Source organism: Lygodium microphyllum, chromosome 5 (assembly GCF_053477565.2).
Source record: "Lygodium microphyllum isolate KBCC chromosome 5, Lygodium_microphyllum_v1.1.10, whole genome shotgun sequence".
Lineage (NCBI taxonomy): Eukaryota > Viridiplantae > Streptophyta > Polypodiopsida > Schizaeales > Lygodiaceae > Lygodium > Lygodium microphyllum.
Genome location: NC_141139.1, coordinates 5737512 through 5809600, shown reverse-complemented (window position 1 = coordinate 5809600; position 72089 = coordinate 5737512). Strand labels below are relative to the sequence as shown.

The following is a 72089-nucleotide window of genomic DNA, read 5'->3' as shown; positions in this document are numbered from 1 at the left end:
ACCATTTTTTAATGGATAGTAAGGTGAATACTTTTGATGGTAGGCAATAAGTGTTCAATCACCTTATTAAGAAAGTGCTTTTGTTAGTCATTATTAGTTCTATAGGGCAACCAAATCATGAGAACACATGCTCCCATAAAAACTTTACCATGGTATAGGCATCTATGTTTCTAGTTTCTCATATCTATGCCCATTTATTAAGATAATCAGTGATAATGATAATGTATTGTGCTTGTGTCAATTGAGCTATTGGATTGATAGGGCCTATGAATTTCATATCCCACTTCCCAAAAGAAGGATTTAACTCCATTTGATCTATTTCAGTTAGTTATTTAATGTATTGATGCTTGTTATAGTGCTTGACAAAGCGAGCCATGTACTTAAATAGAGTCTGGCCACCATAGTTGAAAATTGAAGCATCTTTGGTGCAACTATCTATACACTAAATTGACCTCCTACTATTCAATTGTGTGCCTCTTGTAAAACTCCATAGGTTTCATGCTTGTATAATCTTCATGAGATCCAATATTGACCTTATTACACTAATTAATTTGGTTGGGTGTGGTCATATGTAATAATCTTTGAAGTGGTGCATTTTCAATAAGTTTCTACCAAGATATTTTCTATGATTTGAGCTATGTCTTTTTCCCAGTAAGGTGTTACTTCAAATTGGAATAAATTTTCTTTTTCTTTGCAAATTAAAGGTAAGTGAGTGCCTGAGAGATAGCCCAAGAGATTATCATCAACCCTTATTGTAGTTATTGTAGGGTCTCCTCTAGTCACTTGCACCATGTGGTTTGCCATGTAACATGGTGTTCCTTTCCACACCACTACTATAGAATCAAACTCATACTTAGAGTAAAATCCAATGAGAATGCTTCGTATAATGTAAGCCTTGCTTACACAATACAACAAAGTCTAATCATACCAAATCAAGTTGGCTAAAAGAGAACATCCACAACTCTTAAATGAATAAACCATCACAAAACCTTCTCTCTTGTTGAGTACTTCATATGCACATCATTTGGTTATCAACGAGTAAATCTTACTAGGAAGTCAAGGTTATGCTTATTATTGAGTCAACAAAAAACCACATCAATTGCCATCTTGGACATACTGATGTGTACATGGAAAGTGATCATCCAATTTAGGCTCATAAAATTGATGTAGAGACAAGAGTCTTCTTAAGCTTTTGTCATAACCTTAATTGATCCAAATAAACACTACAAGAAGATTATACACAAGTCTAGCAATAACATTGTAGTTCAATACAAACCACCAATAGTATCTAATAAGTCTAAGAAAGTACTCAGTTCCATCAACAATCATAGAACAAAGCACAAAATGTCATAAAGTGCATCCATGATTTACCCAAAATTGGCAATTCATTAGATTCAATCAAAGTTTGTATTTCTTGCATCTCTAAACACTCTTCATAACTTTTCAAGATGCTCTTTCTAGTTAAAGTTAACACAAAGATCATCTACAAAGACTTTGAGGAACTTACTTGGTATAAACTTAAAGATTGTGTGCATTAGGCAAACATCCTTGATCCTTGAGAAGAGAAATATATTATCACTTTAGTCAATAATGACCTCAAGAAAGGTGGTTACTTTGATAGCCACCTCATGAAGTGGAAGGTTAATAATGGAATTGTGGATGCGCAAAGATTACTAGTGTAGTTATCAAGCCAAAGGGCATGATTCTAATAAGCAAGTACTTCATATTTTGTAGCAAAAGATGTCTTGTGCCTATTGTCTCAATAGACTTGCACTTGATTATAGCCTAAGAATACATCAAGTATAAATTCTAGTATATTCCCACTATCAGGTAAGGGGTGGTTGTTCCTTTTCGTCATTGCATTGAGCTTCTTGTAATTGGTGCACACTCTAATCTTTTTGTCATTTTTGAGTAGTATCATGATCAATGATGTCCAATTCACCTACTTTACTTTATTGAAAAAATCCACTTTCAGAAGTTTGGTTGACTCATATCCTAAGTTACATTTATATGCCCATATGTCTTATACAACGGATACAATCATATACTTTGTATGATATCTTAATTATCTTATAATAATTAATCTTTTATAGATAAGAATCTGTCATACAAAAGAACTCTTTTGTACCAAAGTATTTTCTTTAGTATAAAATACATTCTTAACTACTAAAGAACATTTAGCATGAAATCCTTGTTCTGTATATAAATCTTAAGACCTCTACAATTGCCATCATTCAATGCATGATCAAGAATTCAAATAAAATACTCTGAAGAATTTGGAAGTGTGACATTAAATACCAACCATTCTAAAATAAAAGCTTGCTAAGAAGCCAGTACCTATGTGTTATATGATGGGGAGATGCTCCTTGATTCTTGGCTTAATTGGTTTAAACCGTCATGCTCAATCTAGGGGCTTTGTTATGCTTTTTCTTTGGCATCTTCTTAGACTTGCAAAGTCCAAGCCCAAGTAGGGCTAAGGAGAAACATAACAAAGCTCTTACTCTAAGCGAGTCACTCAAAAAAATAAGTTATAGATCAAGGAGACCTCACTTTATCATGCAATAAAGATTCGATGGCTTTTGGGCAAGTTTTTTCTAATATAATAGTCTTAATAGTGTTGTCCTTCGATATTATTAAAACTTCAATAAAGATGAGGAAAAAATGATTAGCATAATAAACTTTGACTTAAAATAAAATAGGAGTATCTAATAAACCATCTACATCTTATAGCAATTTAATAATATATTCTTTGTATTTACTTGATATCTTTCTGATTTAGAAAACATAAGATTTCAATTGCTATAACCTATGAAAGAAATTAGTGAATGTAAACATGTCAAAGAAATTAAACTTAATAATTACAATCAAAGAAATAATAGATTCATAAATATTCAAATAATTTATTCTTCAACAAGTACATGTACCAAATCATCGAGCTCCTCAATGTCATCTTGTTAATTATCCATTTCTAGTTCATTCTCATCCTCACTCCCAATTCTCTTTGCTACAACCTCATGGGTTTGTCATATATTTTCTTGATGGAAACATAAGACATTCTAGGAGGTGCAATAACAAAGGTCTTTTTTCCAAGATGTGCAATTTGGACAAGCAACACACTGAGTCATTGGGTCTAGACACTTTCCATGCTTTTCTATGCTTGAGTATACGAAATCAAATACAAATCAATTTCCTTTGCAACTACCAAATGAGGCAAGAACAAAAACACCAGTGTAGCTACATTTTGAAGCCCAAAATTTGTGGAACCAAACTATTTCTACCAAGTAGGGGCCAAAAAACTCATCTATGCATCAATCTACTAAGAAGTCACATATCCCTTCCATGTGCACATACTTTATTCATTACAAATATTCCTCCTTACCTTAGTCCCTTGGCAACAACCTGTCATACATCTTATCAGATCTGCCATGACCTCTTTGTTTTGTAATTATTAGAAGACTTGGAACTTTGGATCTATGACAAATCTTGCATCACGCAATGGCATATGCATATTTGCCCAATGCAACTATGCAGTCCTTATGATGACAGTTGCCTTTTCAAGTGACTTGAAATAGGCACCTTGCTTTGTCTTTCTAAGTGCCTCATAAAAGTGCCAATAAATTTGTCCCATGATGAAGTTTGCCTCATTAATCATGTGTAGCAAGAGCATATATGGCTTCATGAACTCAAAGCTATTTCCACTTTTTGCCAAAATGCATTGCTTTGAATATCTCTATTACATTTTCTCAAGATATCAACATATTGGGGATTCTTAGCATATATGGGTTCACTAATTCAATGATTGTTTTGACTTTTTTCCAAAATGCATTGCTTTGAATATCTTTGGTACATTTTCTCAAGCCATCAATATGTTGAGATTCTTACTAAGCTACTTATATCATAATCTACATGCATTTGTCTGTTGAAGCTCATATTTCCCCTCTTTCAATATATTAAGGACTAGATAAGTGGTAGCAAATCATGTGGCACAAAAGATCCTTAAGGATTTAGTAGAGTGTTGTCGAAATAATATGTATATATACTAATGTTCTTTAATAAACTTCACAATATGGTTTGCATCCAACAAGACATGTTGAAGGAATGGTAGCTTTCCCACATATTTTAACATTAAATTAAGAGTGTGAGTTACACAAGGAACCCAAGCAATCTTTGAATACATTTGCCATTATGTGTTCACTTGCACTCTTATAATTGGAAGCATTATATGACACAATAGTAGTGACATTCTTTGGACCTCCCTGTTTTGCTATGGACCACTCTAAATATTTGCTATAAAGTTGGTCATCCTTTTCTAAAGTGATATATCAATTGCTTTCAGAAGAACTATGCCTCTTAGACATATATTGACAACATTAATCAATGGTTAGCATTAATTATTTTTCCAAACATCTAGTGCCATTTTATATCCATATCATGGGACAAAATCAAATATTTGACATTTCAAAGGTGTCTCTTGGTGATTCATGATTGAGCAAGTACATCTATTTATAACCTTGTACCTTAGACACACGCCTCACACTTTGCTTATGGGATTCAATAACATGTGCCTCTAGTACCATACATACATTTAAACACCCCCCTTGGTGCTGGCTCATCCTATAACCTTGTACCTTGGACACACACACCTCACACTTAGCTTATGGGATTCAATTACATGTGCCTCCAGTACCATACATATATTTAAACACCCCCCCCCCCCCCTTGGTGCTGGCTCATCCTATAGACAAGTACGCCTAAGAGTGTAGGTACCCCCCTCAATACCTACAAGGCCTCTAGTCTATGCAATATCAAACAAAAAGTAAAGATAAATTTCCACTTAGAAAAGAGCTTCAAAACATTCTTCAAAGGTGTTTCTTTTAAAAAATTTGCTTTCTAGCTCTAACATTTTTTCTCGTGGGTTCAAATTTTTTGCAATTCTTGCACTTAGGGTTCCCTTTATTCCAACAGTCTAACTCCTTGTGTTCCACTTTTTTGTATGTCATGTAGATAATCTTTGAAGATCCTTTGTTGTAGAGTGCAAAGATTATGGAGTTTGATGTAGTCTCTTGGGCCTTCTCCTTGATTTTACTCTCTTGCTCATAAAAAGTAGCTTCCATTAACTTGAGTTTTCTATCTAGCACTTTCCTCAAGGTCACTACCACCTTCTCATAACCTTTGTTACATTTATCCACACTATTGAGTAGTATGGCAATGGTTTCATCTTGTTCAATATCTTTACCAATGGAAGATAGTTGCACTTTCAAGCTTTTGAATTTATTTATGCATGAGGTCAGGGAGACATATTTTTTCATATTGAAGTTGAAAATTTTATTTATCAATAAGAGATAGTTGCACTTTCAAGCTTTTGAATTTATTTATGTGTGAGGTTGATGAGGGAGTCATAATTGTTTAGATCTAGCCTAACAACAACCTGAAATTTTTCATTAAAAGATTTGTATTTGATTTCTTTGCTTGGGATCCAAAGGTTTTATCCAATTCGTCCCAACCTTCTTTGGCTTTTATAATCCTTGATATGTCATTAAGAACATTGTCTAAATGCCCCATTCTATTATCTAAAGTGCTTTATTATTTTTTCTTTTCCAAATTGGATCATTAAGCTCCTCAGGTTCTTCAATTATTTCCCAAAGTTCTTTTCACATTAGGTGATACATGGTTTTCATTTTCAAAGTGTGAGGACCATTTTCATTGAATTTTTCCACTACTTCAATTTCAAACATTTTGTGAATGAAGAGGTCTTACTAGTGCCTCACATGGCAATGTCTAACTCCAATTACAAGGCTGAGATTTTTGGGATTTTACCATGATAGTATTGCTTAAGGACCATCCTGTTTGATTTTTTTATTAGAATCATGTTTGATAATAGGTGTTCCACATTCAGACAACTCTTGAAGTTTTTTAACACTATCACCAAATGCAACTTACAAATTATCTAGACCAAATTGAAGCATTAATCAATGTGAACATAGATTTGGGACTTATAATGTGAACATGCCTTAATGTAAATTGGTTGCTTTGAGAGAAACTGTGAAAGGGAATTTCAGCCTTAATGCTTAATCCAAAGGTTGAATTTAAGAAGCATAAAGAACAAGAAAATGCAGAGCACAAGACAACCAAAGACATGGCATCAATGTGGAGGATGAGAGGATGGATTTGATGAAGTAGTTGATTCTAATGAAGTTGCCTTGATACAACCAACCAATCAATCAACCTTTCTTCTCTTTTCTTCACTTCATTATCTATTTAGGCAAAAGGAGACCATGTGCTTGTCCTTAAGCTACCCCCATCTTATCTTGAAAAGAAAACCCCTCTTAACTTGTCTAAGGCAAGGCCTTTAAGCACAAGGCTTAAGAAGCCCCCTTGATCAAACAATGGCAATTCAAAAACCCAACTAATTTGGGCTTGAAACTAGCCCTCAATGACTACAAGCCTTCTCCTTCTTTCATAATGACACCCTTCTAAAATAGACTTGAGTATGCTAATGAGCACAATGAAGGAGATATACCTCTTCCTAGAATTGAATTCCACACCATTTGCAAGAATTTAATCTCCAAGCTTTAGGCCTCTTGAGTAGCACACCTTCGAACTCTAGAACTCCTTCACCTTTGCATAGCTATTGATGCTTCTCTACCTCACATCTTCGAGAAAAGAGGCTCTGTTACCAAGGGGATTAAGGAGGGAAGAAGAAGAACAAAAATGAGACCATAATGGAATGGAGAATATTTTGATTATTTATGGTTGAGCAACTATTTATACCCTTGGTAGCTTGGACAAACACCTCACACTTTGTTTATGGGATTTAGTCAAATGTGCCTCTAGCACCATACATACATTTTAATAGGGCATTCAAGCTCAACATACAAGACTATAAGCAATACTTATTCTTTCAAGCATCTTCCACAATCATACATAACACTAAGCCAACTCTCACTTGGATTGTTTGAATCCAATCACTAAGTGTTCACTTGCTCTCATTACTCTTACACCCACGAATCACAAAACAAATAGAAAAATCATGAGCTCAAGAGAAAACTCATTGTTACCATAAACTCTTACGTTCTAGTCTAATCCATAGGGAAGAAGCTATATGATGGTCTCATGCTTCTTAAAGCATGAACCTTTGAAGATTTGCTCAATCCATGATCCTCAATCTATCAGCCATACTCCCACCAACAAGAACAAATGAGGAGGAGAAAAAGGGAAACACCTCTCTCATGCTTTCTCTCTCACGGATACACTCTCACTAGCCCCACCTTTGGAGAAGGAAGCAAAGAGCGCCATATAAGAATGACTCTTTTCATTTGATTTCAACATTCACATAAGTTTTGGTCTTGGGCTTCCACCCTCCAAATCCTCTTCCATTTCAGTCAATACCTAGCTTTCAAACCTAGGCCTTCGTGGCATGCCCATAGGATTTTAGAATATGCATGACAACCTAGTTCTTGAATTTTACATGGCATGTATTCTCATTTGTTGTAGGATTTAAATACATGTTCAAAACTTGCATCTTTATAAATGTGAACCCTAAAGATATAGTCAAATTTTCATTGCAAATTTTCTACATCTCGCTTTGCTCCTATAGCTATTATTTTTCCTAGTTGATGTCAATCCTTCTCATCTCCATTCTTCTAATTTTTTGTTCTTCATATTTGATATAGCTTCCATTTTCCACCTTTCCTACTTGTATCGCATCCTTCCTTCATGTGCCATAGCCTGTTAACAACTCCCTTTTTCCTTGTTGATGGTTACTTATATTTATGGAATCCAGTTTATCGCCTCTCTTTGACATAAGTGTCCCTATCCTTCTATTAAAGGTCAATGTACAATTCCTAACTTCCTCAACTTCTTATTGCATCCTTTCTAATGCAACAAGAGTGGTAGGCCACACCAAAACCACATGAAGTGATGCACTTTGAAAACTATACCATTATGTAGCAAGGTGAGGGCTTTGAGATCTATCAAACCCACCTAAACACAAGTAATAATCTTAGAGCTAGTGGTCACAATTTGCTATATATCCAAGTTCCAAGTGAATTGATTATATGTACATGGCTTTGCTTTTTTACATAATGGATAAACAATACAAGGTATGCAATTTAGTTTAAACCTTAAATTGTTTGCGAAAGTGTTTTGCATTTTCGTGGCTCTCCATGAGCCAAGCCCATGTCTAAAGAGATTTTAAACTTAAGAAATTCTTCCTACACATGTTAATATAAAGATGATTAAGCAAAAGGATGTGTGAACATAGAGAATTAATTAATCTTATAAGAGGATTCATCTATCAAGTTCACGTTATTTCCTTACATGAAATATAATTTTGCAACAAGATTATCAAGCCAACATAATCCATCAAAACTTTTTATGTTTCCATAACAATGTCAATAAGAATTCAAATGCCACTTGCAAATAAATAGCAAGCATACTTCTCGTTATTGATGCATCCATGTGTATAAGCGAGTACAAGACCATTGGTATTATTCCAAATCACAGTCATTGTAAAACTGTGAACAATGGATCCTCTCCATTTCTAGTATATCACAATCCTTCTTCCCTTGAATGATGTTGGTGGTTATGCAACAAAGGGGTGTTCTCCTATATTTCTAGACATGCTTTGTTCCAAACTCCACTGTAGTACAAATAAGGAATTTGAAGTATTGATATGAGGGGTATAATAAAACCCACTAGGCAACAACATCATGCTAACCCTAATTAAGCTATCATTATAATACCTAGGGTATATTAGTATAGCTAGCCCTTCCCCAAAGCAGCAAGATTGGAATTAAATGAAATGAAATTATTCTAGTGAGATAACAGCTAGTCTAAATCACCATGCACAATGATGATGACCGTGTAAATCTTCCTACCCTTCTTTCTCTACATAATAATCTACTTACACTTGTCTCACATGCAACCTCATTGATCTCTTTTACCATCTTTGACTCCACTCATAAGTGCCTTCGTGGTCTATGATCAACATAATATTGCCTAAGGATGCATGTACTCATCATGATGGTAAAAGAACATTAAAATGATAATCTAATTATTTGAGCCTAGTGCTTCAACATGGTGGCTTGCTTTTCATAGACAATTTGGATATTGAATTCATGATATGATGCACAATTTTCCAAATGTACCAAAATTTATGGTGTAACTAAATCTCATGGCACCTAGGTATAGCTCTTGTCCACAACTAGTTCTTTTGATGTTTAGTTTGTTTATCAACCAAGAATATATATGTAGAACAATAGAAGGAAAAATTAGCTCGACTAAAAAGGATACTTCTCTTTCAATGCTTATAAAAGCACTTTTCAAATGTAAATTTGGTAGGGTTTCTTATTTTTAGAATGTCAAGATCCATTATTATAGAAATAGTTAGCTTGTTGTAAAACCACTTGATCTCCCTCTCTCCAGCATTATGATTGTCACAAAAATCATAAGAACTCTTTGAGAACTCCTTAAAAGAGTTATGTTTTTAAAGCACTTAAGCACATTCTTTTTAACACACAAACCACACCAACCAAAGATACCCATAACTGATATGACATCATTACTTTCACTATTTTTTTCTCATGTCATTTTGGCATTGGCCTTCTTTATATAAACAACAATTGGATGCTATTGAGAAACTACTAGCATTGATTCAATCACTTCTTGTTTTGATTCTCCAAAGGATTCTCTTTTGGTCTCACTATCTTTAAAATTGCCAGACCTCATTAAACATTTCTAGCTGCAACCTAATCTTGCTACCTTTTAAGAGGGATTGCATGATAATAGATGTTAGACTCACAAGTTTTATCAAGGATTACATGCCGCTTTTGCAAGAAAATGGTCACAAATCCCCATGAAATTGTGCAAATGTGTAGGGAATATTTTACAAATCTACTCAAGTCATAGTAGCACATTTCATAACCACCACCTAGTCTATCTCTTATGAGTATAGTTGCAAGTTTAGATGCAGATATATGTGAGGATGAGGCGATGGATGTTTTGCTACATTTATCTAAGGACAAAGCCCAAGTTGGGGTGGTCTCACCAATCAATTCTTTCCAACCTATATTAGTCAATTGCTGGCACCCTTGGCCACTGGGTTAAGAAGTTTGGCCAACTAGAATTATGCCTACCTAATGGAACAATAGTGTTATTAAGTCACTTCCAAAGGTGCCTTTTCCTTCAACTCTTAAGCACTAGCAACCTATTTCCTTGATACGTAGCATGTATAAGATTTTTGCAAACATGTTGGCTAATTGGCTACATGAACACCTTCCTAATATTGTGCATCCTGCTTAGTATGGATTTATGAAGAGAAGGAACATTGTGCATAATACCTTACATGTGTAAATGGGAATTCACTATGCCCAACATACAAATCAAGTAGTGATTATTTAGCTAGACTTAGAGAAATCCTTTGACTATCTTGAATGATCCTTTCTTACCCAGCTCATGCAAAAGACAAAGTTTGAGCCTTGAATGTCATTTAATTTACTCTATTAGCAAGGGTTCTTAATCAAGAATCATGCTTAATGGTGGTGTACAAAGCAATTCATTATTTCCCAATAATCTATCAAACTAGGCTACCTTTTGGCCTCTATTCTCTACATTTGCAACAAACCCTCTTGATAATGCTATCACACTTGGTTATTGCAAATGGGAGCCATTAGGATTCTCCCTTCCTTCATAATAACAGCTCATTGTCCAAGCCTTGGTTAATGACACTTTTACATTCTTAAAAAATGATCACCTTCATAAATCCATAGACATATGTGATTTGTTTATAGGTGCCTTGGGACTACATACTACTACCACTAAATCTACCCTCATCACCTATATAGAGCAAGACTTGCAAGATTTAGGTTGGCAAGGGGAGGTAATAAAACCAAAGGATGTATTATGAGGTAATTAGGCTATCCTTTGGGCCATAAATGTCTCAAGAAATTCACATGGATCTCCACACACATGGCTCAAATTTTCATTTATTGGAAATCACAAGTGGTGCCTTTTCACGTGCTCCTTAAAGTTGCTCAAACAACCATCTTTCCCATGATTTCTTATTGCTTACCATTGCTTCCTTGTTCAAAGAAGAATCCAAAGGACATTACACAATCTATTCGTTTCATGCTTTGGACAAAGGATTCTACGTACTTTGACATTTCTTGGATATCTTGGAATTATATCTACCAAAAAGAATGGGGGTGGTACAACCTTGGATGTGAAAACACATATAGTGGCACTTAAATGGTCCTTTTTTGAAGTTGTGTGTCTTGGTCAGTCTATAGTGCAATTAGTTCTTGAAGATAGGAGTATTGTCCATGGAAATACAAAAAATCATGCCTCATGGTGGCATGCTCTCAAAACCAATCATCATGTCAATCTCAAATCTTCTATGTTATTGACTCACTTAGCCTGTTTATAGAAAGTGGTGTTTCAAAAATCTTGATTGGCATCCAAGCAATGATCATTTGGAAGCCAATTCAATGACTTAGATTGATTTCAATTGCCAATGTGCTTTTATCCATGTGACAACTCTATTGCAATTCAATCAATCTAAAGGATCTTTCATGTTCCCAAAGGATCTTTGTGAATTAAAGGCAACTTAGTGCATGAGATATAGCCTAAGAGACTATCATCAACCCTTATTGTAGTTATTGTAGGGTCTCCACTAGTCACTCGCACCATGTGATTTGCCATGTAACATGGTGTTCCTTTCTACACCACTACTATAGAATCAAACTCATACATAGAGTAAAAGCCAATGAGATTGCTTCCTATAATGCAAGGCTTGCTTACACAATACAACAAAAAGTCTAATCATACCAAATCAAGGTGGCTAAAAGAGAACATCCACAACTCCTAAATGAATAAACCATCACAAAACCTTCTCTCTTGTTGAGTACTTCATCTCCGCAACACTTGGTTATCAACTAGCAAAGATTACTAGGAAATCAAGGTTATGCTTACTATTGAGTCAACAAAATACTACACCAATTTCCATATTGGACATATTGATGTGTACATGGAAAGTGATCATCCAATTTAGGCTCATAAAATTGGTGTAGAGACAAGAGTTTTCTGAAGCTTGTCATAACCTTAATTGATCCAAACCAACACTATAAGAAAATTATACACAAGTCTAGTAATAACACTATAGTTCACAATAGTATCCAATAAGTCTAATAAAGCACTGAGTTCCATCAACAATCATAGAACAAAGCACAAAATGTCATAAAGGGTATCCATGATTTACCCAAAATGGGTACTTTAGTAGATTTTGTCAAAGTTGGTGTTCCTTGCATCACTGAAACACTCTTCATAACTTTTCAAGATGCCCTTTCTAGTTAGAGTTAACACAAAGATCATCTACAAAGACTTTGAGGAACTTACTTGGCTTATACTTAAAGATTGCATGCATTAAGCAAACATCCTTGATCCTTGAGAAGAGAAATATATTATCGCTTTAGTCAATAATGACCTCAAGAAAGGTGGTTACTTTGATAGTCACCTCATGAGGTGGAAGGTTAATAATGGAATTGTGGATGTGCAAAGATTACTAGTACATTTATCAAGCCAAAGGGCATCATTGTTATAATCAAATACTTCACATTTAGTAGCAAAGGATGTCTTGTGCCTATTGTCTCAATAGATTTGTACTTGATTATAGTGGAAGGTTACTAGTGAAATTGTGGATGTGCAAAGATTACTAGTACATTTATCAAGCCAGCATGATGGTGATAAGAAAATACTGCATATTTAGTAGCAAAGGATGTCTTGTGCCTATTGTCTCAATAGTCTTACACTTGATCATAGCCCAAGAATACATCAAGTGCAAATTCTAGTATATGCCCAATGTAAGATAAGGGGTGGTTGTTTCTTTCGACCTCCTTGTAATTGGTGTACATTCTAATATTTTTGTTATTTTTGAGTAGTCCCTGATCAATGATGTCCAATTCATATGCTTTACTTTGTTGTAAAAAATCTACTTTAAGAAGTTTGGTGGACTCATATCTTAAGTTGCATTTACATACCCATATGTTTCATGCGGTTGATACAATCATGCAGTTCACATGATATCTTAATTATCTTATAATCATTAATATTTTTAGATAATAATATTTCATACAAAAGAATACTTTTGTATGAAAGTATTTTCTTTAGTATAAAATACATTGTTTACTACGAAAGAACATTTAGCATGAAATCTTTGTTTTGTGTATAAATCTTAAGACCTCTACAATTGCCATCATTCAATGCAAGATCAAGAAATTAAAGCAAATACTCTACAGGATTTGGAAGTGTGACATGTTGGGGGTAAGAGAGCATGTGCCTAGCCGCCTCTGTATTAGTTACACTAACAGTACCTACGTGTCTCTCTTGCTCCTTCCACCATAGCTCTTGCTTCCACTTGCATGCTTCCACTCTGGGCTCACTCCCTTCCACTAGTATCAGAGCCATTACACCGGCACTGAAGAGCTCAACCTAACATTATCTTAGCTTGTATTCAAATACCTACAGGAGTTCACAGTCATTAGCAGCCATAGCTTCAACCTTCAAGGTATGAGTTGCTCTCATTGCTCTCGCACTTATCACAGTCCCTTAAGTCTTGTTCCATGGCTTCATGTGGCCTACTTGAGCACCTTAGAGTGCCTCTAAAGCCTCACCATCACTAGCATAAGTAGTAGTAAGAGGGGCTACAGATAGCATGTTTATGCTTGCTGTCCTTGCTCTTCTCCCTAGCCCACTCAACCTCCTTCCTAGCTCCTAGATACTCCTCTAAAGCCAGAAATAGGTGTTGACCACCCTTAGCACTAATGCTCAACATTTGACATTGGATTTGAGTTTTCCTTTCCAAATATTTGTTGTTATTAACATCAGACCTATTACAAACAATGCCTAGTCCATTAGGCTATTCACCTGGTCAAACAAAAACCCATTGGCAAAGGCTTTTGTAGCCTCCATGCCATAATTCCCTAGCGGTTCTTGAGAAATTGGTAAACAATATATAGAATTTAGGCCAGATCCCTACATTTGACTTTGCTACCCCTTATTGGCACATCCATCATGAAGTAGGTCAACTAGCTCAAGGCTATGAAGTCTACCTCATTAATCACCTGGGGATCCTTTCCTGAGTTAGAAAGTCCATACATTTCATGGGCCTAGCATTTTGTCATGTAGAAGACCGTGTTCCTTTCAAATGGCACTGATGGTAGCAAGCACCACTGTCTTTTGCTTCCAATTTGAGGAGCTCAATACTTTGGTATTATCTCTTGTCTCCCACTTGATTTAGCAATAATGTTGGGGCTCATTTGTAGGAAGTTACAACATCCTATTTTTCCATTATGTGCACTTACTTGGTCTCATTATGGCTAGGGGTTTTCATGATAGTACTATCTTTGATATTGAGAAATTGGATGGGACCAACTACAGCTATTGGAAGACCTAGATATGGCAGGCCTTAGTCCAGAAATTATAGGTTAGACCACTCAAAAAGGAGGGTGCCAAACCTGAAAACATTGCGGTTGAGGATTGCGATGAACTGGATTAGCTATGCAAATCTGCAATTATTTTATCACTCTCTAAGCAGGTTCATTATAATGTTGTGAGACTAAAAATCAAACCACATATGAGCTTTGGACATAGACTAAGAATCTTTATGACAAGCAAAGTCTTGCATCTCAAATGTATTGTTTGAAACAGTTGACGGACCTTCGCATGAAGGAAGGAACTTCTATGTTTGCACATTTGAATGAATTTCACTCCATCATCAAACCATTTAGCTTCATAGAAGATTGAATTCAAGGATCCTTTGCATCCTTTATTTCTGCTTGTACTTTTCCTGAGTCGTGGGACACTTTTCGTACGGCTCTATGTGCTAAGGATAGGCTGAAATTGCAAGATGTTGAGAGTGCCCTCTTGATAGAAGAGCTGAATAGAAAGAATGTAGATGCTTCTCGGACATCACATGCATTGACAGTGAGAGGTCAACAGGATGGAAATGGCCATGATAGAGACTCTTAAAGGTCTTATTTTAGGACATTTGGATAATCTCATAGTAAGTCCCATGGCCGTAAGTCTGGTCGTCTTACTTGTCATTAGTATAGAAAAGCATGTCATATTTGGCCACAGTGCCATAAAATATGTGAAGATAAGTGAAATGAAAAGGGAAAGGGTAAAGTGCATGACAAGAATGATGACTGCAATATTATACCTAATAAGTCTACTATCAAGATTGAGGAGATTAATGTGGTGCAACCTGATGTGTCTGATGTTCTTATGTTGGCAGCCTCTTCTTGGATGCTTCACAACTGACTAATGCTTTGTCATGTACTTAGTGTTTGTTGATAGAGTCAGGGACTTCCTTTCATGTGACCCCTTGAGAGCGGTTCCACTCCTATCGCAGTATGACTAGATCTATCCGTTTGGGTAAGACCTACCATTGGAAATAGTCAGTAATTGTGATGCCCAAGTGCATTTTGATTCAAGCAGCATGTTGCCTCTTCATGATGTACATCATGTCCTTGCTCTCACGAAGAGCCTTATCTCTACTGGTACCTTGCATGATGCATGTGGCACTAAGTTTAGTACCCTCTATCCCTTACTTGTATCTAGGTCAGTTGACCATGTTTTGGCTATGGCTATAGTTCCATATGTATCTCTTTGGCATTGTCACCTTGGTGGATACATGTCTTTGAGAGGAATGAAAATGCTTACCAATTTACAGTATCTTCTGTCCCTAGACTCTAAATGTTTTTAGTCTTGTGATCACTATTTATACGGCAAGCAAACACGTAGTATGCATAAGAAGTCTCACATGAAGTGTATGGATGAGCCTTTGGCTCTTGTTTATTTGGATGTATGTGGTTCCATGCCCTGTCAATCATCTCGCTACGTGGTGACCTTCATTGATGATTACTCACATAAGGTTGGGCTTATCCTATTAAGCAGAAATTGGATGTCTTGTCTACCTTTCAATGTTGGCTTGCTCTTGTTGAGAACTAGTCTAGGTCTCGGTTGAAATACCTAAGGTTAGATAATGGGGGTGAGTATGTCTTGAAAGCTTTTGAGTAGTTTTACGATAGCAGGGTATTAAAGTGCCACTTGAACATCCCTTATACCCTCTCTAGAATGGTATTGCCGAACGCATGAATAAGATGATTCAAGAGAGATTCTGTAGTATGCTTAGCCAAGCAACCTTACCACAACACTTTTGGACTAAGGTAGTTACTACTATGATACACTTGATTAACAAGTCCCCTTATAGTACTATTGATTTCTAGGTTGTAGAGGACGTATGGATTGAAAAACCTCCATCATATGCTCATTTGCACATCTTTGGTTGTGAGGCATTATGCCATGTTTCCAAAAAGGACAAGCACAATAAGTTGGATCCTAAGTTTGTGAAATGTAACTTTCTTGGTTATGGGGATGCATGTGAGATGGGCTATCATCTATGGGATCGCAAAACTCGTAGGATTATCCATAGCCCTAATGTCATTTTCCATGAGGAAAAAATGCATAAGCAGCAGCCTCTAAGCAAGTAGTTGAGGTACGCATGGTGATACTTGAGGAGGAGCCTCCTACTCTCTTGTACAGCCAACTAAACGGCATGTAATTGATGTTCTAGTGGCTCAGGATCCACCTACTATTGTGCAAGATCAGTCTATTTTGAGATGCTCTACTAGAGCTAGACATGAGCCTAAGCACTTTAAACCCTCCATGGATTATGCTATGGTGATAGATGTAGGTGATTCTCTCTCTTATAATGAGGCTATGCATAGAGATGTAGTCACTCATAGGATAGGGTTATGCAGTCAAAGTTTGACTCCTTACAAACAAACCATACATAGGATTTGGTTCCTTTGTCCAAGAAGGCCTGCAAGTGGGTATACAAGTTGAAAAGTATTCCTGGATGCCCCAACTCGCTTATAAGGACAAATTGGTAGCTAAGGATTTCAAGCAAGAACATGGTGTTGACTTCAATGAAGTCTTTTCTCCTATGGTCAAAATGACGACCTTGCACATGGTACTAGCATTGGTTGCTCAGCTATATCTAGACATGTATCAGATGGATGCTAAGATGGCTTTTTTACATGGAGACTTGCATGATGAGATTTATATGCAGCAACCTAAGGGCTTTGAGAAAAAAGGCAAGGAACACTTAGTGTGCAAGTTGAGAAAGAGTATTTATGGCCTTAAGTAGGCACCTAGGGAATGGTACCACAAGTTGATGATTTTATGCATTCTTAGGGATATAGCTCTGGTGCTATGGATTTGTGTTTATAAAGAAGAAGGCTCGTGATGGCAGCCTTACAATTTTGGTACAATATGTGGATGATATGCTTAGCTAGGAGAGCTCATGATGAGCTAGATGCCTTGAAAATGCAGCTCAAGAAGAGCTTTGAGATGAAGGACATGGGACAAGCCTCCCATATTCTTGGGATGTGTATCACCACGATCACTCTAAGGGACTCATTTATCTATCACACAAAAGGAGTATATCCAGAGAGCCCTTGAGCGGTTTCATGTGCATGATGGTAAGCCTATTGGTTGTCCTCTGCCTTCTCATGTGAAGATTAGTCAAGCCAATTTTTCATAGTATGATGAGTAGAAGACCACGATGGCCAAGATCCCTTATGCATCCACAGTGGACAGTTTGATGTATGCCATAATAGCCACTCATCTTGACATAGCATTTGCAATGGGAGTTGTGGCATGCTATATGGCTACACCTGGCAGACGACATTGGGATGTCATGGAGGGTATCATGAGGTACTTGAAAGGCACAGCAAATATGTGCATATGTTATGGTAACCAAGATATAGAAGTTGTGGGGTACACTGACTTCGATTATGCAAGACATACAAACAATAGAACCTCTAACTGTGTCTTCACCTTTGCTAGATGATGTATTGTTTCTTAGATGTCGAGGGTGTAGAAATGCATGGCCCTCTCTACTGTTGAGGCCAAGTATGTTGCAATCATTGAGGCTTTCTGCCAAGGAGGCTCTCTAGTTAGGCCGTCCTTGGTATTATTGATGTTGTGTCTATACTGCATTTGGATTCTATGAGTGCTATTCAATTAGCCAAGAATTTGGTCTTTCATGTGAAGGCAAAACACATTGAGGTGAACTACCACTTCATTAGAGAGGTCATCAACAAGGACAAGTCTATTGATCTTGTCACAATATCAACTAGCCCCAAAATCCTACATATCTGCTCACAAAAAGTCTCTCAATTGAGCATTTTGCCTTCCTTAGAAAGTTGATGGGCATTGGATGAGATAATGTCCTTCCTCATCATGTCATACTCATGTACATTTGTACTTTTTCACCTTTTTCTCGTTCTCTCCTCATTAGAGACACATTCACATTTAAGTGGAAGGTTTTTGGGGGTAAAGGTGCTTGTGTCTAGCCGCTCATGTATTAGTTACACTAACAATACTCACACACATGTATACTGCAGGTGGTGGGCACCCATCATTGTCACTTCATTCTTTATTCTATCGATGACATTTGAATAAGAGAAGACCAAACACACATTGTGACTATTGGAGTTCCCAAATATTATGCCTCTCTTACTCTCTGGCTCCTTCCACCATAGCTCTTACTTCCACTCTAGGCTCACTCCCTTCACAACACTAAAAATCAACCATTCCAAAATAAAAGCTTGCTAAGAAGTCAATACCTATATGCTACGTGATGGGGAGATGCTTCTTGATTCCTAGCTTAATTGGTTTGAAGCGCAATGCTCAAACCAAGGGCTTTGTTATGCTTTTTCTTTGGCACTTTCTTAGGCTTGCGAAGTTCAAGCCCAAGTAAGGCTAAGAAGAAACATAACAAGGTGCTTACTCTAAGTGAGTCACTCAAAAACAATAAGCTATAGATTAAGGATATCTTGCTCTATCATGCAATAAAGAGTCGATGGCTTTTGGGCAAGTTTTTTCTATTATAATAGTCTTAATAGTGTTGTCCTTAGATATGACTATTTAGATGTATCTATAACTCTATTGTCTTGACTTCTGCTTCAACAGCCATTGACTTTCTCAAAATGGGTTGTAGTTTGCTTCACCAACAATACAAGTCTTCACCCAACAACTATGATTCTTCTACAACAGCATTTGGATCAATCAAGGATTTTATTCCAAGGTAGGGTTTTCTCAAGATTTAGTACTTCAAACCTTTGCTGGTAAAGGAAATTATAACCCCCCAATAGTGTTTCTTAAGTTGATAACTAGCTCTAAGGTATGTTTAATGTAAGTTAGACCTGAGAAAGTTGATGATTAGCTCTATTGTCTATTTAATGTGAGTTAAGTTTGAGCAAGCACTCCTAGGATGTCCCAATACACCACCTCAAGGTTTTTAATTTTTATTTTAACCTCAATGTTGGGAAATTGATAAATTTTAACCTTCTACAATCACTTCTTTCAATAACTAGAACATCAACAATATGGCTATTGCTTTAGAGTCACTACACATGCCTATACATTATGCATATACTTTTGAAGTGTGTTGATGTCAAAATGGGTTTCCTCAAGGTGGAATTTTTTTTTTTGTACTTCAAGGTGCAAGTTTTATGTGGTTTTGGCCTCCAATAGTTTCAAAGATACAAGCTATGAAACCCACACTATTAGTTTTCTAAATACACTGTGATTAGTCTAGAATGGCCTTTTTGAGACACAAACACTCCTCTCACCCATAGGTATAGTCTATGGGCTAAAACTAGGCTACCAATAGGAATAGTGCTTGTGATTGATGCTCCCAAACACAAAACCAAGCTCACAAAGAAGCCTCAATGGAAAAAGAACATTCAAATAATACATCCAGCAAGTTATTGGTAATGTGCATAATACACACTGTTAGTTTATCTCACAAAAATCCTATTAGATATGATTTCACGCTCAATTTTCTAGAAAATCCACTCAATTCCAAGGGCAAAATAGCTCCAAATAATGTTAGAATTCCTACTTTATATTTTGATATTGTCAAGTAGCCAAGCATTTGCAAAATGGCCTATGGGCCATACCTAACATGTCAAGTAGGAGTATTTTGAGGCTAATGTTCACTACTTGAATGCAATGATGTGAAAGGCTCAAGATAAACTATTGGTTTTAGCCTCAAGAGCAAATCAACAAATGAAATTCTGAATCTTGGATATCAAATTCAACTAATCAAATCAATGCAAACATGACCAACCTAATTTCTACATATATGATTTCTCATTTTTCCATTTTTTCTTAGCTAAATCATTCAAATCCTCGATCCTTTACTTAGAATCACCATATGTCCTATTCCTCAAAAGCAATATGGATGTCAATTACCAAGAGTGTGTATATTTTGTCTCATGTCTTGAAGATGAAGACAAACTGTTGGGCATGTTAAGAAACATGGTAGAACACAAAGAAGATAGGGGATTAAGGAGGGAAGAAAAAAAACAAATATGAGAGCATAATGAAATGGAGAAGAACTTGGTGATTCATGTTTAAGAAAGCACATCTATTTATAGCCTTATACATTGGATACACACCTCAAACTTTGCTTATGGGATTCAGTTACATGTGCCTCTACTACCATACATATATTTTTACACCTCCCCCCCCTTGGTGCTAGCTCATCCTATAGATTAGTACACCTAAGAGTGTAGGTACCCCTCTCAATGCCCGCAAGCCCTCTAGTCTATATAGTGTCAAACAAAAAACAAAGAAAAATTTCTAGTTAGAAAAGAGTTTCAAAACATTCTTCAAAGCCGTTTCTTTTACAAAAGTTACTTTCTAGCTCCAACATTTTTTATTGGTGTGTCCGAATTTGTTGCAAATTCTTGCACTTAGGGTTCCCTTTATTCCAACAATCTAGCTCCTTGTGTCTCACCTTTTTGCATATCCTACAGACAATCTTTGAAGATCCTTTGTTGTAGAGTGCAGAGATTATGGAATCAAGGAGACATAATTGTTTATTTATGTATGAGGTCAAGGAGGCATAATTGTTTAGATCCAACCTAAAAATTTTCTTTACCAATGGAAGATAGTAGCACTTTCAGGCTTTTGAATTTATTTACGTGTGAGGTTAGGGACTCATGATTGTTTAGATCGAGCTTGAAAATTTTCATTAGAATATTTGACTTTGATTTCTTTGCTTAGGATCCAAAGGTTTTATCCGATTCAGGGCTAAAACTCATTCATGTATGATTATAACTTGGATTCGTTTGTTTTCCTTTTTTTTCAAACTTGTATAAACACAACCCCAGAGAGCTCTTATCAATGGGGTCATTTGGCTCTTTATAAATCATAGAAATTTTTATCGAAAAAATATTGCATCTTCCCAATTTTATTTTGATTTTATAATCCTCGATTTGTCATTTAGAACATCAAACTGACAAGCCCCATGCTATTATCCAGAGTGCCTTATTATTTTTTATTTTCAAAATTGGATCATCTAACTCCTCAGGTTCTTCAAATATTTCCCAAAGTTCTTTTCACATTAGGTGACGCATGATTTTCATTTTCCAACTGTGAAAACCATTGTCATTGAATTTTCCCACTACTTCAATTTAAGATATTTTGTGAACGGAGAGATCTTACCGATGACTCACACGGCATTTACAATGAGAGTATCGCTTGAGGATCACCCTATTTGATTTTTTATTAGATTTTAAACACCTCTTTAAGCACTTCAACACTATCACTGAATGCAACTTGGAAATTATCTAGACTAACTTGTAGCATTAATTAGTGTGAACACGAATTTGGGACTCATAGTATGAGCATGCCTTAATGTAAATTGGTTACATTCTTTGAGAGCAAGTGTGAAAGGGAATTTTAGCCTTAATGTGTAATCCAATGGTTGAAGTTAAGAAGCATAAAGAAGAATAAAACATGCCACAGAGAATGGATTTGACGAAGTAGATGATTCTAATGAAGGCACGTTGTTGCAAACAATCGATTAGTTTCAAGAGCTTTGAGCTCTATCTCCACAATAAGCAACCATTATTCTCTTCTCTTAACTTCATTGTCTATCTGGAAAGAAGCATACCATTTGCTTGTCCTTAAGCTGCTTCCCCAACTTATCTTCAAAAGCAAGGCCCTTCTCAAGCTAGAGACCTAATCTTAAGTAGCCTCTTAGCTTGTCTAAAGCAAGCCCTTTAAGCACAAGGCTTAAGCAACCCCCTTGATCAAACAATGGCATCCCAAAACCCAATTAATTTGGGCTTGAAATCAGCCCTCAATGACTCCAAGCCTTCTCTTTCTTTCATAATGACACCCTTCTACAATAGACTTGAGTATGCTAATGAGCACAATGAAGGAGATATACCTCTTCCTAGAATCTAACTCCACACCATTTGCAAGCCTTTAATCTCCAAGCTTTGGGACTCTTGAGTAGCACACCTTCGAACTCTAGAACTCCAACTTTGCACAGCTTTGGATGCCTCTCTACCTCATAGTGCTGGAAAGAGGCTTTCTTACCATGTTAAGAAACATGGTAGAACATTAAGAACAAAGGGGATTAAGGAGGGAAGAAGAAGAACAAAAATGAGACCATAATGAAATGGAGAATAACTTGATCATTGATGGTTGAGCAACTATTTATAGCCTTGGTAGCTTAGGCACACACCTCACACTTTGCTTATGGGATTTAGTCACATGTGCCTCTAGCACCATACATTCATTTTAACAAGGCATTCAAGCTCGACATACAAGACTATAAGCACTACTTATTCTTGCAAGCATCTTCCACAATCATACACTAAGCCCACTCTCACTTGGATTGTTTGAATCCAATCACTAAGTGTCCACTTGCTCTCATTACTCTTATACCACAAATATTGCAAAACGAATAGAAAAATCATGAGCTCAAGAGAAAAACTCATTGTTACCATCACCTCTTCTATTCATGTCTAATCCATTGGGAAGAAGTTATATGATGGTCTCATGCTCCTTAAAGCATGAACCTTTGAAGCTCTACTCAATCCATGAACCTCAATCTATCGGCCATACTCCCACCAACAAGAACAAATGAGGAGGAGAAATGAGGCTCAATAAAGGAAGGGAAACATCCCTCTCATACATTCTCTCACATATACACTCTCACTAGCCCCACTTATGGAGAAGGAAGCAAAGAAAAAGATCTCTCAATAGTTTGCACACACAAGAATGACTCTTTTCATTTGATTTTAACATTAAATACATAAGGCTTGGTCTTGGGCTTCCACCCTCCAAATCCTCTTCCATTTCGGTCAATGCCTAGCTCTCAAACCTAGGCCTTTGTGGCATGCCCATAGGATTTTCGAATGTGCATGAGAACCTAGTTCTTGGATTTTACATTGCATGTATTCTCACTTTTTGAAGGACTTAAATACATGTTCAAAACTTGCATTTTTATAACTGTGAACCCTAAAAATATATTCAATTTGCATTGCAAATTTTCTAGCTCTCGCTTTGCTCCTTTAGCTACTATTTTTTCTAGTTAATGTCAATCTTTCTCATGTCCATTTTGTCCTTCCTATTGATGGCTATTTATATTTATGGAATCCGATTTATCGCCTCACTTTGATATAAGTGTCCCTATCCTTCTATTAAAGGTCAATGTACAACTCCCTACTTCCTCAACTTCTTATCGCATCCTTTCTAATGCAACAAGAGTGGTAGGCCACACCAAAACCACATGAACAGATGCATTTTGAAAACCATACCATTATGCAACAAGATGAGGGCTTCGAGATCTATCAAACCCACCTAAACACAAGTAATAAGCTTAGAGCTAGTGGTCACAATTTGCTATATATCCAAGTTCCAAGTGGATTGATTATATGTATATGCCCTCGCTTTCTTGCATATTTTTTAATGGATAAAAAATACAAGGTATACAATTTACTTTAAGCCTTAGATTGTTTGTGAATGTGTTTTACATTTTTGTGGCTCTCCATGAGACAAGCCCATGTCTAAAGAGATTTTAAACTTAAGAAATTATTCCTACACATGTTTATATAAAGATGATTATGCAGAAAGGATGTGCGAGCATAGAGAATTAATTAATCTTATAAGAGGATTCATCTATTAAGTTCACGTTATTTCCTTACATGAAATATAATTTTGCAACAAGCAAGATTATCAAGCCAACATAAGCCATCAAAACTTTTGGTGCTTCCATAACAATGTTAACAAGATTTCAAATGCCACTCACAAATAAATAGCAAGCATGCTTCTCATTATTGATGCCTCCATGTGTATAAGGAAGTACAAATAAATAGCAAGCATACTTCTCATTATTGATGCCTCCATGTGTATAAGCAAGTACAATATCATTGGTGTTATTCCAAATCGCAATCATTGTAAAACTTTGAACAATGGATCTTCTCCATTTCTAGTATATCACCGTCCTTCTTCCCTCAAATATAGGTGATGATGTCACCAAAGTGGCATTCTCACATATTTCCAAACATGCTTCGCTCCGTACTCCATTGTAGTATAAATAAGAAATTGTAAGTATTGATATGAGGGGTATAATAAAACCCACCAGGCAAGAACATCATGGTAACCTTGATTTAGTTGTCGTTATGATACCAATGGTATATTGGAAACATATAGGATTAGTATAACTAGCGCTTCCCCAAAGCAGCAAGATTGGAATTAAACAAAATGAAATTATTCTACTAAGACGATAGCTAGTGTAAATCACCACACACAACGATGATGACCGTGTAAATCTTCCTACCCTTCTTTCTCTACATAATAATCTACTTACACTTGTCTCACATGCCACCTCATTGATCTCTTTTACCATCTTTGACTCCACTCATAGGTGCCTTCGTGGTCTATGATCAACATATTGTTGCCTAAGGATGCATGTACTCATCATGATGGTAAAAGAACATTAAAATGATAATCTAATTATTTGAGTCTAGTGCTTCGACATGGTGGCTTACTTTTCATAGTCAATTAGGATACTTAATTCATGGTATGATGCACAATTTTCCACGTGTACCAAATGTTATGGTATAACCACATCTCATGGCACCTAGGTATAGCTCTTGTTCACAACTAGTTCCTTTGATGTTTAGTTTGTTTATCAACCAAGAATATATATCTAGAAGGATAAAAGAAAAATTAGCGAGACTAAAAAAAGGATACAACTCTTTCGATGCTTATAAAAGCACTTTTCAAATGTAAATCTAGTAGGTTTGCTTATTTTTAGAATGTCAAGATCTACTATTATAGAAATAGCTAGCTTGTTGTAAAACCACTTGGTCTCCCTTGCTTCATCATTGTGGTTGTCACAAAAATCATAAGAACTCTTCGAAAAGTTCTTAAAAGAGTGCTCTTTATCAAGCACTGGAGCACTCTTTTTAACACACAAACCATGCCAACCAAAGATGCATATACCCATAACGGACATGACAAGATTCTTTTTACTATTTTTGTCTCATTTCATATTGGCATTGGCCAAACAACAATTTGATGCTATTGAGAAACTATTGGCATTGATTAGATCACTTGTTTTGATTCTCCAAATGATTCTCTTCTGGTCTTACTAGCTTTAAAATTGCTAGACCTCATGAAACATTTTTAGCATGCATACTAAGCTTGTTGACTTTTAAGAGGGATTGCATGATGATAGATAGACTCGCAAGTTTTATCGAGGATTACAAGCCTCTTTCACAAGTAAATGGTCACAATTCCTCATGACATTGTGCAAATGTGTAGGGAATATTTTATGGATCTACTTGGGTCATAGTAACACATTTCATAACCACCACCTAGTCTATCTCTTATGTGTTGGTACAAGATCAAGTCTTCTCTAACATAGTTGCAAGTTTAGACGCAGATATATGCGAGGATGAGGTGATCATTGGACATGTTGCTACATTTATCCAAGGACAAAGCCCAAGTTGGGATGGTCTCATCAATAAGTTCTTTGCAACATATATTAGTCAATTGGTGGCACCCTCAACCATTTTCAAGAAGTTTGGCCAACTAGGATTATGCCTACCTCATGGAAAGAGGGTGTTAGTAAGTCACTTCCTAAGGTGCCTTTGCCTTCAACTCTTAAGCACTAGTGACCTATTTCCTTGATAGGTAGCATGTATATGTGTTGGCTAATTGGCTACATGAACACCCTCCTCATATTGTGCATCTTGCTTAGTATGGGTTTATGAAGAGAAGGAACATTCTACATAATACCTTAAATGTGCGAATGGGCATTGACTATGCCCAACATACAAATCAAGCAGTGATAATTTAGGTGGACTTAGAGAAAGCCTTTGACTATCTTGAATGGTCTTTTCTTACCCATCTCATGCAAAAGATGAAGTTTCAATCTTGAATGTCATTTACTTCACTCTATTAACAAGGGTTCATCAAGAATCATGCTCAATAGTGGTGTTATAGAGCAATTCATTATTTCCTAATCTATCAAACCAAGCTACCATTTGAGCCCTCTATTCTCTACACTTGCAACACACCCTCTTGATAATGCTATCGCACCTATTTGCCAATGGGAGCCATTAAGGTTCTCCCTTCCTTCACAGTAGCCACTTATTGTCCAAGTCTTGGTTGATGCTACTTTGATGTTCTTGAAGAATGATCAAGATAACCTTCGCAAAGCCATTACATATGGGATTCATTTGTGCGAGCTTCAAGACTACATACTACTACCACTAAATCTACCCTCATCACGTGTATAGAGCAAGACTTGCAAGATTTGCGTTGGCAAGGGGATGTAATAAAACCAAAATAAGTATTCTAAGGCAATTAGGCTATCCTTTGGGGCATAAATGTCTCAAGCAATTGCTCACATGGATCTCCACACACTATTGAAAAATTCATTTATTGGAAATCACTTGCAACCTTTTCACATGCTCCTTAAAGTTGCTCAAACAATCATCTTGCCCATGATTTCTTATTCCTTACCATTGCTTCCTTGTTCAAAGACAAATCCGAAGGACATTACACAATCTATTTGTTTCATGCTTTGGAGAAAGGCTTCTATGTACTTTAACATTTCTTGGATATCTTGGAATCATATCTACACACCAAAAAGAATGGGGGGTGGTACAACCTTAGATGTGAAAGCACATATAGTGGCACTCAAATGGCCCTTGTTTGCAGTTGTCTTAATCAACACCCTTGGTCTCTAGAGTGCAATTCTTTCTTGAATATAGGAGTGTTGTGCATAGAAATACAAAAACTCATGCCTCATGGTGGCATGCTCTCAATACCAATCATCATGTCAATCTCAAATCTTCTATGTTATTGACTCACTCAGTCTATTCATAGAAAGTGGGGTTTCAGAAGTCTGATTGGCATCCAAGCAATAATCGTTTGGAAGCCAAACTCAATGACTTAGATTGATTTTAGTTGTCAAAGCGCTTTTATCTACGTGACAACCCTGTTGCATTTCAACCAAAGGATTAAGTTCTAATGCCCCTATTTTGAAATAAAGTGTGATTTTGAGAAACTATTCTGAACTCGCCTAACTAATGTACAGCTTGAGAAACATATGATAAAACGTGGGCTTGAAACTGCAACAAAACTGAAATTTCATTTGTAAGATGACAATGCACATGCTCTTGGACCGCTTATATCTTTTAGCTGAAAAGATGTTCTACTATTTGGCTAGAAGTTTTGAGCCAAACACAAGAGAATCAGATTATGAGGATCTAACTAGTACTTGGAACACCAGAATCTGTGCAACGCTTTGTATTGCTTTATAAATTAATAAAATTGATAATGTTTTGCAAAATCGCAATTTTAATGAGAACAACTAAACTAGCAACGCCCATAGCCCAATCATATCTATCCTCAACATTGTCTGATTTAAAGGAAACAACAATCGTGTTTCCTCTCAACAACTTTGAGCACCAACTCCTAAGTTCCTGCAAATGAGATTGCAATTTCTTGTCAAAACATGTGCTACATCAAGTGAGATAACAGCGTTTGAATGAGAGATAACTAAAACCTCTGCGGCCATTAAAACTTAACAGCATGTAAAACAATATCCACAGGAAATCAGGTACACATGATCAAATGTAATGCTGTTTCATGGAGCAAAAGCCCTGCATCTCTCACAACCAGAAGTTCACCTGTTATTTTGTCCAAATGTCTCTCAGATACATGCATCAAATGTAAACCTCAAATCTGACAACAACTAAACTCAACAAGATCTGTTTCAAAGCTCGTTGAGGTGCACTGTCATTATGTTAGGGAGCATCACAGTCCATGCTCTACAGATTGACTTGTACATTATCTCAAGGAGTACTTGCATTCATCCTTTTACCTAAAGCATGAATAGCAGCAACCCCCCCCCCCCCCCCCCCCCGGGGCGGGGATCTCTCTCTCTCTCTCTCTCTCTCTCTCTCTCTCTCTCTCTCTCTCTCAGATGTCTACGATGAGGTGAAGGCAGCTGTGTGTGCGTGCATGCATAACTGCAGAGAGGGGACTAGTGCACACAGCAAGGTTTCAATGGGGATCACAACATTTGTATCAAGGGTATAGTGCATTTTCAAGTCACTTTTCTCTCATTGGAATGGATAGCTCAGACTATACACTTAAGTTGCTATCGGTTATGATTCCTTGCTGCTTTATACTTTGTTTAAACTGATTATGATGACCTGCTACATTTCTGACGCAATCTGAGTTGATCTGGCAGTAAGGCTAAGGGTATGGAGGAGGATGCAAGTTTATCATGATTGGGATGCTCCATATTCATCTCAAGGCATGAGAATCTCTACAACTAGGTATCTCATGTTGCTAGTGATGAATCCTCTTATATATATTATATCAAGTTTAAGATGGTGATATTGGTCATTTTTTTTGTACTAATAATCAAATACTTTTTTCATAACAGGTTGATTTAGCAATAAAGAGCCTCATGAGCTTCATGTGGGTTTGGATGGAAGAATAGACATTTATCTACTATGAAGGGCCCACCATCAAACTCTCTAGTTGGGCTTTTCGCATAAAGTAAGTATTGGTTAAGATGAATATTGAGCAGGCAAGGCCAAAGGATCAAGCAGGGTTACCATTCTGTTCAAGGGAAAGCTTCAAATAGGATTAGTATTAGAACAAAGACCAGGTGAGATTGCAAGTGAGAGACACCGGGGTCTCATATATTGCTGTGAGCTACTTCCCACCTATACCTGCAGATGCGCCGTAGACACAAAATGACAAAGGGGGCTCAAGAAGATGTGCAGGCAAGAGGGACTGCATTACTATATAGCACTCTCTCTGAAAAATCTAACAGGATATGAGACTTGGAGAAGCTCTCTTGGTGGGACACTTCAGTGTGAGGATGGTGAGCAAACAGTGCACTACCTTTGATTTCAAGCAGGGGTCACAAACAGCTGCTGCTTGCAATAGAGGACTACGGATCGCGCATGTGTGTTGGATATGATCTTTGAGACACGGACTGCAGAGGGAGGACTAGTGCACACAGCAAGGTCTCAATAGGAATCAGCATTTAGAGGGAGCACGTAGAGAGCAGGCAAGAACAGAGGATCAAGCAGAGTGGCCATTTTGTTCAAGGGACAGCTTCAGCCAAGGATTAATAGTAGAGCAAGGACCAGGTGAGATTGCAAGTGACAAAGACCAGGGTCATATATATTGCTGAGAGCTACTTCCCATCTATACCTCCAGATGTGCCATAAACAGAAAATGACAAAAGGGGGTGAAGAAGAAGAGGTGGAGGCAAGAGGGACTGCATTACGAATAGCAGTGTGTCTGACTAATCTCACAGGATATAAGACTTGGAGAGCTCTCTTGGTGGCACACTTCAATGAGAGGATCATGAGTAAAAAGTGCACTGCCTTTGATTTCAAGCAGGGGTCACAAACAGCTGCTTGCAATAGAGGATTATGAATCACAGAGAGTATCTACCAATGCTTTTGGGGGGGAGGACCCACTATGGTCAGCAGCTACTGGAGCTATGATCACAACACCTCGCCTATAATAGGATCAAGAGGTGGCAATAGTCTCAGGTGGCCATACATGCTTCCAACATGGAAAAGTGAACAGCAGAGTGCATTATATATATCGAGATCATGGGAAACAGCCCAGCTCCTCTACCTGCCCACAAAACCCTACCCACCCACCATATTACTACACACTTTATCCAGGATTGCAGCCATCTATACGAGGATGCCATCTACCACAAGCTTTATGGTACTATCCAAGGGCAACACTGGAGGTACTTACATCACACTTACTAATCATTACTCTCTCCACCATCACCAGCTTCCCCCACTACCCAATTTTCCTCTTAAAGCCAAAGTAGAAAGCATAGTTAATATGATGGTAAGTGTTGCAAGACTCCTGCACATCTCAAACGATAGAAATAGGGAATATCCCTGAGCATGAAGCATGAAGCTCAGAGATTGAACCTAGCTCTAACTCATATTAGAAGATAGACGACATGAGATTGAGCAACTTCAATCGACTATTTTTAGCATCAACTCGAAAGAGGCTTGGAGACTTAACTCATGAGCCATGACCGTCTACCATTATGTGATGAACCCGCCATGGGTCCGTCTTCGGGCAGTGGTGACCCGCCTCGTGGAACACACCTCATGAGGTATCACCCAACACTCGACAGTCCCACAAGCACGCGGAAGCGTATCACAGCACCATAGAGAGCACAACAAGTGATTTGGGGCTAAAAACAAAGGGCCCTTCTTGGGGGCCGAATATTTGTATTGCAAGAAGGCACGAAGGCAAGAGAACCTACAAAGTAAGACAGGGTGCAAGAGGGACTTGGTTGCAGGTAAGGGAGGAGGTATAAACACACTTCTGTCATGACACAACACCAGGGGTGAGGGACTTGCTCATAGAGAGGCTCATATCCCTCATACACACACCTCCCCTTGGAGAACTTGACATCCTATTCAAGTCCCAAAACCATAACTTAGGGCCCAAGGAGCGGTTGTGTGAGTTAAGACTTCAAAATTCGAGGGTCTTAACATGACTCACTATCAAGTCGGCCATTGTTTACCTACTAGACTCTTGACTTCAAAATTTTTGGGGTCTTTGCCGACTCGTTATCAAGCCAACCAAGGTCTGCTTGCTAGGTGCCATGCCCACTAAGTCAATTACAATTCTGGAACATGGTCTTTCAAGAATACAATTAAATACCACACACCAACTCCATTTACAACTACAAAGTGAAACATGCACACTTTGACTACAATCACTTGACTCTTACCTCCTCACCATATTTACAATCACAAGATGGAGGGTAACCCAGTTAAGACAAGTCGTACCCACTTGCCCCAACACATGGCTTGCCAGTATGAGTGCGCTGAAGCTACCAGCAGACTAGGAACTAAGGCAGGAAGCTCAACCGGAAGCATGCCACGCCCAAAATGCAAGGGTCCAATAGGAGACACCTTGTGAGGAGACACCCAGCTTGGCCAAATCTGTCAATCCACATCCGAGGTAGGAGAGAGCATTTGACCACATTGGAGTGGCCGTATCCCTCCACCTACATGAGGTAGCATTTGGCCACCACAAGGTAGCCACATCATGACTCACAATTCAAGAGGTGCGTCTTGAATACGCGCCTCCCCTTGAAGAAAGTTGGGCCTTAGTTGCCTTGATCTTTACTTTGGTGGCACGAGCAGTCTTCTTTGAGGGCCCATACCACCGTCTTGCGAAGGTGGCATGTCTCCTTGCACGAAAGGCGCTGCTATCGCACCATCCATCTTCCATTGCTTGGACTTTTTGCCAACAAGAGCACTTGGAACACGAACACACTGAAAAACACATGATGTTGTTGTATGTCTCTTTGCACACAACACGAGGTCCATTGCATTCGCGTCAAGCATCCTTCCCCGCTTTCGGGATCCATCCACCATGATCAGTCCATACAAGAGGCACCCCAGCATATGCCTCAGCTTTACGGTACGAGAGCTCTTCCCCCCTCTGAGAATAGATGGTTAACTCCTCATCACACTCATAGAAGTGGATGGTTACTTGCTCAGTAAATATCATCCGCTTTCTCCTAATCATGGACTCAAATTCATAAGGCTCAGGAGTGAACTTGGAAGTCTCATCCTTTACCTCAGGACACAATGGTGGGTTCTCTGTTTTCGCCTGCACGTCAGCTTGGGCCTTCATCTTCTTTCTCCTCTTAGAGTTGACTTTCACTCCTTTCTTTTCTACTACATTGGCCATTCATTTATTCTCCCGCCACAAGAAGATTGCTAGATGACCTTCATTTGCATGGAGGGTGGCCGTTTCTCTACATTCGTGGCATGTCGAGCCTTCTGATGCATGACTCTAATCTGTTCCAGCATTGCAAGTGGTCGTTCCTTTATCCTCCTAGCTCAAGGAGTTCTTTCCCTCCATGATATGCATTGCAATCTCCTGAAAACTAGCTGTTTGTTCATCCCCCGTCTCAAGGGGTTAGCTAGGTATCCATCATTTGCATAGGGGTTGCTCGTTTCTTTATCCTCCCGGTCCAAGGAGTCTTCGACTAGAGTATCCGAGTCGTAGCATGGATTATCCTCCCAGTCCAAGGAGTCTTCGACTAGGGTATCCAAGTCGTAGCATGGAACCATTTCTTTATACTCCTGGCGCAAGGAGTCTGCACAGGTATCAGCGTCAAGAAAGATGGCCATTTCTTTATTCTCTCAGCTAAAGAACTGCGTCGAGGTCGGCCATTTCTTTACCCTCCTAGCTCAAGGAGACTCATTCCCTCTCTATGTCAAGAGTGAGAGTTGTTTTAACATAGACCTCACAACTACGTGCTCGGCCTCCGCTTAAAGGTTGGGATGGGAGAGTAGTGTCACCACAACAGTAGTCATGATAGTTCGAACTCGACTCCATGCTTTAGGGGGAGTCACCTCCACGTGACCTCAAACTCAGCTCTATAAGGACCAATTCACCACTAGCTTGGGCCGCCCATCTTTGCATAACCATGGCCCTTGCGGCCTCAATGGAAAAAGTTGGGGCACTTGGCTCGCCTTCATCATAACATGACTCCATAGAGTCATCTTCGGAGTAGTCACTGGAATAGTCAGAGTAGCCGTCACTATAGTTTGAACCCGGCTCAGTGCGGTAAGGGATAGCACACCTTGGCAACTCCATAGGGGAAGTCGAGGTTGACCTAGTAACCTGCTCTTGAGTTGGACGGGCTGATATGTCTTCTAAGTCGCCGAGACTCGGCATGGCACCAACCGCAATCTCCGCATCATAGTCCTTGGCAATCCCTCTCTTGAGGATGCTTTCACATTTCAAGGTGTCCCAGTCGCCCACTTCAATAAGTCTGTCACACCATTGTTCGATCTGAGAGTTGCCAGCTCTTAGATCGTCTTTTACCCTCACAAGGTCACTTTGAACGCATTCAATGCAATGATCCAGTTCTGACAGCACCGTGGCAAGGGACTTTTCACTACCTTTGAGGAAATCCACCTTGTTTTGCTAATATCCCCTTCTATTCATTTCCATAGCCATGTGGTCTACTAGGTTGCCTTTTTTCGGCATACATCCCATCGATCTCTTCTTTCAACTTCACAGCACGTAACTTTCTCACAAGGGCCATTTTCCTTAGTCCTTAGACCAAGCTTGCCCTCTCGAGGGCTTACGCACACCCATTGAGGAGTTTGCTCTGATACCAAGTCCGACAAACCCACCATGGATCCATCTTCGACAAGGGTGACCCACCCCACTGAACACGCCTCGTGAGGCATCACCCAACACGATCCCACAAGCATGCAAAAGCATATCACGGGACGATAGCACAACAGGTGATTTGAGGCTAAAGACAAAGGGCCCTCCTTGGGGGGCCAAATATTTATATTGCAAGAAGACACGAAGGCAAGAGAGGATACAAAGTAAGCCCGGGCACAAGAGGGACTTGATTGAGGGTGGGGGAGTAGGTATCAGCACCCTTCCGTCACGACTCAACACCACAGGTGAGGCATTGGCTCATAGAGAGGCTCATATCCCTCATACATTATAACTAATCCCACCATTTGGCACACCCATGCAGGACTACCATGTCCCCAATCAAAGCTTAGTATCCCCATTACATGATCCTAAACCCACCATTTCGACAAGATTCACCCTTTGCACAGTATAGGAAGCTCTTAGGAGACTACTACATAGAGATCTCCATATCATTCAAGGATCAGAGGGAGCATCTCTTATGCCTATGTAACTCTAGCTTTGTTTCTAGCCCATCTCTTTAACAAGCCTAAGGGCACTAGTAGAGGGCTTTCCCTACACATGGAGTATGCACAGTGTTACTCCCATTCACAAATCAAATGACCCCGTGGACCCAGGGAATTATAAGACTACCATGATTGGACATATAATAGCCAGGATACATGGCTCAGCATTTGAGGCATAGCTTAAGCAATGTAGCAAAGAAGCAGGCCCTTCAAGACCCTAGACAAGCCAGCTTCCACCACAACATCTTTTACTCTATAGACCATATTTTCACCTTGAGAAGCCTGATCAAGGCAGCAAAGCCACAAGGCCACAGACTCTATTGCTATTTTGTAGATTTCCACAGAGCCTTTGACACAATGCCACAAGATCTTCTCTTGAGACAACACATAATTGGGATACCATCTCTGTACTTTTCAGGCTTTCATAGATCCAGACAGGCTATGAGAGATGATCACTTACACAGGTGGTTAGATGGAGGAAACACAATCTTATGTATACTTAGGCATCACTTGTACTAGCACATGGAGCCAGTTTTCCATCAGATAGGCATCATAGTGCATACTTTTACACGAGGGTATGCCACACTTGCATAGATGGAACAGCAAAATCATCATGCTTATTTTTCGAAACCCCAAACAAAAGGATAGCTTTATGATACATTAGTCACCCCAGCTATGAGTATGCAGCACCTCCATGGGCTCCTAGCTTCCCCACTTCTGGTTGGCCATCATCAAAGAGACCTCACAGCCTTATGATCTCCAAGATACTTCGTGGTAAACCCCTCAGTGCCAGCCTTCAGTGAGACTAAAAAGGCAGTAATAACTTAACTTAGCAAACAAAATTGAACTTGAAACTGAAGTTCATCATGGTGCACGCCCTATGGCTCAACTATTGATGGTTCCCAGGCACTATTCCCTGCGAACACTTACGCTTGTAAGACAGGCATAGTTCCAGGAATCCTATTTGTTGCAGCTGCAAAACATACTCAAAACCCTCATATATGGCAGTAAATCAGTCCTCATTTCTTCCCCGAGTTCTCTGGGCATCCTCTTCAGTCCCACTTTGCCTTCATGCCTGTGCCAGCTTTTCTCCCCACAAACAGCGACAGTAAAACTGATCGAAATTCCCTTTTATCAGCCCCACTTTGTCCTCCGTGCCTTTGCCAAATTTTTATCATAAACATGGCCTTTCACTCAACAAAACTGATCAGAATCCCTCTAATCTGTCCCTATTCATCTTCAATGTATTTGCATCAATTGCTCTCACCAAACATGGCTGCCTTTGCAAGACAAAACTAATTTGAACCTTGTACACAGAGTATAAAATCAGTTTAGGGTTTGATGTTCAGGGTTTAGCACATTCTCTTACAATTCAGCCCAGCTTTCCTCTGATGCCTCTGCCCACTGTTGCTCTCACTAATGGCAGACATTATGCGACATTGGCCAAAATTATTCTCACCAAATGTGGCCTTTCTGCAGCAAAGACTGATTTGAAATGTCATGCATAGGTATGAGTGCTCAGTTGATTAGGATGTTTGGCTAAAAACACTAACTACTGTAGCAGCAAATCCGAATCCCTTCCAAATCCGATCTCTACCCACAAAAAGGTGTGCTTACTACAAGATGTAGCCCTGATAAACCTTGCTTCAGAAAATTCATTGCCAGAAAGGGGGGGGGGGGGGGGGGGAGAGAGAGAGAGAGAGAGAGAGAGAGAACCAGTCTTCATTTGATTAAATCAGCAAAAACAAGATGCAAAAAGAGATGACCCACAACAGATTTTCAGATCCAAATCAGCAAACAATGTTGTTATGGAACCAAAAAGCTTCCCTACTGCTACAATGCTGTCCTAATGATCCAAATGCAAGAGATTAGAAGTCTCGATGCTATTTGATACATCCTTAGACATCCAAGACAGGTGCTCATAGCATTGGCTGTTACCTTTGGTCACTTGGTGACCAAGTGTAGAAGAGCCACTAAGGAAAGGGCTGTTATGGATTCTATGAATAGAACCCATTGCTCATTTGTGCAATTTATCCTCTGATCACCACACTTGCACTCAACACCCTAGGCAACTCTACCCGCACCATAGTTGTTTCAGTAAGTCTCTAAAATCTGGACCAGAAATTGGAAAATGTTTGCAAACATGGCATCTAAAATGATGCTTTCAAATGTCACTTTTTTCCGGGGTAAACTTTGGGGCCAAAGTGAAATAAAGTGCCAACAGCTGCTCAGAGTGAGGCTTTACTGGGCTGTGGACAGACAGTATTGCCTTTCATTTGAAGGACAGATTTCAGCCTGCATGACTTCAAAAATACAACCATCTGCTTGGAAACAACATCACCTCAGCCTTTTTGAGCATTCCGAGTAAGATTCCTCTCTCTCTCTCTCTCTCTCTCTCTCTCTCTCTCTCTCTCTCTCTCCAAAAAACTAAAAATAGCTAATTGTGTTGATTACGAACAATGTATAAGAGTCACGAACTTACTAAGTATCACACAAAGTGACAGAAGAGATGGCAGCACGCCAAGGAGACAGACCATCCCTGGTAAGAAAACCCACATACTCAATGGTGCTCAGCTACCACAGAAGGAGACATGACAAACAACCAATATGGCTATGCATGCCAAAAGAAGAATCAAAACTGAAAGCACTAGGGATAATCCAATTATGCCAACATTTCTCAAATCGTAGAACGTAGAAAGCCACCCATATATGCGGCTATGCAAATCCTTTGAATTTGAGGGTTCCAAAAACTGATCTTGAGGATGCGTAGAGATTCTGGGCAACTGAATATCAAACTTGAGACAAGGAAGACCATAAGTGCTGAGCAGCCACACTAGCCGAAAACTTATGATCCACAGGTCTTCTCACCTAGAGCAACAAAAAGCAAGAGTCATTTGAAATGATACACCTCAAGAGGACTATAGCAACTTGCAAGTGAGAGACCATCCGCCAACTCTCTCTCTCTCTCTCTCTCTCTCTCTCTCTCTCTCTCTCTCGGCACCCTACATTGCCAATTTGGCTATAATTAAAAGGTAGCAAGCTTTTACAGCAAGTTTTTCGATTCTAAGGTCTTCATTTGACACTAACGATGTTACATGGACACTAAATTTGCATCAAGTTTTGAAGATGGGAAGCTAACGTCAAGAAAAAAGGGATCAAGTGACCTTCGTCTCAAAACAGTTGGGAGCAAGGACAAAATACATACAAATGCAAATATTGTGGACATTGAAACCAACATTCCTTCTCGGATAGGGTGATAAATAACCTAATCTAGCTCTTAGTTACAGCAATTAACAAATTCACAAAACTGAAATGCACACTTTACCATACAATCTTGGACATTAGACAGCCCGTCGTTCGACCCCAAAATTGGTCCCCCCTTGTGGTATTTCTTTAACTTTTATTGCGAATGGATGTAGTACAACATAAATCCTCTGACCTACTCTGCTAATCCAAGTGCCTCTTACTGTCAAAACTTAGAGACAAGCCTCCAAACCAACTTGCCCCTTGATTTGCTTCGGGATTAGCCTTCACCCTGCTCCTTGAAAGACAAATTCAGCCCCAAATCTAATAGGGATTGGCTGGCCTTTTGTATCTTCTTGAAATTCCTCAATTTCAACTATTGGAATTCAAGTCTTGGGCCCTCAATTCTAAGCATGCATCCTGAGGCGGTTGTCAAACCCTAATTTCTCCTGTAAATTAGGGTTTACAGCAAAGCTTGACTGAAACCTCTTCCTCTGGGTGGCTCAAACTGCTTGAAAATGCTAAGATAACTTGAGAGATGGCTACAGGATGAGACAAAACGCTCTACAAAGAGAATTTTCAAAGTTTCATCACGAGAAACACTAAAGAGCTATTGTTGCTCTGCTCCAAACAGCCATGGAAGCTGTCACCTACAACTTAAGACCACCAAAAAGACTACTACCCATCTTATGAGTTGTCATCTGCACCAACAAGACCGTGGACTACTATCACCTACTCCTAGAGGGCTCCAAATTGCTCTCACATGTTGTAAGACTGATCCCTAGTGGCTGCAAATCACATCAGCAACCTCTCCTTGCTTTCTAACAGCCTCCTCTCTCACAATGGTTGGAATAGACTTTCACCAACCCCTAAAAATCTTTTACCCACTTGCATGGGCAGGTTTGCCAACAATTGGCAGCCTTCTAATCCCATTTTCTAGCATTAACCGACTTATTAAATTAATTTTCAAAATATTAATTCTAAAAATTAACTTAACAATAATAGTACTCAACAAAATAATTTCACCAGCTAATAATTAAATTGACTAGGCTAATTTGTCTTCCAAGTATCCCTGAGAAGCTATTGACCCTTAGAGTAGCAATAATTATTTAATTAATGTCTAGTCTCTAACGTCACCACTGACATTAGTGGCCAATAAATTGGTCTAGGCCCAAATCTCACACCGAGAGTACCACCTAGTACTGTCAAGCATAACTTATTATAACTTTTGCGTTTGGCATCCACTACTACCATGAAATAACTGCCATCTACGTCACGTGCTAAACACCATTGCACATTTGATTAATATCTTAATCAAATGTTATCTACAAGATTAGAGCATCCGTAAGTTTCACGTTTTCGTGACAAACCTACACCTTGAAATCCCTGTATTCGTCCTCAATTGCAATACATTCTGCCAAAGAAAAATATCACTGCACTAAAGTTTCCATAAGGCACCATGGTCACTAACATTGACCACTATTGTCTAACCATTCCACATACTCTAACCTTACTGAAAATTTCCAACCAACATAAACATGACAAAAATCTGAAAAACAATCGAGAATTGGTACTAAAAACCCATCAGATACATCCATAATGCATGTTTCTCAACTATTCTGACTTCAAAATCACAGTAAAGCATGTTTTCAGTATAAACCATCACTAAAACTCTCAATGCCGTTTACTCACATGCTACTATCCGTGGAGCCAGCTATAAACCATTGAAAACTGAGCATAATCTGATCATAAACTGATCCTGCTGATCCAAGAACTAATCACAAACTGCTGCAAATGTGATCCCAAACTGATCACAAACTAATTGCAAAAATTAATTAACAATTAATGCAAAAAACTCATGCAAAACTAATCCCAAAAGTGATCATAAATGGTTCTTAATCTGATCAAAAACTAAGCCGAAATTGATTAAAATTTGATCTCAAAACTAAGAAAAAAGCTCATGCTCAACTAATCATAAACTGATCCCAAACTGATGCAAAAGTATAGTTTCGAAGCAGATGTAACAACCATACTCATCTGCATACTTCTCATAGTGACTAGTATACTAAGTAATGACCTCATGGCAAACACGCTGTCAGCACAGCACCTTGGATGCATATTGAATGCATCTAAGATCCACTACATACAAAAGCTATCCACAACTAGAGGAGTGAAAGTGTTACCTCCCCCTTGAGCATCAAGCAATGCTTTGGACCCCTCCTCTGCCAAACCTAACTAAGCCCTAGTTAACCAAATTCAGCTCTAATTAAAAGGCATCTAGGTAAAGTTGCAACAACTGAGGATGGCCTGCCAAGTCATCCTCTTCCATCCACTTGGCATCTATTGGTGAAATAATGCAAAAGCCTCACTAAGAAGCATATGGAAACTTTACCTCTAACTTTACTTGCCCCAAAACCTCCACTAGGTTATAGGCCCTTCTTCCCCTTACACATTGCAATTATTTATGCTTTCACATTGCTGCAATTCCAACTTAACTAGTATGCAACATTGCATCCAATTGACTAGCCCCTCATGTATATCTAACAGGCTAGCAACGCCAAATGCATTAGGAAACATCCTTGCTTACATACTTTGCATCATTGTGCATGGAAATTTGCATACTACTAACCATACCAATATACATTTTCCCATACATTGTATGCATTACTCGCAACATTTTTCCTCGTGACCAACACTGTACAAAGAGAGCATTTGCATGACTAACATTGTTATCATGAGCCCCACAAGCATTCCAAGGTACTAATGCATTACCAAACATGCTACTTTGTGCCCCAAGCATCAAGCCAATATTGTTGTTCATGGGGTTATACATATTACCAGCATTCACAAATACATTGGGCCTTGCATACCACGCATTGGTTGTTGCATACCATCAGGAGTTGTGTCATACATCCTTGTTCACCATAGCATGGAAACTAGTGCTACCACCAAAGTACCCTAGCTTCCCCATCATTGCGTGCAAACCCTGCCATTTAAAAAGCATTGAACTGGCATTTCCAGTTGGCCTTGCATATACATCAATTGCCCCAGTGATATTTCTTTAACTTTTATTACGAATGGATGGAGCCTCCAAACCAATTGGCGTGCTTAGGGATTGGCCTTCACCCTGCTTTTTCAAAGACAAATTCAGCCCCAAATCTAATATTGGTTGGCTGGCCTCTTGTATCTCCCTGAAATTCCTCAATTTCAGCTACTGGAAATTCTAAGCACGCATCCCAAGGCGACTGTCAGAACCCTAATTTCTCCTATAAATTAGGGTTTACAACAAAGCCTAACTAAAATCTCTTCTTCTAGTTTCTCAAACTGCTGGAAAATGCTGAGATAGCTTGAGAGATGGTTGAGGGATGAGATAGAATGCTCTATAGAGAGAAATTTCAGAGTTTCATCGTGAGAAACACTAAAAAATTTTGTTGCCTTGCTCCAAACAGCCATGGAAGCTGTCACCTACAGCTTAAGACCACCAAAAAGACTACTACCCCATCCTATGTGCTATCATCTACACCATCAAGACCTTGGGCTACTATCACCTGCTCCTAGAAGGCTCCAAATTGCTCTTACATGCTGTAGGACTGATCCCTAGTGGCTACAAATCACATGAGCAACCTCTCCTTGCTCTTTAGCAGCCTCCTCTCTCACAATGGTTGGAATAGACTTTCACCAACCCCTAAAAATGTTTTACCCACTTGCATAGGCAGGTTTGCCAACAACTGGCAACCTTCTCATCTCATTTTCCAGCATTACCCAACTTGTTAAATTAATTTTTAGAATATTAATTCTAAAAATTAACTTAATAATAATAGTACTCAACAAAATAATTTCACCGACTAATAATTAAATTGGCTAGGCCAATTTGTCTTCCAAGTATCCCTGAGAAGTTATTGATCCTGAGAGTAGCAATAATTAATTAACTAATGTCTAGTCTCTAATGTCACCACTGACATTAATGGCTAATAAATTGGTATAGACCCAAATCTCACACCGAGTACCACCTAGCACCTATCAAGCATAACTTATTACAACTTTTGCCTTTGACATTCAGTGCATCCTCGAGGTCCTTGGCATGTTTCCATGAAATAACTGCCATGTGCATCATATGTGCTAAACAACATTGCAAATTTAATTAATATCTTAATCAAATGTTATCAACAAAATTAAAGCATCTCAAAATTTTACCTCTCCATGACAATTACCTCTCCATGACAAAGACTATGTTAGGTTAGGATTCAACAGCACTCACAGACACAATGAACAATCAAACAACGAGAGTGCTGAAAGATCACATCCACTATGTAAGAATGAATAAAGATGCAATCCCTAAAGTACCAAGTACCACATCCACTCCAGCTAGAACGTAAAAACTGCCCATGAGATAAGAGAGAAACACGATAAGTGTAATAAATCCCCTTTGAGTGAATGATGTGAAGGTATACAGGGAATCCGCAAATCAATCCCAAACAGTATCAAGTCGAGAGCCTTGCGTAAGGCTTGGAACTTCTCTCTAGAGAGAGCTTTTGTAAACACATTTGCCGAGTTGTCTTGTGTAGAGACATAGACCAAGTCAATCTCCCCTACATAGAGCCTCTCTTAGACATAATGATAATGCACCTCTGTTAAGAGAGAGAGCACGATGATGGAAACACGCAATGCTTTCACACAACTGAGACACACAGAGAGAGAGTGTGTGTGTGTGAGTAGAGTAGAGAGGAGAGTGAGCACGACGTTCTTGGGTACAACAACGAGTGTCTCTCTTTAGGTTTTTAAATAGATATATATATGAAAGTACAAATGTGCTAAAGGTGTCTTCACACCCATGTGCATATAAAAGGCACGATGGCCCTTTATTCCCAACAACCTCCCACCTAAAGGCAATGTGTCTTAAGGGGAAAAAAGAATCAACTAAGTCTAGGTATGTACAAAGTTGAAATACATATATCTATCCAACTCTCATCATCTGTCGGCAATGAGCAAACCGCTCTGCTGGAACACCCTTCGTGAGAAGATCTGCAAGATTATCATCTGTATGCACTTTGACATGCTCAATGCTCTTGCTATCAAGTACATCTCTAAAGAAGTGGTACTTCACCTGTATATGCTTCATCTTTGCATGAAAGACAGGATTCTATGCTAGCATGATAGCAACTGACTATCACAATGGAGAACAGGTAATTCTATAATATCAAGCTCTCCCACCGAACGTGAAAGCCATAAAGCCTCCTTGCATGCCTCAGTGGCAGCCACATACTCTACCTTTGTAGTAGACAATGCAACACACTTTTGTAGCCTAGAGATCTAAGACACTGCTGCTCCTATAAATATAAAAACATACCCAGAAGTAGACTTTCTGCAATCCGCATGACCAGCATAGTCTGCATCCGTAAAGCCAACAACAGATGTCTTCTGCTTTCCAAAGCAAATGCACAGATCCTTTGTGTCTTTGAGGTATCTCATAACATCTTTCATTGCTTCCCAATGCTTTTTACCAGGTTTTGCCATGTATCTGCTAACCACTCCCACGTGTAGCAACCATAGCATATGTAACCAACCTTCCTTTCGTGGATGGGGTGGTAAATCCCTGATTATAACTTAATTACAGCAGCAAACAATAAATGCAAATTTGAAAATACAAATTTACCTACTGATCTTGGACAATGCACACCTGATTGGCAACAAAATTGGCGTCCCTTTTGGTATTTCTTTAGCTTTATTGAAGAAAAAGTTAATTTACAATGGGATTCTCCCAATCTTTTTCGGTATTTCAACTCCCCTTGCTGTCCAAAGTGATCAACAAGTCTTCAATCTATTTTGCCTCTTGATTCAGGCACTCAATTGGCCTTCACCTACTTCATGGACAATGAAAATGCCCCAAATTCAATAGCTGGCTAGTCCTCCAACTGAATTAAGCTGATATTCACCTTCAGTCCTATTGAATCCAAGCCTTGGAGCTTCCAATTTCTGCCACGCTTCTCGAGACTGCTGCTAAATCCTAATACAACATAAATTAGGGTTTACAACAAAGAAATCTTAAATTTCTTAGCCTCCAAGGATCCAAATGCTGAGATCTTCAAAGCAAGGCTGTGAAATGGCTGAAAGATGAGAGGAAAAGCTGTAGAGAGAGAAAATTCAGAGTTTTGTCGCGAAGAATGACTGAAAATCAGTCAACTGCAACTACTGCCCTCCACAACAGCATGTAGATACAAAGAACTGAAGAAAATTAGTCATTTACTACTGCTTCCCTACCTCAACAGCCTGTAGATGTTGTCTCTTGCTATTCATTAGTCTTCTTTTGCCCTTGGCTGCCTCAGAAAGTTCTCCAATGGCTGCAAATCAGACCAGTAGCCTCCCCTCCCTCTCTCTTGCAGGCTGAATTTATAGAAATGCCTCTCTCCAGCCTCTAAAGACGTTTTTTAGTCTTGCATGAGCATTTTTCACAAGTGGCAACCTTCCCAAATGGTTTTTCTAGCATTTTCCATAATTAAATATTAGATTTCAGTCTTAAAAATACTGAAAATTAATCTAATAATTATTTCGGTGCCCTGAAAAATAATCTGATTGGCCAATAATTAAATTGGCTAGGCAACTTCCATTCCCGAGTGTCTCTACATCATCTTTGACCATTAGATTGGCGTTAGGTACCATTAAGCGCCACATCTCTAGTGTCACCAACTGACACTTATGGCCAAATGGATGACCTAGGCTAACAACTGGCACCAGATACCACCAAGTACCTGCGCGGCATAACTTATAGCAGCTTTTGTCTTTGACATCCCATGATTTCTTCGGGTTCTGAGCTCATAAATTTACTTTAACCCCAGTTGCACCTCACATGTGCAACATTTATTTAATCATGTAATTAGAAAATAATCCACATGTTAAGTGAGGTTTCAAAAATATATGTCCTCATGACAGCATACATCAAACTGCCAACAGTTGAAGCATATGGTATCTTGGCCATTTCAACCTTCTCATCATCAAATATAGGTTTGTCCTTTGCACCGAGTTTCACATATGGAGACAATGGAATCCCAATTGTTTTCTCCCCCTCCATATTGAAACGCTGCAAAACTTTGGAGACATACTCTTGCTGAGATAAATAGAGTAATCCTTTTAACCTATCTCTGAGTATTCGCATGCCAAGAATGTAATTTGCATCACCAAGATCCTTCATGACAAAGCTACCATGAAGACTTTGCTTCAGTGAGTCCAAGGCATCAACATGTCATCAACATACAGCACCAAGATAATCAAGCTGTCATCTGCGGCCTTCTTGGTATACAAGCAGTGATCCACTTGACCTCTATGAAAACCTTGAGACTGCATAAATATATCACCTTATAATACCATTCTCTTGGTACTTGTTTCAGCCCATAAAAACTCCTTTTAAGTTTATATAACATCTTCTCTTTCCCTTTTGCCACAAACCCTACAGACTACTGCATATATATGTCTTCATGCAGATCACCATGTAAGAATGCAGTCTTAACATCCATCTGTATGAGCTCCATATCTTCAGTTGCAGCCAAGCCCAAAATGGTTCTCAATGTAGTCATCTTGACTACAGGAGAGAAAATCTTATCAAAGTTAACTCAATGTTCCTACTTGTACCCCTTCGCAACCAATCTTGCTTTGTACTTAGGCGAGGAACCAAAAGTGACCATCTTGTAAACCCATTAGCATGGAAGGGTTTTCTACCCTTTCGGCAACTGCACCAAGTCCCAAGTGCCATTTTTCTCAAGAGATTCCATCTCTAACAACATGGCTTTATACCATTTCTTGCTATCCTGTCTGTCCATTGCTTCCTTAAAGCAAGACAATTCACCACAGCTTTGTCATCATAACATAATCAGCCACAATGTTTGCATTAAGAACGAATCTGTCAGGTTGTCTAGTAGCCCTAGACGATCTCATAACCCAGTGATCATTGTTTGTTGGCTGTTCCCGCAAATTTCCATTTTCGGCTTGCTGTCGTGGCATTTCAACCTGCAAATCGGCATTAACACCTTGTTGTCCTGGCTGTTCCTGCACATCCAATGGCTCATCATTATGAGCAATAGCTGGGTGATCGTTCGTAGCATTATTTTCTGCATTTACAGGTTCATTTACACAGGTATTTGATGATGTACAATGGACACGTATTTCTTCCCGAAATACAACCCTACGAACCTCGTCAGTCTTTTCGGGCTATTTATACATGCAATTTTCCCAGAAGATAACATCATTGCTGCATACTACTTTCCTTTTCGCGGGATCCCATAACAATCTATACCCCATTTTACCTTCATCACCATATCCTAGGAAAATACATTTACAGGACTTTGGCTCAAGTTTATTGCATTTTTCCTTATGTATGTGCACAAATGCTTCGCAGCCAAACACTTTCAAGTGTGCATACGAAGGTGGCTTGCCTGACCACCCTTCTTGAGGAACTTTCCTCTCCCAAAAGACTTGTTTAGTGATCAATTAATCAAGTGTACGGCTATCATAATAGCCTCTGCCCAAAAACCATGAGATAAAGCAACATGAGACAGCACCGTACGGACCTTATCCTATATGGTCCGATTTATACGCTCTGCAACTCCATTTTGGGGTGGATTATGAGGAGCAGTGAGCTCCCTCCTTATCCCTTTGCTGTCACAAAATGCTTGAAAGACCTTGGACGCATATTCTCCACCATTGTCAAAGCGAAGACACTTAAGTGTCTTATCAGTCTAATTCTCAACCAATGCCAATAATTTTTTAAACTTGTCTAGCACTTCATCCTTGCTACGAATAGGGTAAACCCATACCTTTCGTGTAGCATCATCAACAATGGCATCTGAGATACATTGGAATGTACTAACTCTAGAGGAGAAGATTTCAGTAAAAGAGACTTCTTATGAGATGGCTATACATGTTTACCATAAACACAATGATCACAATGCTCAAAATCAGCATAACAAAGACAAGGCAAGTAACCCAAACGAGAAATCACTTTCATTCCAATTTGACTTATGTGTTCCAACCGGCCATGCCACAAAGAAACACTTGGCTACTTGATCACGGCAACAACATGTTCACTCACACTAGATACATGGAGAGGATACAAGGTATCACTTTTACAACCTCTGGCAATCACTCTAGATCCCTTACAGATCTTCCATTTCCCATCACCAAAGGTGGTATGAAATCCATCATCGTCTAGCTACCCTGTGCTAATCAAGCTCTTCTTGAGCTGAGGTACATGCCGTACATACTGAAGTGTGAAGATAGAACCATGCTGAAACTGAAACTGAAACTGAAACTGAAACTGCAACTGCAACTGCAACTGCACACTGCCAATACCTGCAATGTCACATGCATAGTTGTCCCCAAGATGGACAACACCATGTCGACTCCATGTATAGTCTGAGAACCACTCACGATGAGGGGTGACATGAAAGAAAGCACCTGAATTGAGAATCCAAGTATGCATGTCATTATCTGTATCTGTAAGTAAAGCATGTGTACTAAAGTATAAAGAGACAAAGAGTACGTCATTGCTACTCTCACTGTCATGAGTGACTACATTCACTTTTTCAATTTTGACACTGCTCTTTTTAGGCTAACTCTCTTTCTTCTCTTCCTTACTATCATTTGTCTTCTTGCCCTTTCCTTTCTCTTTCTTCCATTTGTAGCAGCCACATTTAAAGTGACCCTTCTTGCCACAATGATAGCATTCAACATCCTTACCACGCTATTTACTACGTCTCTTGCTATCAGATTTGCCTGTCTACTGTGATCTACCCCTAGTATGCAAAGCACTGGAAAACTTACTGGATGCATTGTTCTGCCAATTCATTTCTTCCATGAGTAGAGCACTCTCTACATAAGCATACAAAAGGATCACATTAGAATTGCTCATAGCAATCCTAAATGTATCCCAACTCCTTGGCAAAGTACAAAGCAAGAAAGTAGCCTTAAATTCCTCATCAATCATCAACTTCAAGGCAACCAGCTGGCTAAAAATGGAGTTAAACTCACTCAAGTGAGTAGACATTGATATACTCTCTTTCATACGCAAATCCATAAGCTTTTTTAGCCAATAAACTTTGCTTGCGGCACTCTTCTGTACATACAATTCTTCCAATCGAGTCCAAATAGCATAGGCAAAATCCAAACCTTCAATGTTAAACAACAAGGAATCAGAAATCGATAGCTCGATAGTTGAGTGTGCAAGCTCATTTAACTCATCCCAGTCTTCATGTTCCATATTTGCGGGCTTTGCCCTTTGGTCTTAGGCTTTGCCTGCTTCTTCTGCAACAGGATATTATAGCACTGTTTTTGCCATATTGCAAAGTTATGTGCTCCTTCAAGCTTCTTAATGTGCATAAGATGACAGTTGTCACTGCTGCCAACCATGATTTTCAATCCAAATGTGACCAAAAATTTCAGCAAATGCATGCCCAAACTGTCAACAAGCAATCAAGATACAAACAAGTACCAACCAGCAATAAATAACCACATAAAAGCAGAAATTTCAGACCTGCAAATAAATTTTCAGAAGCACTAAACCTTGAGCTACAGCACTCCACAACTGATTATAGCTGTTCCAAGGACAAATACATCACATTACATGAGAAGTCCCAAATTTTAGCTGCAATTTCTGTTGTACATGCACCCACGGGCACAAAATTTGACACGCACGGTGAAAAGGCCCAAAATTTTTGTGCTCGAAGCATCAACCATACATCTGCACTATCTCTCCCAATTTTGCCAAAATAGAGCAATTTCAGCAAAACCCCCAAATTTTTTCAAGTTCTAGATGTCCAAATTGCATGGAATTAAGCCTGCATGTACACAAAATGACCAAATGGCGCACGAATTTCGCCCAAACAGCAAAAGCCCCAAATTGCACAAGGTCCAATGTGCATCAATATCAAGAAATTGGGTAAATTTCAGCCCAATTCTTGCATGTACATGAAACCCCCAAATCTCGCAGGCATAATGTCACAAATCCTTACAATTTCTGAGACAAATACTACTATTGTGTCTTGCTTGCATCAAATCTGGACAAATCCCCAAATTTCTCGGGTCCGGTGCACACAAATTACAGTGAAATTGAAAAAATTTCACTAAAATGTGAAAAGCCCCAAAATTCTCGAGCAAATGTGCACAGATTTTGCAATTTTTGAGTCTGATTGTCCAATTTTGCATTAAGGTTCCCAAATCCTGTAAAAGCCCTAATTTTTTGGTCAAAATTGCACATTGTGCTTGTGCATATGAATGCCCAGCAAAAGGGGAGAAGACAAAATTTCAAGAATTTGACAAAAAATGACAAAAAAAGAGTCCGTCCGTTGAGACTCGGACTCGACGCGTTGACCTATCAGCATGTATCGTCAGCTCACTTTGTCCGATTGTAGCGCCATCTCTCTCATCTGGCACCTACAACCCGTCGACTGGTTGTCATGCAGTCGACAGTCGCCTGTCGACTGTCCACGCCTGCGCCTGGTCAACTGCCCTGTCGCGCCCCCGTCACACAGCTACAAGTCGCCTGCTGCCTACCTTGTCTCCCTATGCCACGACCGCTGCCTTGTCGACCTGCAGCAACTATCGCCTACTCTCCAACAGCCCACCTTCTATAGCCCATGACCTCACAACTTGCCTACTAGCCTTCGATTGTTTCTTGCAGCATGTGGCCTGAGCTTGCCAGTCGCCTCAACCACGTCTCATGTAGCCTACGACCTGTTACATCTCAAGAAGCGTACACTCCTTGCCTCCTCTGATACCAATTTGTTAAGACAGCACGAGGATTGAGATACGCAATGCTTTCACATAACAGAGAGACACACACAGAGAGAGAGAGAGAGTGTGTGTGTGTGTGTGTATGTGTGCAAAGTAGAGAGGAGAGTGAGCACGATGTTCTTGGGTACAACGACAAGTGTACCTCTTTAGGTTTTTAGATAGATATATATATATGAGTCCAAATGTGCTAAGGGTGTGTTCACACCTGTGCACATATAAAAGACACGATGGCCCTTTATTCCCAACAACCTCAATGTGCTTAGTGCGAGCATGAAAAACTAGATTTCTCGCAGTTGCCATGCCACTCTGGCTGTCAATGAAGATAGGAGTGGTTGATTGCTGTCCCACACAAAGATCGACCAAAAGGCATATGAGCCATACACATTTCAATGTAGCTGTGAATGATGCCCGTATTCAACTTCACAACTAGACGTGGCTACTATAGGCTACTTCTTGCTTAGCCAAGAAATGCATGAATCACCAAGCATGAAACAATTACCACTAGTGGACACCCTTGTGTCAAAACAACCAACCCAATTACTGTTTGTAAAGGGATGCAAGCAAAGAGTAGTGCCTTTAGGATAAAAAAGGCCCAATGTTTGAGTGCCTTTGAGATAACAAGACACGTTTAACTACTTGCCAATGTGTAGTACCAGGGTTGTGCATTAAGCGTGTGCCAACTGAGAGACCCCTGAATATCCGACCGTGTATTACACAAGTACAATAAATAGCAAATAGCCTACTCATAAAGAGAAGCATCAAAAGGTTCTCTTGTATCCTCTGGTGTAACCTATGGCTTGTCTCAACAGGAGTAGAGATAGGCTTACAGTCTTGCATCTAAAAACGCTCAAGGAGCTGCCCAATGTACTTAGACTACTGCAAAATAATGCCCCCCTCAACTGCAATTAACTCTGCCAAGATAGTTGTGTAACTGGTCAAGATCTGTTACATCAAAAGCATGCTACAATTCAACATTTAAAGCTGAAATATGTGTCTCATGAGGTCCAGTCAATAACACATCATCCACATAAACAATGAGAATCAAGAGACTGTCCCTATCTTTGTGGACATAAAGTATGCTCTAAATGTGTAAATTACTAAAACCAAGAGCAATCAAGTACGCATGTATTTTCTCATACCATGCCCTAGGTGCATGCTTTAAACCATAGAGGGCCTTATGCAAACGGCACACTTTGCTATCTGACCCTTTCTGAACAAAGCCAAGAGGTTGAGTAACATAAATCTCGTCATGAAGAACACCATTCAGAAAAGGGGTTTTCACATCCAACTAATGCACATGCCAATCAAAACAAGCAACCAAAGCAATGACACTACAAATGGTGGTCATGAGTAAAGTGGATGCAAACATCTCATCATAGCCAATCTCACATTGTTGGGCATACCCTTTGGCAACAAGACGTTCCTTGTAGCGATCAATGCTACCATCAAACTTGCACTTTAATTTGTAAATCCACTTAGTGCCTATAGCACACTTGCCAACAGACCAGTCATATAGGTCCCATGTGTCATTTTTATAAACAGAGATTAACTCTGATTGCTGCCATCCAATGTTCATTTTGTAAAGCATCATGTAAAGAAACAAGTTCTTCATTGCATGTAGTAGCTACAAGTGCCTACGCAACCTAGTTACCCTGTGCATGGCAAGTCACTGCCCTAGTTCTACCGGGAAGAGGAACAAGTTGTTTGTTGTCCCATAATGTTTTTAACAGCCATCTAGAGACTGTTTTAGCTTCCCAAATAACAGCCCTCTCATCGACCACTTCATAATCTGCAATGTCTTGATCAATGGGCTGAAAATCATGCTACTGTTCAGCATGTGTTTGCTGCTGTAAACCCTCAATAGGTTGCTGAAATTGACCAAAATCAAGTCCACCTTGTTGAAATAAAGGCAAAAACTGTCAAACATGTCTATATGCCCCACATTGGGCTGATTTTTGCAATCCACGAAGGGTTGACCAACATGTTCAACGAATACCACATCTCTACTAACAAAAATCTTGTTGATGGAGGATTGGTACAAGCGGTACCCTTTACTTTCTGCACTATAACTAATAAAGATGCATTTGACAACCTTGTCTTCCAATTTATGTATTCGTGTTTGTAACACTAAAGCATCTGCCAAACAAACAAAGACACAAATATGTGAAACCACAAGTTTCCAACCATTCCAAGCCTCATAATGCGTACAATCAGCCAATGCTTTGGTTGGGCTGCGATTCAACACATACACTGCACACATGATAGCATCAAGCCAAAACTTTTGGGGGTAGCTTATTGACAACATATAACATGTCATTTCCATCAAAGTGTGATTTTTCTATCAACCACACTATTTTATTGAGGTGTGTAGGCCATAGTACACTCGTGGATAATGCCCCTTTCAGCCAAGGAGAAGTTGAACTCCAATGACATATATGCCCCCCTCCCGATCAGTACGTAGTGTAATCAACTTGCATCCACCCCATTGCCATTTTCAACCAAGCCAAGAAAGTTTTAAAGCATGCAAACACTTCGGATTTGTTCTTCAAAGCATATGCCCAATAATGACAAGTTATGTCATCAATAAAGGTAACAAAGTACAAATATCCTTCTATTTTTGACATGCATGAGGCCACAAACATCACTATGCACAAGCTGTAATTTTTTATCAACATGCATAGTACCACCCTTAAATAAAAAAGCACAATGCATTTTGCCAAGTACACATCCTTCACATACATTGTGAGTAGGTGCTTTTAACATAGGGAGATTGAGCACCATATTTTTACTTATTAGGCATAGCAAATTCCCATAATTAAGATGACCAAACCGAGCATGCCATAACTCAATGTCATCCACAATGCTAGCATAAACATGTAATGCATCCTCTGATACTCTCCTCTCATATAAATCAAGCCGATAATCCATGTGGAATTTGACCACAAAACCAACATATGCAATGGCTAAAACTGAAAGCAAGTTTTTCTTTATGTCTAGCACATACAAGACCTTTTCAAGCATGATAGTTTTCCCATCCACTCCGATAATGAAAATCTAACCAATGCCTTGAATGGCATATAAAACATTGTTGGCACGTACAACTAATCCCCCCTTTTGTACATTTGCATATGATACAAACAAGTCACAAAAAGACGTTATGTGCTTAGAAGCGTCATTGTCAAAATACCAAGTGCTACAATTTTCAGCAACTAAAAGGCCATGCTTATGTGAAGAAGGATCATACAAACAACGCACAATAAAGACATAAGACTGACCAATGTCCAAGCTTGCCATATGTGCGTTTGCATCCTTTGCATTTGCTGAATTTTCATCAGCAATCATGCCTGATTGTTTTTTCTTTTCACTTGTCATCCTCTTTCTGCATTCTTCAATTACATGCCCCTTCTTCCTACAATAATTATACCTCTTTTTCTTAGCACCATCATCCTTAGTGGTTGAATCCGTAGAAGAAATTGTTTTGCCTTCATTACAATGGCTGGCTTCAAATGCTTGATTATCCATATTTATATTAGAGTGATTCAGCCTTGATTGCTCTTCTTACAACAATAGTGATACCAATGCATCAAATGTGTAAGCATTAGCGTCTCCTTTTGCAAGTGAACCGAGTGTAGTGGCAAAACTTAAATAAGTATCAAGTAGACCAACCAAGCCCATAGATACAAGAGATGCATCCGGAATGATTTTATCAATGTTAGCAAGCTGCTCACTAATGTCCTTGGCACATGTAATGTAGGCATCCACAGAATCACTCCTCTATCATGTGCTCCATCTCAAGCTGCTTACACAAATAGGCCACAAGATGCCTCATTACGCACCTAATACAATGAGGCAAAATTATCCCAAGCGTCCTTGGCTATTGTGCAGAATTGAAAATGCAGGATAACTTGTCTCCTGTACAAAAGTGCAATCAAAGAATGAGCTTGGGCATCACGCTTGTCCCATCTCAACTAATCTACTGTGAAAGGTGCAGGAGAAGCTACAACTGAAGATCCACTGGTGATTGTGGATGAGCCAAAAGAAATTGTGACATTCTATGTAGTAGGGCCTACATACCTAATTTCCGAACCACAATCTAATTTATCTAAGTCCCCAAACATGTTGAGCAAATCATTTCACCCAACCATTGTTTGCTGAAATTTTTGGCTTCTCTATAACTAGCTGCTGTCCAAAGTAAAAATGCAATTGCAACACAAAGATAAAGCAAAGAAAATACCAAAAACTCGCAATTTTTTAAAAATTTGATGGTGTGGACAAAGAATTTTCAGCTGAAAAAATTCCAATGTGCACAAATGTCAATGTAGAAGGTATAGTTGGCCTCAATGTCAATGAATTTGGGAAAACTTCAAAAAAGCCTCAAATTTGATCAATGAAATTTGGTGAAATTGAAGCCAAATGTAAAAAACCCCAAATTTTGGCACAAAATCAAGCAATTTTTTGTGCATGAAATCCAAAATCTCCAAATTGTTTATGAGATTTGAGATATTCAAGCAAAAGCCCAAAAATTTTGGAAGAAATTTGGGAAAATATTGGATTTGATGAGAAATCCCCAAAGTTTGTACTTCACAGGGGCACCGTATGCGAACAAGAACAATTTAATGGGTCTAAATGCTGATTAAGGTTTGAAGCTGAATATTTTAATTCAAAAATTGTGTCGAGCAAATAGAACCACGTGTGCAGGCTGAAAACGGCCTATGGGCAATTGTTCGTGAAGGTTGTCAGGCTGTCAATGATGTGGTGCAAGCTACGGACTGATACATGATGGATTTCACATGGCAGGGCAGCAGACTTAGACAATGGTTTGACCATACGAATACAAGCTGTCGACAAGATTTAACAACAGCAACACACAGCTGACAGAGCAGGTCAGGGGCTGTCACATCAATTGCTGCAGACTTGGAGGCGACGGTTTGACGATACAAATGCAGGCTGTTGTCAAGATCTGACGAGAGCGACACAGGGATGACAGAGCAGGTCAGGGGCTGTCACATCAGTTGCTGCCAGAACAAGTGATGTGTGAGCAGATGCTGTCCAGGCTGTCTCGTCAGCTACTGGACCTATCAACTCAGCACAAGACTGTCGGGGGCGGGTCAGAGAACACAGCAGGCAACCAAGCATTGATGACAAGCAAGGAGAAGAGCAGCCAAGCACAAGGCTCAACGGCAACTTAGGCTGTGATAGCGACGGCTGAAATGTATGCTTTGGTACCACTGTTAGGTTAGGATTCAACAAGATGCACACACTCACACAAACTTAAAGTGAACAAGTGAACAACAAGAGAGAAGAGTGTTGGAAGGTCACATCCACTATGTAAGAATTAATGAAAGTACAATCCCTAAGGTACTAAGTACCACACCACTAATGGGTGTCCACATGAGGAAAAAAACCCTTCTCCAACTAGAAGGGAAAAGGTGCCTATGAGATAAGGGAGCATTCATGCCAAAACATAGGAGGAACACGATAAGTGTCACAGACTAGTGATTGGAAGAATGTACCAACCCTTTTCACTAAAATTAGATATTCTACTCATCCACATTTTTCACTTGACATGTCAAAATCAAATGGCTTGTCAAGCTGCTTAATATCTTCCAACCTCAAGTCATGAACATGTAAGAGCTCCACCTAACTTGACAAGGGTTTATGGCTCTTGTCTATACTTGAGCTTGCTTCTTGGGATAAGCAATTCAAGGTATGTGAGCAACATCAATAAAACGCCCCTCCCCTCAACAAGGACAATCCAACCACTAGACCTTCCCTTAAAAGAGACATTTGATGATAAACAATTGCTATTGATGATCCAACCACTAGACCTTCCCTTAAAAGAGACATTTTTAAAAAAGACAAAACATCAATGATCGTAGTGATTCTACTATTCTACCTTCCTTTGGAAGAGAAATTTCACCAAACAATCATCATATATTTTAGTGGCTACTAATCCAAATAGGAAAATGTTCCCAAGCATTCAAAATTCATGATACACATACTCACCAAAAGAGTAATTGAAGCAATTCAACCTACTCGAGTCGAGCTACAAGGTACAGAGCTAGGTAGTATATGGAATGATTGCAAGCATAGTGCATAAGAACTATGTTCAACTCGTTTACAACAAGTATGGTTAGAGCAACACTGTTATTGACTATTGAGATATTTTCAATTATGTCCATGTTCATCTTGCCAATGCTTGGATAGCCTAATGTGAAGTAATTAACAAGCTGATCAAACCCTGTAAGACATTGGCTATGTCCATGTGATCTTGAATCCAATTGAAAGAAGTGTGACAAAGCCCATATTGCAAAGAATGTTTCAAGTATGGTCTCTTATATTTGTAGGTAAGAATGGAACATTTTAAAAGACCAACAAAGAATGTTCATAGCATATAGGTCATCAAGAAGTTTTAAGCTTGAACTCCTAGATATCTATGGAGTAAACACAAGAAAGTCAAAATTTTGAGAACAATATAACTGTTTGGGGAACCAAAAAATATCCTTCAAAACTAAACTAAAAATATACACTCCGTGTGTAAAAAGAACATATCTCTGTCCAAGCATCTCAAATTATGATCATGAACTCTCCAGTAAAAGCTTCCACAAAAAAGATTATATTTTCTTTAAAGTGTTTAGCACTACATATCTTAATGATAGGAACTGAAATTTTAATACTGGAAAAAAGCAAACCATATCAATATACTTTATGGCATCTTTACACCCAAATTTCAGCCCACCTTTTAACATAGTCTAGAATCAGAAGCCTTGGTCCAGGTGGAATTTTGACATCTCGTAATGCACTGCAACAGATCAAGTCTCTAAATTAAGAACCTTTCAAGTTTCCACCACACATCAGATGTGAATGCTTGCAGTTTCAATGGAACATAGACACATTAGGTGCAGAAGTACAATAATTTCAGAATCAGCTGAAGTAAATAGCAGACCTATCATTGAGAAGTGGCAAGGTGCTGTCTGTAAGAAGCCCCTTCTTGAAATTCTTTTCATAGCGTTCCAGGCCCAAATTCTGCAATATTCCCTTCCCCCTCAAATAGTAGGCATCATCTGGTGGAGGTTGGGCAAGTTTACCAAGCTGTAGAGATAAACACGAGCATGATATAAAGCAAGCTACCGACCTTTCAATCCTAATTATTGGAGCATCAAAAACATTCAAGAAAGGCACACCTTATGCATGCCTCCTTGAATGAGAGCAAAAAAGGCTCCTGTCATAACTGCATTGGATGCCACATTTGGGCCACCCACGCCACTGACGATAGAGAACATAGCCCCAGATCCAAAGGCAGCTACCATGCTGCAACGAGATACCCAGAACAAGAAATCTTAGCTATTATTATTAAGGATGAAAACTCCCATATCTTAACATGAAACAGAATATGTGTAGACCTGGTCTGAACATCTTCCACGCCACCACGAGCTCTTCTCATTGCACATGATATTCCTGAATTTACACCTGTCATTACTGCAAAGTTTCGAGCTTGAACTAGAGGACCACCTGCCAAAGCCTGACAGCAACCAAAATATAAGAATGTGAATGTACATAAATGGCAACCCATTTCTATCACAGAATACTTAGATTCATTTACGATAACTGGAAAGCCTGTCAAACAAAACAGCAGAGATTGAGATTAAAACTAGCCACGGAACTCTAAAGAGTCCTATTGACCCAATCAAATCAATCAATTTCCTACAAATCATTCAGTGTAAGCTAACAATGGACAGGTCTTTGTTCTTTCTCATACTTTCCCATAATAGCCTTAGGGGAGGCAAACCTACAATCTGGGTGGCCAGGCTGCAATTTTTGAATAGTCCAACCTATCACAAGGACATGCAATTTTATTGCTTTTCTTAGCATTTGATTAAAAGTTAATCAAATGTGCTAATGTGACTTCCACATGTGAGGTGCAAGTTGATCATTTCATAGTGTCAAACCCAAGACCCGAAATATGAGTTAAAGCCAAAGGCGAAAGTTGTAATAAGTTGTGTTTGATCGTTACTAGGTGGTACCTAGTATTAGATTTTGGCCTAGACTAATTTAATGGCCACTAATATCAGCGGGGTGACATTAGAGACTAGGCATTAAATAATTACTTAATGCCGATCTAAGAGCTAAGAACTAGCGATAGATACCCAATCATTATGAGAGAGAAGGAGGCTGTTATAGAGCAAGGAGATGTTGTTGATGTGATTTGCAGCCACCAAGGACCAATCCTATTGCATCTGATAGTTGTTTGGAGCCCTCTAAGTGGAGGTGACAACACCCCAAGGTCCTTTTGATACAAGTGACAACATACAAGAGGGGGCAACAACCTTTCTAGTGGTCCTTCATGGCTGTTTGAGCAGGGCAACAACAGTTTTTCAGCCTTTCTCACAATGAAACTCTAAATTTTGCCGCTCTTCAGCATCCTCTCTCATCCTACAACCATCTCTCAAGTTATCTTAGTAAAATCCAACCATTTGAGTCATCAAAGATGGAGATATTGAAAAATCTATATTGTAAACCTTAATTTATAGTAGAAATTAGGGTTTGATAGCCACCTCAAGATGCGTGCTTAGAATTGAAGGCCTAAGACTTCAATTCCAACAATTGAAAATTAAAGAATTCCAAGGAGATTTGAAATGCCAACCAGTCCATCTCAAATTTGGGACTTAATTTGTTTTTCAAGTAACAAGGTGACGGCCAATCGCCAAGCAAACCAAGGGGCAAATTGGTTTGAAAGCTTGATGGTCAATTTTAACAAGAGGCACTTGGATTAGTGAAGGAGATTAGAGAATCTCGATTGTACTCCATCCACTTGCAATAAAAGCTAAAGAATACCACAAAGGGCACTAGTTTTAAGGCCAACGAGCTATCCATTGTCCAAGATTAAAGTGGTAAAGTGTGCATTTCAGTTTGTGTGATTTATTTACTATTTGTAATTAGTGCTTAATCAAGTTATTTACCACCCTATCTGAGAATGAATGCTAGTTTCACTGACCTGTATGGCTAGCTGCAAGTCGGCTAATTCTTCAAGCATCACCTATTTATTACAGCCCCCCACTCCCCCGTTTTTTATATCATCAGTCCAGCCTGTTCCCTCCCTCATCATCAAAGTATCCATCTCCTACCATGTGCCTCGCACCCTCAGCAATGCTCCATGCTGTGTGTAGGGGCTGACAGATTGCATGCCTTGTACCCTCGTGTTCAATCAGTTTGGTTCCTTTGATTCTACTGCATTTTTCTGGTCTCCATCTCATCTTACTTTGAGTTCTTGTTCTTCTCTGCTGCACCCTCACACGGTATCATTCGCAAAGGTGGGAGGCCAATGTGACCAAAATTCAAAGTGCAGCTCTTCTCACAGCTGTATACTGCTGGGCAACATCCTTCCATGGCTGCAGTGCTGCATTTTCATCCAGCAGGGTCTTCAACTGCTGCATTTTCTGTACCAGCAGCCTTTAAACCCTGCATTTTGCAGCCAGCTCTCTCCCCACTGCTGCATTTGATCAGTCTTCCATCTCCCCAGCCTGCATTTATTGCTGACATCATCAATCAGGTCATACAGCAGCCAGGCAATCATTAGCTACAGGCTAACATCATCATCATCCAGCAGGTTGACATAAGCAGCAGCATCTTCTTGTGTGTTTTTGCAAGTATTTTGAAGCAGACCAGTACAATTGCTAGGATTGTGTGATGCATCAGGACCTCAAGACCACCAAAGTGACGACCAAGACCAAGAAGGCAAACCTTCCAACCACCGTGACCATGAGGGTCATCAAAAAGCTCACAGAGATCATAAGAGAGATTGTGTCGCAAATCAATAGGCGAACCAAGACAATGGTGACTCCCAACCACATTCATGTCATTCTATCCCTATTCTCCCTTCCATGACCACCAATCCAAGATTTGCAATTATAGCACAACTCGTTCAAGTGCTCATCCTACCCTCTCTCCCCACTTCCAAAAGGTTGGATGGGAGCAATAACTCTCTAGTTGTGCAATGCCAAGCCGACACTTTTGACCTATGGAGGTTTGTCACTCTCCCTCATCCTCAAACTACCGTGGATCCCCAAATTGAAGTGACATTGGACTCGATATCTTTACAGGATCGGCTCAAATGCCAAGGCCTACTCTTTTTCTCCCTTTGGCCTATACAATGTTGTGCTCATGCAAGACATATCCACACCACCAAAAAGTTTTGCACAAAGTTGGCATCCCTTTACTGGGTTTCAACATTTGGATATCAAATGACCCTTGAATTGAACATGAGGGGTCAAGAAAGCTTGTCTACTTTGTGGTGTATTGGAACAGATCATTCGTTTTATTTGCCCTAAGACCATGGATACTCGATAGGATCCAAGCAACCTCAATAAAAAAGAAAGGGTTCAAAGCGACACCATCGCCTTTGCAAGATCTAGTAGGCCACTACGCAACCAATGAGCAACCCTTGTCCAATGCCTTGGGCTCTCTGGATATTGACCTCCCTTTGGGGTCCCTTGGTAAGATAACCATCACCTTCATAGTCTTGTAGGTCCTTGGGCAATTGACATACACCCTTGGCCCAATGCCCTCGCTACTTTGGGTGGGATGCCTTAAGATGATTATGGGCTGAGCTATGCTCCATTTTTGGTTCCAAATTTGGACCTAAGAGGGGGTTCCATACGTAAAATTAACTATCAATCAAAAAGAAAAAACAAGTAAACAAACAAAAACAAAATTCAATGTGGTTCAATTCGCCTTTGTAAGGCTTGGTAGGCCACTGGGTAGCCAATGTGCACCCTTTGTCTGATACCATGTCCTCCCTAAGTTGATTACTTGGACTCCCCAAGAATCATTGAAGTGATAATCCTTGGAAAATTTTGGAAATGTAACCCAAATTCTCATTCTTTCTTGAAGCTAAAAAAAAATTATCCATTTCTTGATTAGAATTTGTCTAAACACTTTGCGCAATATCCTCAAAGTAACTTTTGCTGAGGTAAATTTGTTAAACAAGCTAGCACAACCCGCATGCCAAGGTCCAAATATGTATTTCAAAAACAATTTGTAGCATAACCCCCAAATATAAGAAGAATTATGATATCCTATGACACATGATACACATGTAACCATGCTGCAAATGTTACTAAACTGAAGTTTGTTGATCACATGCAAACTTACCATATGTTAAAAAATTTGGATCTTCTATCCATCTATTGCCACAATCTAAAAATTCAAATTCGTAGGAATGACAATGGATTGTGTCTACAATGTATCATTGAAAGTTTACGTATTCCCATGTACTTCATAATTGAGTTCCACGAATAAAACTTGGAACCAAGTTCCAATACTTCAACTATTCGATTCAAATACAAGCAAAAATAATCAAAGATAGGTGCAAACTTTTAGTTGCCCAACTAGTCAATCACAAATACATCTCTATTATTCACACGATTCTATGAAACCATGAGTCAAAATGCTAATGCATCCCATGTATTAGTCAATGCCTAGTTGCATCGTATACCATCATTAGTTGCCCACATGAAGATCTTAAGTCTGCCATGGTCCATTATAAAGATCTGTTCTGGTATGACGAAAGGGACTAACAGTTAGTCCAAAATAAATGTGCAACAGTATAATTAAACTTGGTTATCAACCTAGTTCAGCACATAAATCAAGCATATAACGACCTTGGGCATTGAATATTGAACATTTGTAACTATGCAACTAAACACCCCTTACATTCATCGAAACTATACTTGTTCCACATGTTGAGACTCTCATCCAATAGCATCCAGGGCCTAAAGCAACACGTCCTGAACGCAATCCCACCACAACTCTTGGGGTAAAATGGGTCAGTCTCCATCCCTTCCCTCTGTGCACGGATGTACACACACACGCACACAAACTGCACAAAGGCAGCTGAAGGTATTCAGCTCACAGGCAACTTAACGCACAAAGAAGAACCCATGCACTTTGATATATGCTGGTCTGTGGAACACACACAAGCATGCTGGCAGTAATTTCGCCACTACTTTTCACGCAATTGAGCAACATTGGTGTTCTTTATTCTGAAATCCGTTCAATCTGTTTTAGTCGGGTCACGTAGGGGCGTGAGGGTGCGCATGTGCAGACGTGCACGTGTGTGTATCGTTTGTATGGGGGAAGGTACGCACCTGGGCTTGCTGGAAAGAGGCCATGGCCTGAGGGGTCATTCCGGGGGACTGTGCAGGGAAGGCATTGCGCATGTCCCCAGTGAGAACACCCATAAGCCCTCCCAGGGCAGCGCCCTGCAAGGCACTCAAGGTAGTCGTGACAGCAACCTCGACAGGGGCGGACTGCTGGCGGAGCCATGCGTTGAGAGCGTGACCCTGCAGGAGAGACTTCACGGTGACTTCCAATTCCTTGAAGCGCTGTTGCAGAGACGGAGACGGAGACGGAGACGCTGCATCCTCCCTCACTTTCTGCATCCTGGTTCTCTTCTTCTCTTCCTGCTCGAGAATGGGCGTCTCTCTTTCTCTCTCTCTCGCAGACGCGCGCGCACAAACCAAAACCCTTAGCCTGCTGTTGTTTTCCTTTCAGATGATCCGTGAGAGGTTTTGGCCTTCCAACAAGATTCAAAACCAGTCAAGAGGACACAACAAAAAGGAGCAGCGCTGGATGATTTGACGAATGGATGATGATCCTTGTCTCACGTGGCAACACCCAACTCTCATTCACAATACGTCCACTGCCCAAGGTTCTTGGGTTCGCCCACCCTTCCACTCTCATCTTTAGCCTTTTTGTGTTTTTATCTCTCTTCTTAGTTAGAAAACATGAACACCCAACCACCAAACTCTAGCTGATCCTACACGGCAAACTCTCAGTGTCAAATTTTTCGAATTGGAAGAAGCTCGTGGCTATGCCCTCGCTTCCTCAGCAAATACATGTTACTAGCATGGGGATTATTGAAGAGAGCTGATCTAGTAGAGAGATGTGGTTGCCAAAGCCTCATGTAAGTGTCCCCCACACATTATCTCTCTCTTTTTCTACATGCATGATGTCTTGTCCCATCTCTTTTATCCATTTTATCTCATGCTTTGTCACCACCTCCTCCATCATAGCTAGGAGAACAAACATAGGAGAAGTTGCACGAGAGGAACACCTATCCAGGTGCTTGACTAGCCCTCACCACATCCAAGGACCTCACTATCATGTCCACCATCATCCCCATGCATCAATCTTGTGTATGCACTTTAATAATTAACCTAAAACAACAGAAACCTGCAATTCACAATGAATCAAGAATCCACAAAATTCCATGCAATTGTTGATCATGCGGATCCTAGACACCCACATCCACCACTAGTATTGCTAAAGGTGGTGTTAAACCAACATGTGTGGACCCTGGACCCCACAACCCTCAACCCTCCTCTTTGCACTAGCACAACTAATGGATTGTTACATATTGTTGCCAAGAGAGGTAACATTAATGGCTAGTGCATCAATTGTAGGATGATTAGCAAACCACGATGATGATGAGATGCCACCTCCGTAGTCCCTAGAGGGGTCATTGAGTAGTCAATCGAACCTCTAGGTTCGACGTAGATCACCATCCAATCCCCCTTTTGAGAACATCAAACTTAGTTGGAGATGGGATTCTTAGTTCTACTTCGCAAAGGAAGCATTGGATGATCACCCTAACAACAATCTAATGACCATCTAAGAAGGGTCACTTTGTAACCAATCAAAGATGAATGTAGCTAAAGCTACACTCGGCTCATGGAACATAGGGTAGTCTTTTAAACTTCCACCGCCTCATAGAGAGCAGGGTGGTCTTTTAAACCTCCACTCCTCAAGGACCAGTAATCCACCGCACACCATTCCCATAAAACAATGTTAGCTCATGTTTCATCCGAATGGATATCTCTTCCTAGAGTTCAAAAGTTGCCCAACTTATCCATCCATAGAGACCAATCATCAAGATTGGAGTTACCCACTTTTCTCAATGTTTTTCTTCAATTTTTAAGCACCTTATGCCATTACATTGTGAGACATACAAAACAAGTTCCTTTTATATCTTTTACATAAGGCTCCTTGGCACATTCCTTTAGACTCATAATAAACACTTCAGAAAACAATTAAAATGTATTAATTCAATGTCTTTATAAATTCCCACTCCCATAATAGTGGCCAAAAACTATCCTGCCTAGGATGGGAACTTCTAACCCTATAAGACTAGATCATGTGTGATTGCACTCTCTTCAATAGCTATAGGAGATTTATGATCTCAAAGCTAAAATGAGTAACCAACATCCGTGAAGACACTCACAACTCATTTGCTTAGGGGTTCCAATAGACTTGAATAAAATCCTTGTTCTCTAACTATCACAAGCATGGATTCGATAGTGAGTCATAACATTCAATGACAAAAGTAGCCACTCCAAAACAATTAACATCCGCTTTAATAATTTCCATGGTATGTATACTTTTACTCTGGCTTTTCCCTTTTAATCTTCCTTAACAATAGCATTTAAGTTTGCACGCTAAATGTTTTAGCTTTCTCTCTTTAATTTCTAGGGTTTCAATTCAAGCCTCTTATCTTAGTTTAGCTCACCTTGCTTTGCTTTTTGTAAATAACTAATTTTTATCGAATTTATGTTTCATATATTTATGTTATTTACAATTCCTAGTTAATGATTAATTAAAGCTAGCTTTTTCTAGATTTAATTAATAGAGGAATTATTTATAATCAATATTAAATTTTTAATAGTAATGATAGCTCTATTCAATCAAAAACCTTGTCAACTTAATTTGGCCAATTGTCGTCTTGTTGAGCTACCATTGCTACTTTGCATTTTGCAATCAATTTGGGTTGCACTATTGCTTTGAAACGGGTTCTTTGTTGATGGGCTCCTTATCGAGGTCTCTACATATCTTTAATGCCATAGCATACTTGTCCCAACAAAGGCCTTGATACTTGATGCTTCCATATTCGTTGTTGCTTCTCAAGCATAGCTCACGAATTGATGTTGTGCTCAATAGCATACTAGAGTTTTCTAGATGAATTTTGATAGAGTTTCCCCTCCAATTTCAAGACCTAAGACTTCATGTAAGAGCTCCATCTTTGATGGGGGAGGGGGATGATAAGTGGCTTTAAATTTTTTATCACTTACAGTAACAAGCTCAATGCCTTATGAAGATAAGAAGAAGAAGAAATGGAAACAACGAGCAACTATGGTGATGAAAGAAGGAGAGGATGGAGGATATGATCCCAAAGAGTGAGAAGAGAGGTTGAGATAGCAAGGATTGAGACCTTCACCATCCATCCATGGTGTCATGGTCTAGTTTGAGCAAGAAGATGATGATTGGGAAGACCACATAAGAGGGTATTTAGTTTATATAGGGAAAGGGAAGGGGAAAATGCTTTTCACAGCTCAATCTCAATAAAGGATGTGCTTTTTCCATATTGGGAGGCATCTAATCAAGCTAAGAATTATCCCTCTCGTGCCCTCTTCAAAAACTTGGGTCTCAATCAACCACACTCTATTAACCTGCTAAGAGACTCGTTTGCACTTGATTCCTTGAGTTTTCTCTTAATGAGCTCTTAACATAAAATCAATGTGCCATAAATTTCTAAAATGATAAGCTTTTTGAGCTTTTTACATTACCAATTTCTCTTGGTTTTATTGTTTGACATCTTGCTTTAATGTTGTCATATTTCTTAAGGGATGTTAAATAATTTCTAAAACTCACACTTGTCGTTGATCATACAAAAGTCTACAAGAGTAAATCATTTTTCTCAAATGGATACCTATATTCAATGACTCTTGAACCCAAATTGGATAACTCAAAACATACAACCTTTTCTAAGTATAAGAGTAGCATTATGGGGTACATTACATACTTCCTTCCTTAGGAAAATCGAGAGGTTCTTGTCTTGAAAGGAACCAAGGGTACTATTTTTCAACATTGGCTTCTTCTACCCTAGCATCTTCTTTGGAATAGTCCTTCCCTTCCACAAGATGTTCTCATATGATACAAGATCTTAAGAGTGTTTTTCTTATATCAAGAATCCTCATTGGTTGCATTTCAATAATTCATTGAGTTAGCATCACAATATGATCTCATTGTTTAGGACAAGGTTAGGTACATAGAGCTTGAGTAGAATTACATGGAATACATTATCGGTGGGCTAAATGCACAATAGTCGAGACATTGAATGGACTTCTATTCTTTCAAAAGCTACAACTCACATTGGTGATGATCTCTCATCTTATCTTCTAAACACTTTACTCTAACTAGACTCCATCCTTCCCTTGAACCCTATAAAACAAGAATACAATAGTAGCTTTGACTTATAGTGAACTCATTAACTTACTTTATCATATTGTAGTCCAAAATCTTGAAGGCTCAAAGATGTTTCCACAATCCAACAATATCGCTTCTTTGCATCCACCGCGAAATATAACCATGTTAAGAGAAGGAGAAGGAGAGAAAGAAGATGGAGAAGAGCTTCGTCTCACCGAATTTCTTAACTCTCTCATAATCTCGCACACAATCTCAAACTCAAACCTCTTACCATCACGAATGGGAAGATGATGAAGAAAAGTAAGGAAAAGTTGTGGAGCTTCACTATATTTGGTGCATAGATCGGGCGTCGTACGCGTGCGTAGTGAGCATCAGAAGGTCCCCAAGAACAAAAGAACTCTACTTTTTGCACAAAAAACAATGAAGAAAGCTTGCATGACATGAACAAGAGACCAATTGGGTGCAATCTCCCCCCATGCCTTGTGTGAGCGCTCCACAAAGCATGTAGTTTATATATTATTAATCTTCAAGCTCAAGAAATAGCCCAATTTACAATTAGCACGCTTTAGCTTTTGTGTTTGCTTTTGTGCCACTAAAGAATTAAAGCTATTGGGCGCCCAAGGAGTTAGGCGGTACCCAATTACAATGTCCAATACAAATATTTAAATCGTGCACCCATGGGCATACAAAAATAATAAATAAATATCAAGCGCTTTGATAAATAAGCGCTTCAAAATATGGGCGCCATGCCTAAGATACGCGCCCATAAAAAATTGATGATAATTTGAATCCACGCTATCCTCCAATGCTTCCCAATGCCACCGCTGTGCTAGCTCTACACATCAACTAAAGCATTCACAATTGTTAGAAAAATAATACAATTAAACCGACAAAAGTGAATACCTAGCAGTCTTTAGCTACAAAAATAAATTAGTTAGAACTCAATCCTAACCTTAATTTATTACGAGTGCACACTCTAAACTCATAAACGTTTATTAATTTAAATATGTATTTTGTGGAATCACCCACTTACACATTAAATTAACAAAACGCCTGAAAAGAATAGGCGTCCCCATCGACTTTTCGCACAAAGAATCCACCTTGTGTATGAGCCCCGGTAATAAAATTTTACGGAATCCACCGCAAAACCTCATAGAATCCACCGTGGAATATGCCTCCTGGCATCAATATTCGAGTTCCTTATTCAAACACAACTCTCACATCTCTTTCACTTGTTCTCAACAATGTGCAAGACAAGATGATAGAATAGAAGAAGTGAATGAATGCTCAATAGTTGCATTGATAAAGCTTCCATGGTATGGATGCATTAAATGGATGATTACCAGTGAGACCTCCCACCCTTATATAGACCAAAATTAGGGTTAGGGTTAAGGCTCCTATGGATTAGGGTTAAGGTTTGTGCTTCGCTTTGTGTTTCAAGGTTTTGCAACCACTTTTAGATGCCCCATCCACTTTGTGGGCTATTGGTTGATCATTCCTCGATGCATACTTCTCCTTAATTGCCCAAAAATAATACAGTGAAGCTCCAAAAATTAAATACCACACTTATTATTTGACTTTGCTTTGATCTTCCTTTGACTTTGCCTTTCACATGCAATCTTGGCTCTCACAAAATAATACTACCATGATAATGATATGTTCATTAAGTAACATGAGCATCCAAACATCATATATCGAAGCTTGAAAAAATAATGATCCTCCATAGAATAAATATAGCACTTATGCTTTGACCTTCCTTTGAATTTTCCTTCCACGGCCTTCCTTTGACTTTTCCTTCCACATTTATCATTAGCATTGCCCCCCTTCGAGATGAGTGCTAGTCCCATGGTACTTGTGTCAAAGGTAGATACTAAATGCTAGGACAACCAATGAAGTAGCTCAGAATAAGTAATGGTCCTGATGGAGGAGTAATATATACTACTTCGAGTGCTTGCATATCGAATTAGGAGCTACAGAGCAAAGGAGAGAGTTCGAGTACAACCACATCAATCATGGAGCCACCATTGAGCTTTCATTTCATAGTGTCAAGAAGAAGGTAAGGTGATGAGTTCACTACACCCTTGTTGATTCATTTGTTTTTGCTTTCATGTGCTTTGGGAGAAGCACCGATAGATTAGTGAGTGCAAGACATGTATTGGTGATACAAGAGGTAGCCATTGTTGAATTGGGCAAAGTGCTTGAAACAATAGGCATCCCATCAAGTCTAGGGATTGAGCTTGCAAAAACTCTAACATTTTGGTTCTATTGCTAGGACATGATGGAAGCACCTATGAAAGTATACATCTTTATCATGCATTGGAATAGAAGGATTGCTCTGAAATAGATTAAGAGTGGCTTCAAAATGAGTGTGAGGTAGACTAGAATTGATGGAGTAGGAGAGGTGTGGGAGCTTTCACTCAACCGCCAAGACCCATGGACCGCTTATTGTTTCAAGCGTTCCAAGCCGAGCACTAATGGCTACCTCTCACATAGCCAACACACCATCCATATCTACGGGTGTAGTGAGCTTACCTTCATGCCAATCGAGTTACCTCCTCTCCCGCACACTTCGATAGCTCCACGATCCAAGTGCAAGCTTCAAGCAAGCTCCATCCTCAAGCTCCACCCTCCAAGCTCCATAGCCGCGAGCAAGAGAAGAGAAGAGAAGAAGAGAGGAGAAGATGGAGAGCTTCTCCTCCTCGGTCCCTCACCCTCACACACTCACTCCCTCACACTCTCACACTCCCTTTGTGAAGCACAAGCTTAAGCAAGCAAGAAGAAGAAGGAGAAGAAGAAGAAGAAGAAGAGACCCACTTTTGGCCACACACAAGAATGAGCTTCTCATTCACTTTTCAACTTTATATACAAAACCCTAAATCCCTTTTGGGCGATCATCCCCTTATCCCCTTTTTTACATGGTCGGCCGTGGCCTAGGCCCTTTTTCCCATTGTCCTCCTATCTTCCTAGCTTCCTTCCTACTGCCCTTCTACCTTTACAAATTGCACGGGTGAGAGCCCGACGCTCCTTAAATTAAATCATGATACACTTGCGCTCTTTTACAAAAGTATTGACTTGCGCTTTTCCTTGTGCGCCTTTGTCTTCTGTTTCACTTTGCCTTGGCCTTTGTCTTCTGCTTTAGCTTTTTTAGATTTTTCACCTTGTTCATCTACCGGTTAACATTACCCCCCGCCTAGACGAGTGCCAGTCCCATGACACTCACCGTCATAGGTGTCTAGACAAGCTTTGGCATGCACTGAAGACGTGGGTGGAAGGGACATCAGTGGTTGCCGTGGAGGAGTGTTGGTGGTGGTGTGGAGGAAGGTCGTTGGGGGCACGTTGTTGGCCTAGGTGGTTGGTGGTAGGGTTGTTGGAGTTGGTGGTAGGGTTGTTCTTTGTTGGAGATTGCACTGATGGCCAGCACAAGTGTTGGTTTGTTGGGGATTCTGCACATGACGATTCTTGGCGGGCTTGTAGGATGATAAAGGATAAGAATTCAGAGTTGGGTGTCGATGAAGAGCGAACGACACTTTTGTTGGAGTCTTCAATACCTGCAATTGAAAACCTTTCATGGGTGGTCTCTCCCTAGGGGTAGTGCTAGTCTTCTCTATCATGCACAAGGCATAGTTCAATTAGTTTGGGAGATAGGTCACTCTAAGCAAGCTGAGAGTATTGTCCTACACTTGAGGACCCAAACTGTGTGTATATTTCGGTGCAGATATTATGTGAGTACTCGTACATACTTAGATATTATGTAGTTAGAAGACCGCGGGCTGGTTTCTTGTAACAATTTGTGGATGAAGCAAAGTTGTCCATGTTGAGAAGAAGTACACGTGAAGGTGTATGAGACATCCTTTGCATTGTGACTGCACGACATAACATAATTGAACACAGGGATATCACACTTTTAGTAGCTGAGAGCTATTGGACTTGCTTGATGAGGACGGTGTACTTTTCATGGCCATCCGTGCGGTACTAATTACCACAATTGATTGCAATGGTATTAAGGCAGAGTGCAAGAGGGAATCGTGCAAATGGATCAGGGTGACATGTCTAACCAGAGGCCAGACAAGCTCCCTAGGTATGTCCTGCCCTTGATGTGCCCTGAACAATTGTGGGTGATGCTAAAGGGCTAGGGGACTAGGGACGGAGCCAGCTGACCAAGGTCACTGGATGTACCTAATTTGAGGACCCCTAGGTGTTGTGATGTGATCGTGGGTGCTTTGTATCTTTTCTTTTCTTTTTTCCTTTTTCGCTTTCTTTTTGGTTTCTTTTTCTTGTGCTTTTTTCTTTCTTTCTTTCTTTCTCTTATCTTTTCTCTCTTTTTTTTTTGGACTTGCCTGAGTACAATCATTGCAATATGTTGAGGCTATCAACCTTTCAATGAGTTGGGAAATGTCAAACTTCGAAGGCTCAGGAAATGGATATTACAGTGATGATTGTGTCCTAGCCTCGTTGTTAGAGAAGCAATTGTTGAGATGGGGAGATACACTTGAGATATTGCAACCCTCTTTGGAACGTGCAATGTGGGTACAATTGAGATAACAGCTGCCGTGAGTGCTTGGTGTAGAGTGTAACCCAGAAAGAGGAAGTGGTTAAAATCATGCTTTCGGCCATGCGACATGGGCACTCGCAAGGGTGATTTTCGCTTTCGGTAGCGTGGCCTTGTCGCGGTTCTTTGTGAGGTTGGTGGTCTTGCGATGACTTGGGCATTGAACATGTTTGCACGAAGACCCGCGTCGTTCTGCATCCACTTGTCACTTCATGAGAGTATATGCAAGTCGCATGCATCAAGTACAACGAATAGATGCAATCATGTTAAGATATTACTTTATCAAAATCCTATGATGCTATGGCATATGTTAGCAATAGGTAAGGAAAGTGTATACAGGTGGGGAGCCTGCCCCTTTAACCATTTAAAGACAAAAAGTTCTGGCAGGATAGCTACTCTATTTGCACGAGGTGGGGCGAGTCCGGGTGGTCGAGTAACTGAGGCTCTGCCGATGAGGGGCTCTTGTGAGGCTGGGTGGGGAAGATGTCGGCCGGGACCCGGATGGTGTAGTCCCTGGCCGCAACTGTTTCCAGAATGTTTTTAAACAATGCATCAAATTCCTACTTGTCTTGAGCTGCCCTCTCTTCTTTTGAGCACCTGGTGCCCGAGCGTTTGATGGTGGGGGACTCGCACGACCGGTGTTGCCACGCCCCATGTGCTCCCTTGAGCTTCTATTCCCCTAGCCTGGGGATTTTTTGGCCTACGTCTGGGGCAGCGTCACTTGGGGCCTCATTTCTTTGCATACCTTTTAAGGGTAGGTACGTAGCGTTCTGGCGGAGGAGCTTGTGCTGCGTGCTCCCTTCGATGGCGGATAGCATCCTTGCAAGCCAGCTTCAATGGGTGCTCCATATCGGCTATCGTAGGGAGACCTGCAAAATGCGAACCAAGGATTAGGCCCTGAGGTAGGACAAAACTATTCGCATGGAAGGGATTATACAGTGGGTTATCAAGCGCACATGATGAGGAGGGGAGAGGTGAGGCATGCAATGTTTGTTGTAGAGGGATGACCCCCATGATGATGTTCGTTTGGCCTCTAGCCATTAGCAGATCTTGGCTTATGCTAAGTTGCGTGGACTGGTTGTCATGGAGTGGAGCAGGGCTCATCCCTGGAAGGATAGACCAAAAAATGAGAAAGGTGTATAGAAAGGGACAGTGCCCCATCTACACCATCAGAGATGTTGGTCAGAGCTTCATATGGCGATAATGAGAGTTGCATGCCCTCCTCCTGGAGGCGGGAATGGTCACACGACTTCTCAATGTGTGGTGAGAGGAGGACATGAGGAGCTCAGCCTGTCAACCCAACTCTTCTCCCTGCGCTTCACTGTCATTGCTTGTGTGTGTTGATCTTATCTATACAATCTTATTGGGGTCTATAGCCACTTGCAACTGTCGTTGTTGTTTTCTTTCTTTTCTCTTCTTTTTCTTAGGCAATCGAGGTGTATCCCTTGAAGACTCGAGTTGTTGATGTGCTTGGCTGGGCCTCAGCATTCTCTTTCTCTAGTGTGTTCTCATGGGGCATAGCCGTGGCCTGCTGAATAGCGTCGCTAGGTTGTGAGGGTACAATTGCCTCTCTTTTTGGAGAGTCTAGCTCTTCAATCAAATCCCTTCTATTTAACTCCTCCAGCTTAGGCTTTAAGCACTTTGGAAGTGCTGGAGTTGTCAAGGATGCTAGTTGCGGCACCTCCTCCACAGTGAACTGCCAAGGACACGATTCGCAAGGGGCGTTGTCACGGCCAGGGGTTGTGACTGCTCTGATCCCTGATTGGAAGTAGTAGCAGCTAGTCCAATGGACTGGCTACTCTTGGTGGATTGCGGTGCCAAGTCCGTAGGGTGATCGGAAGTGGTCATGTCTTTTGTTGCCCTTTGAGCATTCACCTGTGTAGATCGAGCATGAGTTGATCTAGTCCCATTAGGTTGCACAGGCATATCCTTGGGCCGAGAGCTACGGATGGTGTCATGTCCCATCTCGGACATTTGGAAGCTTAGATGGAGATAGAGATTGGGATTGAGCAGCCTCCCTTAACGACTATTGTGCTTCTTATGTCCATTTAGGGAAAGAGGGTGTAGGAGACTTGGGACTCTTAAGTGGCTCCGACACT

The 72089-nt window shown here is 39.7% G+C and overlaps 1 protein-coding gene across 2 annotated transcripts; it reads right to left on the bottom strand.

Annotated features, from left to right (window-relative positions):
- Positions 1-27680: 27680 nt before the first annotated feature.
- Positions 27681-61806, bottom strand: LOC148035477 (chloroplastic import inner membrane translocase subunit HP30-2-like). 2 transcript variants are annotated; one of them, XM_087677431.1, is made up of 7 exons: positions 61328-61806; positions 56585-56703; positions 56366-56492; positions 56128-56273; positions 55921-55983; positions 36643-37028; positions 27681-27869 (listed from the first exon to the last, which is right to left on the bottom strand). In XM_087677431.1, the coding sequence occupies exons 1-6, from the start codon at positions 61619-61621 to the stop codon at positions 37025-37027; spliced, it is 753 nt and encodes a 250-aa protein (XP_087533557.1). In that variant the 5' UTR covers positions 61622-61806; the 3' UTR covers positions 27681-27869; positions 36643-37024. The 2 variants fall into 2 exon arrangements, with proteins under 2 accessions (XP_087533557.1, XP_087533556.1); XM_087677430.1 differs by lacking the exon at positions 36643-37028 and having other exon boundaries at positions 61328-61805.
- Positions 61807-72089: the final 10283 nt, after the last annotated feature.

Bases quoted from the DNA above. Each gene is read 5' to 3' on its own strand.
- LOC148035477 (XM_087677430.1), bottom strand. From the start codon at position 61,621: ATGCAGAAAGTGAGGGAGGATGCAGCGTCTCCGTCTCCGTCTCCGTCT. The intron at 56,704-61,327 runs GTGCGTACCTTC...GGTTGCTGTCAG, and splicing joins CCTCTTTCCAGCAAGCCCAG to GCTTTGGCAGGTGGTCCTCT. The intron at 27,870-55,920 runs GTGGGCTGAAAT...TCTCATTTGCAG, and splicing joins ATTCTAGACTATGTTAAAAG to GAACTTAGGAGTTGGTGCTC.